General features: G+C 36.0%; 1 protein-coding gene and 1 long non-coding RNA gene across 2 annotated transcripts in view; one reads left to right on the forward strand and one right to left on the reverse strand.

Moving 5' to 3' along the window:
- Positions 1-37,964: 37,964 nt before the first annotated feature.
- LOC121420457 lies at positions 37,965-43,179 on the forward strand. Its single transcript, XR_005970761.1, has 4 exons — positions 37,965-38,101; positions 40,008-40,137; positions 40,766-40,878; positions 42,695-43,179. It is a non-coding gene; the product is annotated as an uncharacterized LOC121420457 (long non-coding RNA).
- Positions 43,180-71,344: 28,165 nt separating this feature from the next.
- LOC121419695 overlaps positions 71,345-72,089 on the reverse strand; it is a 1,107-nt gene continuing 362 nt past the window's right edge. The window contains exon 1 of the mRNA XM_041614155.1: positions 71,345-72,089. This exon is cut by the window's right edge and continues 362 nt beyond it. Coding sequence (XP_041470089.1) covers positions 71,345-72,089 — 745 coding nt within the window.

The following is a 72,089-nucleotide window of genomic DNA, read 5'->3' on the forward strand; positions in this document are numbered from 1 at the left end:
TAAACAAGACAATGGTGGAAATAAGTTGGAGCAAACTACAGAGGAAGAGAAACGATAAGCAAAAGTAGCAGAAAAGGGAGAGGAGGAGGAAAAAGAAGAAGACGATAAAACACGATAGAAGAAAGAGGAGGAGGAAGAAAAAGAATAAGGAGAAGAATAAAGGAAAACAAGAAGAAGACCACGTGTTAAATTTGAGTTGTAATGATAATAATGATAATAATAGGCATTTATATAGCGCCATCTATCTAGAAATATTCTATTCCGAGGTGCGTTGTTATTATCATTATTACCCCGGCTTTAGCTCGAGCTGCCTTTCAGCGCTCATCCATTCATGGAATTACTCTTATCGGGTACCCATTCACCTCACCTGGGTCGAGTGCAGCACAGTGTGGATAAATTTCTTGCTGAAGGAAATTACGCCATGGCTGGGTTCGAACCCACGACTCTCCTATACACGAAATCAACGTTTGCGTCCTTTCCGATGGATGGACGGAGTGTTTTCCAACTGCGTTCACACCTGCACTGAATACAGTGGTGAGGCACGCTTACACACAACGCTATATAGCCTCAGATTTTTTGGTAGACGCGTTTCTGCGTGAGCGGGACTCGCTCGAACCTCTCACGTTGAGATCTACGATCTTATCCGAAACATGCGCTCTAACCGACTGAGCTACATGTAGGCTGCCTCCTCATGGACCTACCATGTCGGGTGCGATCTATTATACTTTTTTGTCCATGACAAATTGCCGAATGTACATGTCAGGTTGATGATCGACTGATAGAACATTTTCAAGATAGTTTTTCGCGCGAAAACATCCTTTGATTCGTTTTCTTTTGAATTGACGGTTCTCTCAAAACCAAGAGAGCTTATCATCAATTTTGGTCAGAATCCGCTAGCTCTGAGGCGTCAAAATAGCCCAGTCTTTTTATGGTTAAAGGTGAATCCAACCTCACTGTAAAAAAAATATAAATCAGTAGTTAATACTTAATGAATATAAGTAGAATTTCTAATTTCTAATTATTTTTCATTTTTTAAAAGTAGTTTTAACTTGTCTTTTAATTTACTTGATTTATTTGGGTTCAATATACATTTAAGAAAATTCACGTATTGCTGGCTTGCTTTGATTGAGTAAATCTAACTCAATTAGGCAAAGATGATTATTACTTATAAATTCTTGTTGAATGTACTTATATTTTTCAATTAACGCCTTATTTAAATAATGCATGAATATTCATTAGACATGTTAGAGCAAGTATTTTTTTTTAATAACTGTCATATCTATTTGTGTTTGAATTTTTTTCGGATAAGGGTGTGCTAACTATTTTATTCTTTTGTTGAATCAAAGAAAGAGCAACATTAAATAGTCATTCAGCAGAAAATTTCAGATGTCTTTTTAGGTTTACGGAAAATGATTATATTGTTCTCACTGTTTTATTTGTAAGAATGAAACGATCGCGTTATAAATATCAATGTAAGTACCTATGATTTTTGATTTGATTTTTTCAAACATTTTAGTGATTGTTTTACTAAATTGAATTAAGTTATTGTAACTTAATTTTCTTGAGTGAAATGGATGCAAATAAAATAAGTCAAGTTTACTTAAAACTGCCAAACTCATAAATACTTCAAAAAATTAAGGCAATCTGTTGAAACAATTTTATTGAGTAATTTCAACAATTTTTTTACAGTGCTGTTGTGTACTATTCAAGAAGCTTTGAGTAGAAATGCTGTAATTTTCAAGTTCAAACTGTGAAAGATGCACCAAGAATGTGCAAGAGCTACGTTCGTACTTGGGCATTACTATATAAGATTCCTGTCAAACATGTCATCAGTAATTCATCCACTCAATGAGTTGTTATCAAGCAAGACACCATTGAATTGGACTCAAGAATGTGAGAAAACATTTGAGGCTTCAATTCCTGCACCTTTATCCAATACCATTTACAAAAACGTAAAATGACCATCTGATTATGACTGTTTGCATGGTCAGCCCCCACTCCTTTAAAAAAAACGTTCTGCGGGCCCTGCAAAAACAAAAGGGGAGGGGGAGGACTAAAGCAAATCCCCCTCACTTCCTTCACCCATTAAAAGAAGAGAGAAAATATCACCACTTAATAACTGCAAACCCAATCTACGGATTCACCAACAATATTTACATGTACACCCATATCCAAAAACAATCTAAAATTTTAAAATTGTCACAAACAGGCATTTCACACTTGCTACAAGACAAAATTCACAATAAATACTGAAGAGCGAGACAAATTTTGTTTACTTTGATTAGTGCATTCTTGTAATTTTGGGGGGTCTAACCTTTCAACATAAAAAGATTTACTTCACGAAAAAAAACCAACAAGCGTAACAACACTATTGTTTCGATTTCATATACATGTAGGTCTAGATCAAAACTTGGAATAAAAAAAAATAAGAGTGTAGATCTCGTTTCTAGTTCTGTGCATGATAAACAAATATATAAGCAAAAATGCATCGAAAAAGAGGTATTTGACATTGTATAATTGTAATACTGAGGTAATACGCATATACATGTTCTCATCTCTTAACAACATTGTTTATACTGTTAGGCTACCCTAGCAAATTTATGATTTTTGAAAAAGAGCATAAAAATAGATTCGTAAATATTGTTCCCTGAGACTAGCATTTTAAAGCTCATAGGAACATCTAAATTATATAACAAAGTCCATATAACAAAGTCCTATCAAATCAGTTAATCTGTAATTCTTGAGTTATGAAAATAGAAACCACCACATTTATAAGGCGTATGAATACAAAATGAAATAAGTCATGAGTCACATTATTCATCGACTCAATTAAAAAATATAGATCTAGACCTATACAAAAATAATCAAAGTTTGCACTGCTTCACTTTTGCGGAGAATGAAATGGACAAATGGACAAAGATCGCTGTCACAAAGATCATCATCTTCCAAATCATCCTCTGCATCTTTTTTCACCTTCGATCGCTTGATTGCAAGTGATAAGAAAGATCAGTAGCGGATCGTGACCCGGAGGAGACAAAGCATTGGGGGGGCACAGCATTGTTCCCAGACAATGCAGTGCCCCCCCCCCCATGCTTTGTCTCCTCCGGGTCGCGGTCCGCTACTGCGAACGATGTTTGACCTGGCTCTTGGCAATATGTAACATTAGTTTGATTCATTCGGATCTTGCTGGTCGGGCTGGGCTCCCAAGGCGCGAAATCATTTTTCCCACCGCAGTTCTGGAACAAAATATGAATATTCATGACTTGCGTCTTCGTAATATGAGTACGCATACGCGTGGACTTCATCATTACAAAATTAATTCACTCATGTGTGGTCGACCGTACGCTAGCGTACTTTGCCACGCATGAATCAGCAGTGCACCCTCAAATTACCGGTACCCTTACATTAGTTACATATACCTTATAGTCTTAGATCTATATATCATTTTAAATTGAGTAATTTCATGTAGAAATTCCAAGGATTTTGACTGACATCACGATAGGAAAATTGTGAAGGTTTTGTGATGGTTTGTGTATAAACAGTGAAAGGCTTCCATGCTTCGAGACCTGCAAGCAAATTAAATAGAAACAAAAATAAATGTTACACTTTCGTTAACGCATGTGACCCCCACGGTTTTAACTTAGTGATCATATAAAATAATTTTTTAACTTTCTATTGTGGCTCAGTCACTGGCGTAAATCCATTTTGACTGAAATATTTTGGCTTTTTTTGCGATCATGTTTTTAGATATGCTAGGAATATGATACGTCACAGTTGCGTGCCGTGGGTGACGGCCTTGGGGAGGGGGGCACCAGCAAAATGTTTGAATCACTGACGGAGCGCGCTCAGTTGCCAGTTATTCTGACCTAATAGAGACATTTTAAGAACTATTCTAATACCCTCGATCCTCTCCTTTCTGACTCATTAATATTCAAATGCCGTCTGCCGTGGACAATAGATAGTAAATAAAGAGGCTTTTATAGGAGGAAATCATAATTTGTTAACAAATTTTCGGCATTGCTCCTATTGTTTTAAGATCAGTATGCTCGATCTGTATTGAAAATCATAAAGTCAGAAAAAATTGGAACTAGTGGGATTTCCGCATTCAGGGAGGCTATAACTGGACTTAATTTCCATTTCAGTAGCCTTACTATTCCGAACGCTGATACTTAATATTTCATTAGTTGGAATATCCATAACAAATGTTATCAAAATTAATTTGAAATTCGGATCGCAACGAATTGCATTGTTGGAGACTGGCTTTAAGCACAAGAAGCTCACCCTTTATGACGGTACCTAACATGACTTCAAGTGAGAAATCAAGGAAACCTTCATTCAAAAGTCGATCACTGAGAAGAATGCGGTTCTGCGACTGTAACGGCTTACGGCTTAGTGTGACAACCCACTCTTCAAATACTTGGTTGAGATATGATGTTCCTTCAGAGAGTTTGACACTAACTTCTAGGATTCCAGATAACTTAGTGGCAACATCTTTCTTTATAGCTATATCCATTTCCTTAGGAATGCCCCTGCTTTTAGAGTATGCATGTTCTGGAGAATGAAAATTAAAGAATTGAGATAATTTACATGAAGGTGATAATCTAGTGAAAGACATCACGTTGTCATTTAGATGAGCAAATGAAGTCTCGCCCGCACTACCTTTCTTTGGGAATGAACATAGTAGAATTTGATGCTAATTCAATATTGAGACATGGAATATTTTACTATGTACTGTTCTAACTCACCGTACGAATAACTTTGTTAAAATATGTGACTATGCTATAATGTATAAAGCGAATTCAATATTGAGTCGTAATGACATCATAAGTCTTACGATTGGCTTCGATTTTTAACTAATTCGGCCTTTACTCCAAAAAAAAAGGCTTGCAATCACCAAAAATTGATATATTAGTATTCTTTCAGCTAATTTGATCCTATAACAAAAAAGACACTTTTCATGAACATTTTCAGAAAATTAGCAAAATGCAATTGTTACAAAGTCGGATCATGGACCAGTCGCAATTAGCTGTTCTGATAAAGCAACAGAGTGCAACACGATAAGCATCAGAGTGCCCTATAGTAAACACAGTGAACTAGCAAGCACAATAGATTCCTAAATAAATACATATTTATCGTGCATAAAATGGTGTCATGAAAATAATGAACACATAATAAATGTCAAAATAAGAAACAAAACCGCAAATCCTACTCCATGTTCTACATGACTCCGAGAGGAAGACCTTCGTGTACTACAGAACATTATTGTCAAATGATCAATAATACATCAATTGCACCCTTACGAATATTCCAATGATGAACCTAAATTAATAACATAATATTGTAATCCCCCATAAAAGTTTTGTAAATTTTAGTAAGATCTACACACTTGAAGACTCCACCCCGAATTTCAACATGTATACGCACAAAACATTGCATGTTATCTGAAATTATATATAAACTTATTTCCTGACTGTCGTGTGTAATATTTATTCTTTTGTGACGTTGAATGCATAATCTGTGTACCATCGAAATGGTTCAGTTCAGCCGAAAAGTTCCGAAATCCTTCATCATGGAGGCGTTTGCGCAAGAGTAGACGCTGTTTCTCATTCGGTGGTTGGCTTTTCAGTGATTCATTTAAGACGTTGAGGACATCCCCGTACGTCAATTTGTCCGAAGAGATGTTCTCAACCCCAAGAATAATGGCAATGTTTAGTGCTTGTAGATGTTTGAAAGTGTCCTGAAGATATTTGTTGACATTTCCACCCTGCTTTCCACTGCGACGAATGTCACCTGAAGATGAAATATAAGACTGGATTTAAAAAAAAAGAAGAAAAATATTTCGAAAAATATTAACGTTTTGCATAGTTCGGGTAGGTCTTTAACTTATCATGATTTTCTAAATGTGGCCAATTCCAAAGATTGATATCAATAATGCAGGTGTGTGTTGGTCAAAGAATAATAATGATAATAGCTAGTTTTTTTTACAGCGCTTTTAATGGCTCAAAGCGTTTTACAGTACATTATGGGATTCATTTCAACCCCGCACGAAAGGGGCACAATATCCACTCCCTGGGGAGCATTCCTTGCATTCATCAGAGCCTCATAATGGCGCTGGCAAACTCAAACCTACAACAACCTTTGCATCCTACTGGGTACCGATTTAGCACCTGGATCGAGAGTGACAAAATGTGGATTAACACCTTGCTAGATGACCGCGGTGGGATTCGAACACACGACCATGACGACCCTCTGTTTATTTATTTATTTTGTTTTGTTTACCCAAGGTAACCTCATCAGTGGACTAAGAACTCGTTTTCTTGGGCGCCCAGCATGCAAGTAACAAATACAATAAATACAAACAATGAGAAGTATTAAACAAGAAATATCATATGTTCAAAGAGACAAGCAACCTGCAGGACATACACGCAGACACTGATTTGTGTATTTAGAACAACAGTCAACATATTGTGCATATGCAAATCCATTACATTCCCTATAATCATACGTTTATTGATTAATATTCTGTTTACTTGATTGCTCGTCCCTGGAACCAGTCAGATAGGGGTAAATATTTTTACTTAAAAGGCGAGAGTCAGAAGAGTCAATAAACCACGGCAAATCCAGAAAGGGAAATATCACCTGTAAGAATGCCAAGCGCTACTTTTTTCTCTAGAACAGGATAAACCGCCTCAGCCAGGGCTTTTCTCCAGTTGTATGTTGGACATTTCACTAAAGACCTCCAATACTTCAACATATCCATGGTGTTTGTTACTTTGCTGATTATTCCCAACTTCTTACGAATTTCGATGCGGTTCGCCTCCTTGTACCCTTCTCCAAAGCTGACGTCATACAAATCAGCCAGAGACAATTCATATCCTATAAAGAATGAACAGAAATTACATAACTTAATACTGCCACACACATTTCATACGGCCAGGTTGTAAGTCACAGAATTTAATCTGATGAACCTTCCCTGGGAACTTGGGCTCCAGAATTACCTACAGCATGTACAGGAAGGGTCCTTATAATCATGACAATCGATCGAAAAATCAAGTTAACTTACGGCAGCTCTATGAAACGGCCCGCGAAATCTACTTTCATAATATTCACGATTCTTAAAAAAATAAACATTAAAAGACGATTGGTGATAAAAAAAAAACTATATTTGTTTTTGGCTTGATAAAAAAGGTGAATAACACAAGTTTCAGAAAAATGGGTGAAAGCCAAAGCAAAACGAGATACCTCCTCCGAAAAAAATCCGATATGAAAAAGTTCAAGGTCATAAATCCAATATGAACAAAGTAAATCATTCACAAAATATAATAACCCATAACATGGTTTGGACCAAAGTGAAGCTAATGCTTGTGAAGATTACCCCTTTACATGAAATTGATAACGCAATGCATATAAAACAATGAAAATAAAGAATTAGAAACATGTATTCAATAAAGGCAAACATAAACAGACATAAAAAAAATTGCACATACGCACACGTAGAAATATCCAAAATATATGTAAAAAAGAAATCACCGATATCTGATCTGCAATGACATTTTTTTATAGTTACCTGCATGATTCATGTTTTGGTCTATATACCATCCTCTTGCATAGACAAATTATGGATTTTCGCTTTCTTTAGGGTGTGTCTTTAAGGTGTGTGTTATGACTTTTTAACTTTTAACCAATTGCAACAGTTCAAATGAGCAAAGGACTCGAAATGAAGAAGAAAAAGGAATTGTTTGCATCTAATTCGGAGGTTGTTAATGTATTTTTTCTCGAGAAGAATATTCAAACTGAAGGAAATAAGTTTTTGAATATGTTCAAAAGCTATGGACAACCTAAAAAATATTGATTTGAATCAATATAGAAAAGTCAAACATATCATATCGAAATCAGAGGTAGAATAAAAAAAGTTATGACTTTTCAATGTTTTGCCTGTTTTCTACAAAACAGTATAATGCACAACTCAGTGACATGCAATTGAGACAGTCGATGGTGTCCCTCACGCATTGTTTCTTACGTTTTTTAATGCTTAAATTATATCTTAATTTCACATTTGACAGATTTATCACTTGGTAATTAGGAAAAATTAAAATATTCAATAAAAAAACAGTGGGTGGATGATGCCATTATCCCCGTCAAGTACTCCCTTTTGTTTGATTGATTAAATCTGCACGGTATATACAAGAAAAAAAAATGGCTAAATTGATTACCGTACTTCAGCAGAAGACTGATTTCTGGAAACCCGTGTTTGAGAATATCACACAATTCACTTCTTATGCTTCTGTGTGTCTTATCGTTTCTACACAAATTTGTCAAGACTCCTGCTGTTCCTCTGGACACGTTAGAAGGAGTCAGATATAGTCTTTTGTATGATCTTAGTTTATCTTCGGATATACCGAGGGCCGTAGCTAGAGGATACACGTCTGTCATCAAGAGACGAAATGCTATATCAGCCAGTTCAACGTGATATAAATCTTCCTTGTTTTCCAATGGGACTAAACCTGCAAGACATAGAAAGATAAAAATAAAACCCAAACAATTCAAAAATTTTAACCTCAATTCCTTTTTTTCATGATGGAACTACGGTGCACTTTTCACACTGTACTTTTTGTCCTAAATTGATGGGGCGGGGGTCTTAGCCCCACCAATTTCCCGGGGTTAAGCTTAGCCCACTTCGTTTTCACACTACGTTTTAGCAAAGTGGGCTAGCACGGTAAATAGTACGGTACTATCTGGCCCTGCAAAAAAACAGGGTTTACCACAATTGCGGTGCTAAGAGATGCAGTGTGAAAACGAAACAGGGCTAAGGAAAGTGGGGCTAAGCATTAGCCAATCACAGAGGTCGAATTGCACATTAATCATGCTCTGTATGGTAAAATCATCAATATTCATGAGCTGAGGGATAGTCCGGGGTTAAGGCATTAACCACGGTTGAGCAGATAGTATGGGGTTAAGAAAGACAGTGTGAATCGAAAAAAAGATAGTATGGGGTTAAGGATAGTCCGGGGTTAAGGATAGTATGGGGTTAAGGAAATGCAATGTGAAAAGAATACGTGTAATGATTTATACAGAATAAAGTGAACCATTCAAATTCATTTGTTTCACATTAATCTAAGTTTGAGACTTTTTGGAAAGGTCTTGATCGTTTTCTCTGTTCCCAGCCAGTATGATGTTATATTTTATCATGTCCTGCCTTACCTTCCTTTCCATATGTTTCAGCTTTGCCAAAAGTTTTTCTCTACAGTTTGCCTTTTGATCTGCCGCTTGTTCCTTCTCCATCCAAATTTTGATTGCAGTGAAGCAGTCTTCTCCTTCAAGATCACCGAATAACGTAGTTCGTTCGTCTGGTTCAAGAAACCTTATGATACTTTGTATTTCGCCATCACTCACATTGCTCGCGGGAACGACATCTGTAACAATTCCAGTAATAGATCACATAAAAAAATAAATAAAGAATGAATTACTTATTCTCGAAATATGTGCTTTGAAGAATATAAACACAGGCAGAATATAAGAACTTGGACAAGCTAATGAATATTGTGAGATGATAGATTGCGCTTTCGATAAAATTATTAACACCCCGGTCACATTAATTTTGCTCTAAGGTGGCCATACAGACATGCAGTCGAAATTTATTAACTTTTATTAAAACTTCCTATAAAACTATTACAACAAAAAAAAATGTTAAAACAGCTGTTTTTGACTCGTCGTACGGCTGCCGTAGAGCAAATGTAACTGAGGCATAATGAATGATTTTGAAATATGTAACATGGATGAAAAGTGTCGAATGCTGATGTAAATTCATCTGAATCTTCTTTTCGACAACTGCAGATAAACAAATGAATTTCGTACAAAATGGTATACATACCTTCAGCACACTCAGTATCACATGCCTGTTTAATTTCTTCCTCCGACATTAAGTAACTGCTATATCCGACCAAATAACCTACAGAATAAAGAAGCACAAAATGAGTACATCATTGTATAAGTAGGGGAAGGCGGGGTAAGTTGAGCATAGGGGCAAGTTGAGCCACCAGCCCAGGCCAATAATGAATGAGTCAGACATTGTGGTGGTGTCATGTATTGATGACCCATAGCATAACCCCTAACCCCACCACATTGTTTTCAACTTTGAAACAAAAAGTAGTTTTTTAGAGGGAAAAATATGAATTTCAGCCAAAAAAGTAAAAAAGAGTGTGAAATAGATAAGTGCTTTATAAACGCACACGTCTTTAAATATAATAAAGACATGATAACAACATTATTAGTCCAGGTATGGATCTTCATTCTTGTCATAGTCTTTTATATGATGGATGCATAATAAATGTGTGGATACAAAATTATCGCACTAAGTTCGGACTGGGGTAGGTTGAGCCAAACAGCATGGGGCAAGTTGAGCCATGGTAATTCCTATGGTAATGTATCTTAAAAAACAAGCAAACCATAAAAATCGATTGAAATGCTGGCTGAAAGGAGCAAATTTACATGACTGCTCTTTTCCTTTTAAAGGATGTTAGTATTTAGCAAGTATTTAGCAAGTGAAAAACTTTAAACAAAAAATTAACATGCTGGTTCTCCCCTCATACATTTTGTACATAGTTTTTGTGGCTCAACTTCCCCAGAAGGTGGCTCAAACTTACCCCATATATTGGGCAAGTTGAGCCATTTGACATCGTTTTTTTCAAAGGTCACGATGACTTTCAGTGTTGGGATAGAAAGTTACATATAGGTGGAAAATATTTCAGAATAATTAAATTTCAAGGCAAGGTACTTATTTCGACAAGATTATTAATCATATCAATTCTAACATGCAAAAAGCAAAAACTGTCACAACTTACCCCGCCTTCCCCTATATTTATTATTTACTGTATTTGATACAATGTAAGTAGTATGAGTGTAGCTGATCAGCTGACGTGTATCAATTATCAAGCCAAGTTCTGAATCTTCAATAATTATAATAATAATAATGGTAATAATAATAATAATAATGAAAATAATAACAATAATAATAGCCAATTTTAATATAGCGCTTTTCCAAGAATGGCCCAAAGCGCTTTACAGCATATTATTACCCGGTCATTGGATTCATTTCAATCCCGCACGTAAAGTGCAAAATCTCCACCCCCTGTGTAGCATTCCTTGCATTCATCACAGCCACATTATGGCGCTGGCAAAATCAAATATACAATATCTTTAGCATCCTTCCGGGTACATATTTAGCACCTGGGTCGAGAGTGGCAAAGTGTGGATCCAACGTCTGGCCAAAGGTTGCTAGACCGTGGTGGGATTCGAACACACGATCCTCTATTTACAAGGCGAGAGTCAAAACCACTACACCACGGTTCTACCACTGTAACCATGTAACATACCTTTTAGATCAGAGCGTCCGATACTTATTGCTGCGTGATCTAGTTCATATCTCCTACTAATGTGATGGCTAGTTTCCAGACTTCCCGTTTCTTCAGTTATATCTTCTCCCTTCCTCTCCTGCTCGGTTTCCTTTTGCCTCAGCCAATCACCGATCATAGACTGAGTATCAAATACGTGTTTATTGTTTTCATCGCTGATGGTGGCGATCTTCTCATTGGTCAGTTCAAGAGCACTTGCCAAAATGTGACAATGCCTGCCAGTTAGTTTCATGATGAACGATTGTAGCTCCTCAGGTGATACTGGTCCATCAGGTACTACAAATTACAAGAAATGTGATTAAACGAAAAAAATGAGTAGCATAAGGTTGATCGATTGAATGAAAACATAATTGTACCAATAGATTTTTTTTAGATAGAAGTGATTTTGTAAGATCTCGAACGGTTAATTTGAATAAATGAATTAAACTGAATCGAAATGAATTACAGAAGGTCATCTTCTGGGGAGAAAAGGTCAAACTCACCACAGAAGAAAGTTTTGTCCACTGGTGTACATTGTGCTTTCTCGAGAGCGAGACTCAGCAAAGTAACCGGGTTTTCATCAAAACTGGTTTTGCTCCACCTCTCCAATTCTTCCAGTGGTTTGAGAATCAGCTCCGATATCTTGTCAGTGGCATTAAGACCCGTTGAATGGCGACCAGTAATAAGTTCGGAGAGAAAGGCATCGATTTTCACTGGTTTTCCTATGTGCCACAAAACATGCTGTAGCATCGTTTCGGCAACCACAACCGTCAAGTTCCTCCTCGTATCTATCACAAAATGACATGACATACTGAGATGGGTATGTAAACGACTAACATAATCTATACTTTTAATTGTCACTTACTCTTCAAGTCCTTCAATATATATATATATATAAAACTCTCTTTAATAATGTGTAGTCGCTATAAGCTATTAATTGATCATATTATTAAGGGAACAGAGCAAAAATATTATAGCGTGAAGCCTGCAGGGGGCATGGGGTGAACGCTAGAGGCATGGGGTAATCAGAATTAATCCCCCATGCCGGATGCAGCCAGCATGAACGGTTGTTACTAATTAATTGCCCCGTTCAGCACGCAGGCAGCATGGGGTCAAAGCCATGCGATATTCAATTTAATCCCCCATGCCGGATGCAGCGAGCATGGGCCTCTCTACAACCCCATTCAGCATGCAGGCGGCATGGGGTCAGATCATGGCGCATTTTCAAGATAATCCCCTATGCCGGACGCAGCCAGCTTGGACGCCCACTAATAGGTAATTACCCCGTTCAGTGCGCAGTCGGCATGGTGTCAAAGTAAAATGCATTCAAAGCTAATCCCGGACGCATTTCTTCCACAAAAAGACGCATGGTATTTTGGGCCTCCTTAAAAGAGAGAGAGAGGGGGGGGGGATGAAGTGACTCAATTTTTCCCCCATTATATTCTCGCATCTGGCAATCATGTGATGTTGTATATAATTGCTCATAAGTGCTAAGGTATTTTCGCTTTATTTTGTTTTGTTATATGTTAATGTTGTGTACAAGTCAGCTCATTGTTCGGGGGGGGGGGGGGGAGTGGGGGACTTTAATTGACGACTGGATACCATGCACAACAGGGATGTTTTTTTTTTCAAGATTGAGAGTGTCAGAAAACACTGAATTAATAAAAAGAGTATATATTTCTCTATTTCTACACTGTATAATAATCAATAAATAATATCATGAACATACTACAGACACGTAATAATATTCTCGTCCACTCCAAGCTCTAATTGGTTCTGGAATAAATTACCACTCAAGCTATACCATTCCCGTATGCTTGGCACCATATGAACTCTTGTGAGCGGCATCTTCATTCGACAAATTAAAATAATAAATAAATCATTAAAACGACAATCAAAATAGTTAGAATGCATTTTGTCTCTATCGTTTTAATCGTTCAATCTAAAAGTACAGAGACGGCGGAGTTGGTAGGAAGTTTCAGTCCTCACCCCCTTCAGCAAACACGTACAAGAAAAAGTCGAAGTCTGTATAAATTTGTGATTTTTGTTGGCCGGTCTACTCCCTCGATCTCACATTTAACCCAACCCCTCTATCATAAAAAAGGCTCAGCGGTCCCTGTTTTTTGTTTATTTAAAAAATCAGATATTTTGGTTTTGATGCTAACCAGGGTAAGCGCCCCAAATGTTTGTTTGCAGTAATGGAAAAAAAAATGCGTGGGTGTTTTTTTTCTATATAACGAGTTTAGTTGCAAAAGGGGTTAGGTCCACTTTTGACCATTCCGAGAAAAAAACATGTTTTTTATTCTCACCTACTGCAATATTCTTATGAGAAACTAAATTGTCATGATGTACTACCCTATCATGCGAACATAAAATTTGGTATAAAAGAAATCTACCAGTCTTCATTTTTTCTATATATTTTTTTCAAATCATTATCGTGGACCTAACCCCATTTGCAACTAAACTGAAATGAATCCAATCGATTTTGGTTTTAAAAAAGTGATTTTTCCTTGCCACTTTTATTCATGTTTGCATGTCAGTTTCAAATTTTCTTTGTTTTCATCAGAGCGACTAAAAATTTAGAGGTTTTGAGACAGAACAATAAAATTTATGAACAATGGACCTAGCTCCTTTTGAAAAAAAGTGATTTTTCTTTGCCATTTTGGATCACTTTTGAATAGGAATTTCAACTTTTCTTTGGTATCATCTTAATATAGAACTACTAAAAATCTATACATTGAGGCCCAAAAATCAAATTTGATGAAAAATGGACCTAACCCCTTTTGCGAGTGAGCTCTTCATATGATTCTTTTCTACCACGCTATTCGTCGGTTAAAAAAGGAAAGAAATTGGCTAAAAGGTAGGAACATCAATAAAATTTAGATCGGTATCAACATATATATTTTTTTTTTTTGGGGGGGGGGTGGTAGGTCACAAATGAGTAAAAGATTGTAGGATTGAGAGGGTTCTGTCGGGACACGCCAGACAAACATGTTTTCTTCAGGGGATGCCTTAACGTAATTTCTCCTATATTATTTTATTTCCTCCATTTCGGGAGAGGAAACGTTTAGTTCATTATTGGTTTTATTTGAAGTGATTATGTTTTTGTCAACTTTTCAATGCACAAGTTTTCATCTGGGAAAGAAAAGGAGAATGAGATGACAAGCTTCTAAAACCTAACATGTTATGAATTTATTCTGTAAAATGACATGAATTAGAAATATTGTGATTTTTTTCGATTCACCCCCGTCCCACAGCTCAACCCCTGCACAAAAAACAAAACATGGCTGTCCCTGTATAACACAATTCTTTTCCAAAATATTTTCGTTTGGACACTAACCATGGTAAGCGCCCAAATGCGATTTTTTTTTGGGGGGGTCGTAACGGGAAAAAAATGGCCAGGATGATTGTTATTCTTATTTTTTCCGCTTTACAAACAGAACATCGGAGAGAGGAGACAAACAAGCAACATTAGAGTGTAGGTCAGAACATTTACCATCGGGGGGGGGGAGTTAAACAAGAGTAATAATAAAAAGTCATCAGTCCGACAAGGGTCTGAGGACAGAGTTGTGACAAACAAAACGTGTTTGTTTTTTTAAAGTGATATAACCAAACAAATAAAGTCATGTTTTTATTCGTTTAAGTAGATATTCATGGAATTTTAGCAAAAGCGCACTGGTCTATTCCCCCTTATATCTCTGTCTCTCATTCTCTCTCGTTCTCCGTGACATCTGAGCATTTTTTTTATTCTAGAATTGCCCTAAATGATTCTTCTTTCATCCTTATACTTGTTATCACCCAGGGGAAGCGCTTTTACGCAATATGACTCACTGTCATAAGCACCTGTGTTGTCGGTAAATGAAACAAGGTTTTTTTTTTGAGATACTGGTTGTTGGTCGAAATAAAAAAGAGTATTCATAAAAGCTTTTTGTATTGCTAAGTTCGAAAAGCATTCAACAGGTCGTCCTGCCGATAAACACTAATCTTCCTTTTGTTCGGGACGTTGACCATCTGTATCCTGCTCTTTTCGGAAGGAATTTGTTTGAGTGGCCGCCCAGACATTCTTTTGTTCGGGTAATGCCGATATATCATGCACTACATGGACGTTTCCCTTTTGAAAAGAGCATATGAATGGTGTGCTAAACTGCTTTCTTTTCTCTCTTTTTTCTTCAAAATAATGAGAAGAGGGATGATGGGGTCAAAAGTGCACCGAGATCAGCTCAAAGTACTAAGACATTACTCTCGTCACTACAAGATTTTTGTTTTCATGAAAATACAATTACAAATAGATATCATTCTAGAGATATATCTCCTTGATGAAACAAATAATAAGACGAAAGTGGTGAATAAACGCATAGCTTATTACGTGACGATCTTGCAGAAAAGATGTTAGCGTATACTCTCAGAACAACGATATGGATCAAATTACGTGATCGGGTGCCTATTGCAGAAAGAGTTGCAATCCATCGCAACTGTAAAAAGCATGCGCAACTCGATTTTCAACCAATCAATAGCACGCATTTGGGACTTGTGATTGATTTTTTGGCTTGCGTTTAAACGTTTCTGAAACGGGCCCCTGGCCTAGTGCGCGCCCGTACGTACTCGTCATAAAACTTATTTTCCCCGTCTGACTCCAACGAAAAAATCGGATAAAGTCGAAATGATTTCCTATTTTCGGGATTTTTGTTATTGAAAAAAGATTATAAAGGAAATAGTACGTGGCACAGCTTTTAGTACATAAAGATTTCAAAAAAGTTAAAAAAAACTCCATCGAATCAAACCAAACAAATCTCGGCTTCTGTAGAAGCCCGTCGTAGCCCGTCGCACCCAAATGAATAACATTTATCACGGCAGCACGCAGGGGGCATGGTGGATTATTTTCAAGAGCAACTGGTGGTAGGCTGCAGGTGGAATGGTGGATTAAATTGGAAAGATTTTGCACGGCAGCACGCAGGGGGCATGGCGGATTATTATTTAGAACATCCGGTGTTAGGTTGCAGGGGGAATGGTGGATTAATTTATAGAGATTAGAAGCGGCAGCACGCAGGGGGCATGGCGGATTATTTTTAAGAGCAAGTGATGACCGCCTGCAGGGGGCATGGGCTTCTTAATTGGAGCGTGCTTTAGGGGAAGCCTGCAGGGGGAATGCTGTGATATTTTTGCTCTCGTCCCTAAATGGATTTGCACTTCATATATTTTCAATTGTATTTTTTTCTCAAAACATCTAGAACAAATAAGGCGGACGGTGAATTGAAAAAAATTAATTCACATGGAGGAATAAAAAATACTAAAGTATGTTCATATTACATGAGGTGATGTACTTTCTCATCAAGTACCGTGTCAATAATAATCTCTTGAAACATAAGTATTGTCGTTTATGTTTGTGTGTAGAGAGATAGACAGAGAGAGAGAGAGAGCGAGATAAAGATAGACAAGGGAGAGAGAAGTGAGGCACAAATATCACACACAAGAAATATTGAAAATCGAATTGTAAAATATATTTGCATATTAACATGTTATGAGATTAATAATTTCTTTAAGCAGTTAATAGTTGAATGCCCCAAATAAGGGACAAATAAGAACACACTTGCTGTGACATATAATGAATGAAATGGGGGTCTTTCACATCAATTGAGAACTGCTATTTTTGTATTTACTAGTGGTTATTAGGACTATTTCATAATGCAGTAATTACCATAAATTTCATTCCATGCATCAGTGTATCTAGCTTTTTCTAAAGCTGTCTTCAGGTTCTGTGCTTGGTCGTATTCACCGTCGTGTGCCTTGTCAGCCTTCCACTGACACAAATGTTTGTAAGCTTCCGGGACTGTGAACCCATCTTTTAATCTCCCGATACCTAGCTGTTCAAAGGTATCATTCAATTTCCCCAAACCAGACATGGTTACCTTAGACACCATCATCCAAAGCTCGTAAAAGGACAGTCTCCCTGAAAGAATGAATGTGGCAATAAATGAAAAAAAAATGTTTGTTGCAAGTCTATAACGTATAATAAAACCATGATCATTCCAACACTGCTGGCGGAGCAGATGATTTTTCTTTGTTCATGGGGGATATCTAAAAAGATTATCCTCTGCTCCGCCGCCCATGCATTCCAATATCCGTAGCATAAATTGGGGGGGACGCGTGGCAGGTCATCCCCACTCGAATAATATGCCTTAATTTATCTAAGCCAAAAGCAATATCTGATGATTTGAAACAGACATCCGGTAATCTTTTGGAAGCTCTAAAGTTTTCATCCAATCAGTGCCCAGACAAATTGTACAAGATTGCGAGTCGACATGATGGCGAGACATGCCGATTTTTGTAAAGTTATATATCGATTTGGCAATATGCATCATTATGAATCAATTATGTCAGCATGCTAACATTATTGGATTATTGAGTTAGTTGCTTTCGCGTGACCAATATCTCCCAAACCCGTTGGGGACATGTTATTTTAAACCTTGCGTTTTAAGTCAAGCAGAGGGAGCATTTCTTAAAAGATTGCTTAAGAAATAAGTTGAAGGTCAAGTTCACCCCATAAAAATGTTGATTTGAATAAATAGAGAAAATATTATTACTATCATTAATTATATTTCATATGTAACCATAGACTATTAAACAACGCTAAATCTACATGTTCAGGGAGGAATTAATCGTTGTTTCACTTGACAACGAAGAGAAATTAGAATATTTCATACAATAAATTTAAAAAAAGTAGTGAGTGGATGACGTCATCAGTCTCCTTATTTGCATACTGACCAGGATGTGCATATAATTGATTTGTGAAATGAAGCAAAACTTTAAAATATCATAACTTTCTTATTTTACATCCAATTTTGATGAAAGTTTTAATGCTATGCTAGTTGGATTTTTCTCGTTTTATTCCAATCAACTTTTTGTTGGGGTGGACTTGTTCTTTTTTGCCAAAGATAATGCGAAACATGCAACCACTAAGAATTATACGGTTGACAAATTTTGTAACAGCAAAGATTATCAAAAGGGTAAGAGGATTGTGTAATCATTTTTATACATACTGAGTCTTGATTGTCATTATATGAAATATTACCTTTAATTTGCATAAGAGGGATACCTTGCTCTCTGTCATCGTTACCTTGGCCTGTATTTGGAAAAAAACTGCAATATTTGAATAAATCACCATAGTAAATCAACAATAACAAATCATCAATGTTTATACCAAATGCAGTTCTGAATTTTACCGCATGTTTTGTTCCCTCTATGCCTTTTTGGACAAATTCCTGAAAGCTTACATTTGCTAAGGCTGTACTTCGCACCTTTAGAATTAGCGATCTTCTAGACGCAAATGCTAAAAATTCCATGCACCTATAAGGGTGATGCAAGAGCCAAGAGGGGTCTTCATGTCAAACAGTGCTCGCGGTCTAATATGCAATGAAAGTAGTTTGTTATAAATTTTGCAGATCATACTTTCCCTTCTTTAATATTTCAATTTTAATTGATTCTGAAAAAAAAATGTAAGCCTGAATAACGTTATGAAATGTAGATCAATGTCCCTATGTACTACAGAGGAAATGAGTGGAATTATATATTGAGCCCATGCGGTTGGAGACATCCAAGGCGATGGATAATCTTCTCTTCCAATAGTTTTCTGTCCTCATCACCTCCTTAGCAAGACAGAATTCCGAAGATCTTCAAATCTTCTATGCTGTGTCGTGGCAAATTAAAGTGACTGGCCTTGAGTGTTGAGCCTAATAGATCTCAGATGCTTGGTAGCTCTGTCACCCATCCTTCGCTTGGTTCCCCCGATGTAGATCAAGTCAAAGTGAGAGCAGACAATGGCATATACCAGGTTGCTGGAGGTACATGCACTAGCGTACCTATGGGGGTGCAGACTGCCCCCTGACGAGTCACAACCCATGCAAGGGACGTATCCCTGCCACCTGACGAGCCAACAGTGCCCCCCTCCATTGAAGTTGAATACCTTTGCGAAATGTCCTTTGTATCCGGTTGAGGACCTTTTTTTGGGCTTGTCACATTTTTTGGCGGACGATTTGCCCCCCTGTGGAAAATCCTAGGTTAGAGGTTTGCTCATGACGTTGGAGACGAGTTTGACTGTCAGGCGTGATAGTCATCACAAGAGGTACCATCTTATTTTTTTATGATTTCTCTCTAGAGGAGCTTGTACAAAGTGTACATCTTCCGGGTAACCCCTTCTGCGGAAGAAAGAACCCCTAGTCCTCATAATCCTCTTCTACGAAAGCCACAAAGAGACACGCATAAGTAGGAACCATTTTCGTGCCTATAGCCACACATTTCTTTTGTACTTAGAAATCATCTTCGAATTGGACGGATGATATTTTTAGTACGAGTTCAGTAAGTCGAAGGATGGTGGAGTCCTGGGAACGATAATCTGATTGAAACTTCCTTAGGAACTGCTATATGGCACGCAGACCCTCTTCAGTGGGGATATTAGCGTATAACGGTTTTCGTCGGCTAGGAGTGTGACAGATTCCAAAATACAAATACAATAGTCCTTGATGTAAGTCTTTAGCATGGATACGATAGGTGTGAATATGACATCCAGGTATTTACTTATTAACTCGGCAGGGCAACCTGTCGTTGGGTAACCCGTGTTGTCTGCCTGGGTTACCCTCTTTATGAATTGTGGGCAGGAGGTAGAATACAGGGTTGCGAGGGATCCTTTGGCAAAGGTTGCTTGCTGTAGGAGGAAGAGCATCGTTCTCAATAAGGTCATCTATAGTGTCTTTTGCTATCTTCTGATGCTCATCTGTGAGATCCTTTTCGACTCTGGTAAAATTCCGTATTGTTGAAATGTCGCTGAGCTTCACTGGTGTATAAGACACGTCGCCAGACAACAACTTCCCCACCCTTGTCCGATGGTTTTATGACGTATGAGCTCTTTTTACGTAGTGATTTAAAAGCATCCCCTACAGACTCGGTCTTGTTGGAACAAGTGTGTAGAGAGTCCATGTTGAGTAGGAGTAGTGACATTACTGCCTGGTAAGAAAATATCTCGTGGTTGTGTAAGAGGCTGCGATGTGCGAATGCGAAAATGCTCTAATGACGTTTTATGACACTACTATCCTCTAACTGGCCAACATATGAGACTGGTCCAGTGTGGGCCGTTATGACACCAGGTAGCCACATCCCGTGGACGACATAGCAGGAATACAGGATTACCAACCACCTCGAACTGAGAATCTTGTGCCCGAGTATCTTGTTGTTCCTTCTGTTTGCATTGTTAAGCCCGGACTTGGGCACCTAGATCAAGTTTCACAACATCGAGATGAAACATCAGCTCTGAAGGCCGTTGGTCTGTAGTAGAATGTGGTGTGTTCTGGTTGTCAAGTCTCCACGTTTCATCTTCTTGAGACCTTCCTTCACAAACTTGTACAGCTCTCTCTGCAAGGCCGTTCGATGCGGAGTGGTAGGGTGCAGTATGAACTCGCCTTACACAGTTCCTCTTGCCGAAATCAGTAAATTCTGCACTTGTGAAGTTGCATCTATTGTTAGTTACCAGTACTTCTGGTAGGCCATGAGTGGTAAAGACAGAACTCAGCTTGGAGAGAGTAGGATCTGAGGTACTTGTTTCCACTGGGAAAACTCTATCCACATAGAGTGTGAGTCCACTACTACAGGAATAATCTTGCCCATAAAGGTCCTACAAATTCCACATGTATTCTTGACCATGGTTTCTCTGGCCAAGGCCACGGGTTCAGTGGGGCTGCTGGTGGACTCTTCCGATGTTCCTGGCACCTGTGACAAGATTTCAGTGTTCTCTAATTCATTGTCCATGCTTGGCTACCATACAAAACTTCTCACAATCTGTTTGGATCGTGAAATACCAGGATGACCCTCATGAATCTGTTTTAGGATGGCTCCTCTCACTGGAGGTGGGACAACTACTTTCCTGATCCCCACATCACAAGACCACTCTGTGAACTGAGTTCTGCCCTTCGTATGTAGTACGGTAGCAAAGTATCATAAGTGCACTCTCCTACCCATCCATCTTGCAGGAACTGGTAAACTTTTGAAGGTACTGGATCCTGTCTTGTCATTTTAACTATCTGTTTAGTTGTTACAGGAGATCCTTCCCCGTACTCTGGCATGGCGATGACCTTTCCCGGTACTTGGGCATCTGTTGGAGCTGCACCAACCGGCAATCGACTTAGTGCATCAGCATTCTGATGAGTCTGTCCTTTCTTGTACTTCAGCTCATAGTTGTAGGTGACAAGTGTCAATGCCCATAGTTGCACCCTAAGAGAACCCATCTGGGGAATCTCCTTGACTCTCCAAAAAGTACCATGAGAGTCTTATGGTCAGTCAGTATGGTGAAAGGGCGGCCAAACACGAATTTGTGGAACTTCCTGACCCCATATACAATGACCAACCCCTCTTAGTCCAGCTGCTCATATCGCTTGGGCTTCACTGGATCGCAATGAGCCAGAACTTGTGAGTTAAGCAAAAGTTGCTTGGATTCCTCGAAGGCCTCCTGCTGCTTGTCTGTCCACTTCCATTTCAAATCTACCCTCATCAGATCATGGAGGGGACTCAGGGCGGTGCTCAGTGAGGGCGTTGCATTCTGATGTCTGACACACCACAAACTATGCGGTCTCTCAACGTTTCCTCTAGCCCGGCATCATAATTACAATGCTCTACAATCCGACTTACATCAGCAACAAAATTCGCAATAGATTCACTACCTTCTTGAACCCTACAATTGAATTTGTAACGCTGTACAATGAGACTAGGCGGCGTAGGACATTCATGTTCCTGGACCAACTTGACTAGCTCCTCGATAGTTTTGTCACTGGGCTCTTGTGTAGATAATAGTGTTTGATTAGTTTGTACGGCTTCGCTCCCACCGCTGATAGTAAGACGGCCTTTTTCTTGTCATCCCGAATATCATTCACGAGGAAAAAATATTCTATCCGCTCAATATGCTCAGTTCATGTTTCAGTAACACTATCAAAAGGCTCTAAATTTCCAAATTGAAGCTGCCATTGTAACCACATGTACCTCCAAAAAGTTAAGAGAAGTCCTAACGTTCCAAATTTCGAACACTTGATTTCAACTCTATCTCTGTAACAGCAAATTTTCAAGGTTAAAGACGGGCGTTTCTAAGGCCAACTATGAGCTGGTCAGCACTTCCCCTGTACAACTCAAAATAATCTACACTTCGACTAAACGAAAATGATAAAAGTTCATCGCTTATATAAACGATGACTATTTCTACTTTTCCTACTCTCTTCTTTCGTATCCATTTCGTCATCATCTTTTGTGCGATTTTGCTTACTCTTTTGGATACGCGCATCTTTATGATGCAATATTTTGATCATAACTTGACAAAGTCCTGTGGGCGAAAATTCGTTAAAATTTTATTGTCCACGGAATTTCGATAATTCTTTATTTGCACCTACAAATAAATACTTAAATACTTACATACTTATGTAATAATAATAATGATACTGATAACATGTATGTAAATATATAGATATCATTACATAACTATTCATATATTATTTCAAAATATTCATCATGAAGTTCCTTACCCCTGTTGTCTCCTCGACGATGCCTTTGTAACCAGATCATGAAAATGGACAGACCAATTACTGCTACGAGAACTAAAGGCATTACTGTTAGAGGAATAAGATGTTTAAAAATTAACATCCGACTTTTTATTCAATTCCAAAATGATAGTTATGTATGTAAAATAAAAAGGTAGTGCAATATCATTTATATTATCATTTATGATAAAAGAATATTGATTGTATTTCCTAAATCTTACGTCCTAGAACCTGAACATCAATGCATCGTAAGCTAAAATTTCAATAGAGAAAAAGAACAATCCACGTAGGCGGATGATAAAAAAAGATCCGGGAAAGGGTACCACATATGACTTGATGCCCAACAAGTTCTAACAAGAAGAAACAATATGATTATGATTAATTTAATGATATATACCTCAACTGAGGATTGTTAAAATGACAGCTTTAAAGAGCGAAGAAGTTTTAACATTCTGCAATCAAGAATCAGTATCTATTGACCAGGGTGGCGACCAGTATTTTGATCGCGGCTTGACCGAGACTTCAGTTACAATTCTTAATACACAATTTTGTCTGAGGTGTTTAAATATGTTTTCTACAAATGAAGTTTTGTATTCCTATTTGATTGTGAAACCGATAATCAGAAAACCAATCCCATATATTTATTTATTTATTGTTTCATGTGTGTTCACATCATCCACAATCTCATATATGTAAATACAGTGATACATGGTTATTACATAAAGACAATATTACGTAAAGAAAATATTACATAATCTCTCATTAACAGAGCACACAAAGGTCTTGCAACATATGCTTGAAGCTTGAGTCATTACAAAACCATTATTTTACACTAACCAGAAAAACAAAAAACTGATGAAAGGGTATATATGTATACAGGTACATGTATATACAATATTTACATAGAAGTATACAGAGAAAATGAAACAAGAATAAAAAGGAGGGTACCCCAATTTAATATAAGAATATATGCATAATTTGCCTATTCGCTGTTATTTTGGATATGAAATTCCGACATTATTATTGTTGGCAAGCAAGATTTAATTTCGTCTATTGTTAAGTGCATAATTGGCTACCCATAATTAAACCACGCTATTAAACCATCGAATTAATCCGGGATTAAGAACAAGGGCCTATGTTTTCTAATTAATGACCAGCATGGCCCACTATGTTTGTTTGTGATATGACCTTACTATTCATACAGGGATACTCCGGGATGATGATATTTATACTTAAATAAAAGCAAAATTCACAAAGCAAAATGCTGTTTTCCGATAAAAATCGGAAAACAAATAACAAAGTTCTTGAATTTAAAAATGTGAATATTTGTGTAAAAAGTTATATGCACGTCATCATGAAAATTCATTAGGTGACCTGCTGATGTCACATCCCCACTTTCCTTTTTCTTATGTTATCACATAAAATCGTCATTTTTTCATACATGTGTAAATGATTGACTCCATTTATGATGAAATTAGTTGCAGCAATAAATAACTAATGCACTTAATCCGTTGTCGAGTTATTTTATTTTTATCATGGAATTCTTAGGGCAGATTCTATGGATTAAACGTGATAGGATTCTAGTCAGGATAGTTCTGTTATGCAGGACTAACAAAGATATTTCTCTTCTGACGACCAAGACAGATGCTCTTCGGTCGGAGGAAGCTCAGTCGGAGGAAAGGTCGGAGTCTCTCCCACCAAGATAGTCCAGGAAACCAGTAGGAGTATCTTGGTCAGAGAAGGGATGTACTCCGTCCAGACGGGTACAACCCCGACCTTTCCTTTCATTGAGCTTTCTCTGACAGGAAAAAAGACTATGTCTTGGTTGTGTGGATAGAAATATCTTTGAAATTTCAATCCACGCGTAAAAAAAGTACACCATGGACGTAGAAAGAAACCTCTATGTTTACACCTACCAAGGGCCCGTTGCAGAAAGAGTTGGAATCAATCGCAACTCTAAAAATCATGCGCAACTTGATTTTCAACCAATCAATAGCGCGCATTTGGGATTTGCGATTGATTTTTTGACTTGCGTTTAAACGCAACTCTTTCTGCAACGGGCCCCAGAACCCACCTCTTTGGAACGATCAAAGCTAATGAAACATTACCAATTATTAGAAGGAGATTAATTGTGCTTCTTTTCTTCATCGGCGAAATAGTACTTGAAGGAAGAACAGTATAGGATCCCACAAAGATTGTTGCAGCTTTCCGTTTTTCTGAATCAGGGATACTTGATGCAACGCAGGAATATGACATTTCGCTTACTGGGGCTTCGATGGAAATTGATTTGTTTTTAGTCGAGTCATCATTAACCCTTTCCACTGAATTTATGGTATTCATTTGCTTGGAACCGTGCAGGAAGAAAAGTTCTATATGAGGGTAGTAATTCGTCACTGAGCAGGTTACGATGATGGCTGTATTGGTCAGTACATGACAAGACTGAGAATTGTTGCTAGAAGCTCCCATATTGAAGCACCGATCGATGACCGGATATGGTTCTTTAGGAGGAGCTAAAAGTTGAAAAGGAAATGCGAAACCTAGATTTAATGTTGATGGACGGAATGGCATTAGGCTAACTGAAGCTAGACCATGTGGTGAGAGGACGAGTTGGCAGTGGACAAATTGGCAATTTTCCGGATGAAATGTTTTAAATATGCATAAAAAATATTGCGTTGGCAATTGGTTTGAGGCTTAGATCTTTTTATTCTGTGACAATGATTCTCTAGTAAAAAAAAATATCAACAGGTTTGTCTTCTACACATTGAGAAATAGGAGAGGGGGGGGTGAACTTAGAATTCAAGGAACTCCGTTACTTCTTTTGAAAAAATACTTACAAAATAACTTGATATCTGTGAAGTTGTGTATTAGAATTCCCTTGTAGTTCGAGACTCTGCAGATATATCGACCTTGTTCTGCAATGCCAACTTCTTTGATGACCAAAGAACGGTTTTCATTCATCTCCATGATCTCACATGGCCTTTGGCCTTCACATTTACCAGTTACGTTATCACTTGGGATCCACGATACAAGGTTTGGTGCCCTTCTTCTTCTTTCTCACCTTCTTCCAGTACACAGCCAATGGTGACCCTCGAAACCGACATGTCAAGACTGCACTATCTCCTATTCTAACATCTTTGTGTAACTCGGTGTAGACAGTATCATCAGGAACATCACCATGTATTCCTAAATGTTACATAAAACGTTATTTGAGAAACCCAAAATTAATTATCGTGTGTTTTATTTGTTACACACTATCAATAAAGGCATGAGTAGCTAAAGCTTAATTACGGGTAAACACGTGTTAGTATATAAAAAAAATGAATTTATAGCCGGTTCTTGAGACGTTACAGATTTTATGGTTAATATTTACATGAACAACTTGATGACACAAAGATAGGGGCTACAAGCATCACCAAAATATGTCAGAATACTACAGTATTCATGACAGGACCGTTTAATCCCAGCCACGGCGTAATTTCCTTCAGCAAGAAATTTATCCACACTGTGCTGCACTCGACCCAGGTGAGGTGAATGGGTACCCGGTAGGATTAACTCCTTGAATGCATGAGCGCTGAGAGGCAGCTCGAGCTAAAGCCGGGGTAATAATAATGATAAAAAAACGCGCCTCGGAATAGAATATTTCTAGATAGATGGCGCTATATAAATGCCTATTATTTTATTATTATTATATTATTATTAACAAAAACAATGACAAAATAACGACGCAAACCGATTGTGCCTCACGATTTCATCAAAATGTTCTACTTTCTGACCTTTCGTGATACTACTTATAGCTGCTTTAGTGTTTACACACCACTATTGGAACTTCAGTAATCAGCAGAACATATTTGAAACGATGGAAACAAGGAATAAAGTGGAAAACAACTCGGCAAAAGCAACTGGGAAGGCTCAAACTCTGACCAACGATACACCGAAAGAAACCAACCGGGACCAGCAAGGGGTAGAATCGTCCCACTCTTTGCCTCATACGTCTCGCTCGTCAGGTGCTCAGCCATGGACAACGGAAAGAAAATACACCACTGAAGACAAAGAAAGACTCTTTGGAGATGATCTTCAACGGAGAATAGAAGATGCCCTTCAATCAAAAGAGGTGATTTCATCTATTGTGAAGGCGGTTTCCGACGCCATTTTGGAGGACGTCAAGAATGAAGTCTACAAAGCAATCGATTTCGATATGCAAGAAAAAACTAATAAAATCGCAGATCTTGATCATCAACTGCATGACGTGAACATGGTGAAGGCACAGATCTCATCTCTCCGTGATGTCCTTGAAGAACAGGAACAATATTCCAGGCGAAGCTGTCTTCGCTTTCACGGGATCAACGAATCAGCGAACGAAGTAACAGATGACATCGTTATCAAAGTTGTCCGGGAGAAACTTCAAATCAACATTCAGCCATCCGATATCGACCGCTCTCATAGGATACCGCTTCGAGCTCGTGAAAGGGCCGGCCAACGTCAACGACCACAAAGACGCAGTCAACAAGGAGCCGACAGCCAGGAAGAAGCGGATGGAACCCCAGTCAACCCCATCATTGTCAAATTTGCACGATACAATGCCCGAAACGCAGTGTACAAAGCGAGATCAAAACTCAAAGGATCGAATGTTTACATCCATGAAGACCTGACCAGAACAAGAAGTGAATTGGTATACGAAGCCCGTAAGCATGAACGAATAAGGAGAGTTTGGACAAACGACGGCCGTGTAACTGCACTTACCAAGGATGACACCAAGGTAAAACTAAGGAAAGTCAGTGACTTAGATAAACTTTGACTCTGATCGACCAATTGTTTACATTAACACGCTTCATTATTAACCCATGGGTCTGAAGTTCCCGTGTTTAAAGTGTGATAAGTCTGTAAAATCAAATCAAAATGCTGTTATGTGTGTAAAATGTACCAATCAGAAACTCGATTAGATGAATCCATACCTGATGATGAAGTAAACATTGAAAATTATACTTCTGTGAGGAAAGATAGGAACAGAAATGGAGGTGGGATAATCACTTTTGTTCACAAATCTTTGAATTATACCTACCCACAAGAATTGTGTGTTGAGGGTCTAGAATCAATCTGTATAGAGGTGCATTTACCTAAACAGAAACCATTTATTGTATTTTCATGGTACAGACCTCCCGACTCAAGTGTAACAGTGTTTAATCTCTTTGAGAAAGTTCTTCAAGATATAGAAGTACGAAGACTTGAATTTGTACTAGTTGGAGACCTAAATTGTGACCTCCTCCCAAAAAAGCTTTCAAACAATGCAAAGCGCCTTTTAGAAATCTCGAATGATTTCGATTTAACACAACTTGTAACTTCTCCAACACGAGTTACCAACTCGTCACAAACACTCATAGATCATATATTTGTTTCAAACTGTGATAATGCAAAAAGATGCACCGTTATACCTGTCAGTCTAAGTGATCATTACATGGTCGCGCTTTCTTGGGGGAAAGGTCAAACCTCAGATATGTTCAGACCATTGTTATGTATACTCTCGTAATATAAAAAATATTGATATTGAAAACTTTGTTAATGAAATTAATGACATGCCAAATAATGATATACTTTGTGAGAATAACACGGAAAAGGCTTACGAAATGTGGATTCAAATGTTTAAATCAATTTTGAATAAACATGCTCCTATTAAGAGAAAAAGAGTAAGACACAAAAAGTCTCCTTGGATGACGAGTGATATCTTAGAGTTAATGCGTAAAAGGGACAAAGCAAAAGAAAGGGCAAAGATATCTAAAAATATAAGTGACTGGAATGAATATAAGAAAATTCGCAATAATGTAACATCTGCCCAAAGATCAGCCAAGCGAAAATACGTAACGGAAAGTATAAAAAGGAATGTAGGCAACTCGGCTATGATGTGGAAGGTTTTACGTGATATATTGCCAGGTAGAAATAAGAATACAGGAAAAAAATTAAAAATATGAAAAATTGTTTATAAAAATGAAGAATACTCAAAGAGCAAAAATATTGCAAATGTACTTAATGCCCATTTTTCTTCTTAAAGCCCCTTTTACACCTTCACGGAAGCAACACGGATCATCCCGGATTGTCAATCCGGGGTCATCCGTGTACAGTCTGGGACTACCGTGTACACTCCGGCTACTCATCCGGCGCCATCCTTGATGTACCGGCATGTCCGGGGAGAAAAATTGAACATGTTCAATTTTTCATCCCGGAGTACACGGACTGATAATCATCCGTGTTCATCCTTGTAGCCTCCTTGTACATCCGTGTAGCTACCGAATGCATCCGGGAGGCTCCTTGTAAGAACCGGGTGATCCTTGTTGATACCGGCTTTATCCGGGGTCAAATGTTTGTATTGTTTGCGTACATGAACAATAGTCCGTATTCATAACTATACAAGACCAATATTGGGAGAATTTGAATTCAAGGAGCATTTTGGGGTAAAAGTTGGAAACCGGTCTATTTCACCTAATTTGAAGGTGCTAAATCTGATAAGACCGGTTCCCAAGCCAATTTTTAATGTCTTGACCACCTAATTTGCATAAACAAAATGGCTGCCAAATTGACCATTTAAAATCTTATTTCTACAATATTCTTTTATAACACTCGCTTTCATCGACATGGTTACTGCAAAATCCTGCATACAGTACCATTCGGGAAAATTTGTTATTTCTGTTTGCGGCTAATTAATTATGCAAATTTATGCATATTTTGCAATATTATGTATAATTTGATAATTACCCCTAAAAAGTTTATCATTTTTGGTACAAATAGCATTTGTATCATTATGATAATTGTTTGGCCCTTAAATATAATATTTAGGTCAATTTTTCTATGTATTTTATCGTCAGAATACTTGTCTAATGCACTTGATAAATCACAGTACAGAATGTGAGCAACCGTGAAGGTCCGTGTAAAGACCCAGTAACATCCGTGATCATCCGGGTATTCCGTGTTGGCTCCGGGAGCATATCAAACAGGATCCCTATTGCTACCTTGCCTATCCTTGTAGACTCCGTACTTTTCCGTACATATCCGTGTTAATAACCAGTTAACTCCGTACTCACTCCGGGAATGCTAGGAAAATACAAATTTGGCACCCCGGATCATCATGGACTGAGATCCGTGATGATCCGTGTTGCATCCGTGAAGGTGTAAAAGGGGCTTAAGCTATGAATAAGAAGCAACCAATTCAGCAATATGGAGCCAGAGGAAATCCGGTTCAGTTTATGACTCACGTAAACTCCTTTTCATTTGCTCAGATTACTGGAGAACAAATTAGAAAATGTCTTTTAGAGATACCACGTAACAAAGCGACCGGTCTCGATACAATTCCTTCGAGTATTCTGAAAGACTCATCTCCCTGTATTGTTAACACACTGGCACATATCATTAATTCATCGCTGAAAGAAGGGTATATTCCACTCGAATGGAAAAGGGCAAGAATTACTCCATTATTTAAGGGTGGTGATGCTTCGAATCCATTTAATTACAGACCAATATCTGTATTACCGGTACTTTCCAAAGTCTTAGAAAAGATAGTCTTTAAACAAATATATAAATATCTAAATGAAAATGACATACTTATTCCAAACCAATTTGGTTTCCGTCCAAACTTTTCAACAAGCCTTGTTCTGTTAAATCTGACTGAAAACATTACTAAATCACTTGATAAAGGTGAGTCAGTTGCCCTTGTTGCATTAGACCTGGAAAGGCATTAGAGATATTGCTTAAAAAGTTAAAATGTTATGGATTTTATGAAAATTGTTTACGATGGATTCAAAATTATTTTCAATTTAGAACCCCAAAAACCATCGTAAATGGAAATGAATCCGCTGAACAAATTGTACAATGTGGAATTGCTCAAGGGAGTATTCTTGGGCCTTTGTTTTTCATACTATACATGAACGATCTCCCCAAAGTAATAAAATATTGTAACATATCACTTTATGCAGACGATACCTGTCTGTATGTATCATCTAGAGATCCTAATCGAATGCAATATATGGTGAACGAAGACCTGGCCTCTATTCAAGATTGGTTAATACACAATGAGCTTTTGTTGAATGTTAAAAAGTGTAAGCTGGTCATTACAGGCTCGAAGCGCAAGACCAATTTATTTGCCAATGTCAATGTATGGATTAATGACCAAGTTCTGGAAAGAGTAGAAAACTGCAATTGTTTGGGCATCGTTATTGATAAGGAATTAACTTGGCGACCATACATTGACGGTGTCCCATCCAAAGTCCTACGAAGTTTCTTTATGTTGAGGAGAATCCGACCATATATAGACATACCCACTGCTACTCTTTTGTATAAGACAATGATTCACCCACATTTCGACTATTGTAATACAGTGTGGATGAAACCTGATTCGACTTCTCTGAAACGGCTTCAAATCCTCCAAAACAGAGCATTGAGGATAATTCTACAGGTGGATTGTCGCTACAGTAGAACACTTCTCTATCAGACTGTTTCTGTTGACTGCTTAAATGTAAAGTTAAAGAAAGACCTCGTCACTTTGCTATTCTAACTGTTAAATAATCTGCTTCCAAATGTGCTAGACTCAAAACTTACAATTAAGGACACGCACCATTCACTTAGAAATATCAAACAGTATATTCATCTTCCAAAACCCCACACCAATTATTTGAAAAATAGCTCTTTATATCTTGCCAGTCATTTATTCAATAACCTCCCCCAATCCGTAAGAACACAAACAAATCTACCGGCTTTTAAAAAATGCATCCAAAATATCTTTCCTATTAGTTTTCCGTAATTGTTGCTGACTGAGATTTCTGACCATTGTATTGTTTTCATTTTTTACCATGTATATTGATTGTACTTTTGTTTATGTTTTAAATGTGTATATATTTTATATATTTTTTGTTGCTTTTTAGTTCTTATTTTCTTATCTCAAATCTTTATTTTTATCATGTACAATGTAACTTATGTCTGTTTAAATGTTTGTATTTTATTATTTTGTTTCATGATTTATAATTTATTGTTATATGTTTTTCAACTTTTTATGTACGGACTTGCTGAAAAACAGCCTTGCGGCTGAAAGCAGGTTTTTTATCCCGTATTTAAATAAATAAAACATACATACATACATACATACAAACCTATCTTGTTCAAAATCTCTCCTACCCACCTGTGAAGAACATAAAGAAACACACATTTAAAATGTAGAATGTCCACAGAGCCAGTTGTCGTTTGGAAACCGCCATCTTCAGCTGCATTAAGTAGTCATCTCTGCCATGTCTGCTGTATTTCACCTTTATCTTACGCATGAAAAGTAATGTTTGCCCAATGATGAATTACACGATTATACTGATACATTGAATATGACTGATTTATACGATCTAAAAAATATGAATCGTACTTTGATAAAGGCAATGAGTGCCTGTGCAAGGGAGCAGGTAAACTGGACCCGATCTTTTGTGAATTTAAGGGGACCTGTATTCTGTTAACTTTTGGACACCTGCCATTTACCATGTTAAAAGAATTTTCTACAGGTGTTCCATTTTCCATTTAGTTTACTATCACTTACAATATTAATCTACTATGCTTCTGTATTTGATCAATTTTTTTATATATACATGTCTATTTCAATTGTACATAATTTGATGCTTATTTAATGAAAAATAAATAAATGAATTGAATGAAATGGTCGATTTACGCGATTGCCAACAGGACGCATGACTGACCAGATGCGATGGAAAGAGAGAAAGAAAATGACACAGGCATAAAAGAAAAAAAAAGATCCACAAAAGAGCAAGTTTGTTGGAAGAGATGACAGGTAAGAGATAGAGCATATGAGAAGAGAAAATGAACGCTTTAAGAATACTTGAACTTCATACCCATGTTGGGGTGGGTACTTAATCAACCACGTCTGCACGTTGTGAACATTAATTACAAGCCTGATAAAATCCACCTTGGAAAGCAAACTTTGTATGTTGTCTACATAAATACCAGGAATAAATAATGTATGCATTATCTCCCTCAACAGGTATTGATGCCAGTAACTCTAAAACAATTAAATTATGATATCGATTAATCAAACAGAGTTTTCATCCTTTTTCCATCGTCTCTATGTTCAGATGTTCATATCTTTGGACCCTATTATCATGATTAAGCTGGTGGGGGGGGGTCATCGCGTTAAATACATATAAAGCGACAGACATGACAGATATAACTAGATATTTATAGGCCCCGAATACTTAAGGGCACAGTAATAATCCCTTGCAATTCTGCTTTTTTATGCTTGTCGTTTAACGTTATTGTATTTGCATGCATTTATACAGATTGATTGTCTATTCAATTCTATCAGACACGACGGGTGGGCAATGTTAAGCTGTGAGTGTGTAATTAAAAGAAAAACCTTTCAATGCAAAAGTTTGGGGTTTTTTTAAGTATCATATTTCACCCTTTCCTTTCCTTTTTTAGTCGTGAAAATCATGAGGTTCCATGGTCCCAAAGCACTCCATCTGTACGCCAAGGACTTTTGTTACGTTTACATGTGATGTGATCAAGACTTAGTATGAGAATGTTGCCACTTTTATATGAATTGGAGGACAGCATACAACCTTAATTACTTCTAGGGGGCTAGGAAAGATTTCTGTTATGCAAGTACCCAAAAAAATTTCAATGAAAGTTATTTTTGTCACAAAAAAATTGCCAAGCAGCAAGACAATGTCTCTTTAAGATGAAGGTGGTTTGGGCCATACTAGATAACCAAATGGATTTCCAGCAGGGGGTGCTGCCGTTTTGTGTAGCATTCGTAGCACCCCCAGAAAAAAAAATCTTGGGGAGCATGATTACTTTCTCGTGCAGTTCTAGTATATTTACCGCATTCACTTTACTATTCAATTTGACAGTAAAGCTCATTGACATATACCGCACCTCCTCAACTCAACAAATCAGACAAAAAAATATACTTTTTGATTTCATTTTGTGCATTCGTAAATGTATTTAATTCAGAATACATATTTGTACCGGATTCTGTAGTTTAACAGCGAGCTCTATCACATTTTAACAAAAATACAGCAATGGCTTTCCAGCAATCTTGCAATGTTAAAGTTTGATTTCAATTTTATTTATTTCACTTCCATCAAACAAAAACAAATTGTATACCATATATAAACATAAGTATTTGAGGGCGCAATTCAACTTCGCTGGATAAGGTCACGACCGTTCTCGGAGAGTGATTAAACCCTATATTTCTAACGTTTTTGGATATATATCTTGAGAAAGGACTAGTGGAATCTAAGGTAAATATAGTGACATTTCATATATATCTATTTGGAAACTGGATGTTGTTGCATGGTCTTGATATTTTGAGATTCCAACTTTGAGGTTAACGCCCAGGCTATTTTTGAAAGATGGCGGCCTACGCAGAAAAAGCCCGGTTTAAACCTCCAATAGACTCAACTGACATTAAACCGGTGTTTGTGAAACACAAGGACATCCCCTCTAGTAATGACAAAGATGTATCAAGTGAAGAACTTTTCAAGTGCATTGCTCGTACAACAAAAACTAGCGGCATTAGAGGGATTCAAAAAATCGGAGGTTTATGGCGTTTATATCTGGCGTCCCAAGACTCCCGTATAGAGCTCATCACCAAAGGCCTGAGCGTTAGGAATGTCAATATCGCAGTATACGATAAAAATCCATTCTTAAATGATGGAATGGATGGATGTATTCGCCTCATAATTAAGGACATACCCCTGTCAGCCCATGACTCCTTGATTTGTGACGAACTAGAGAGGAGGAAATATAAAACTGTTGGGAAACCCACCTACCAACGGCTCCGTGTTGATGGGCAGTTGACAGACTGTCTAACTGGAGATAGGACTGTTTACATCCAGCAACCATCCCAACCCCTCCCTCGTTTCATGACCTTCGGCCTCTTCAAAGGGAGAATCTTCCACCCAGGGCAAATTACAACCAACACAAGCAAGGTGGTAGTATGCTCCAACTGCTCCAAGGGCACCATCGTTCAAGTTGCATTAACCCGTTTGTGTGCCGCAGTTGTAAACAACCCGGACACATCCAGCGTGATTGCAGCTATACGACCACGCCCACCTCGCAGCAACAGGCTGATAACACCCGCACACGTACAGCATATCACCCCGATGCCCAGGCGACAATCGACCAGTTCATCGCGTCCAAGCGAAATGCAGCTACCCCCGTCACCGAACAGACGCCTCACCTTGACGACCCCATACCTATGGAACCAAAGATTACGCGATCTAAAAGCAGCCGCCAATCGCAACAAAAGAAAGCGTCGTCATCCAGGCAACCAGGCATATCTGAATACCTGCGTAGCGAGAAAGCAAGTTCGCGAGAGTCGGCAGTCACAGAGGAAGAAACAAACACAGACGCAACAGCTTCAGGAGATGAAGAAGAAGAAGAATCCGACTCGCATCCATCCCCTGAAACACCTAACCCTAAAAAACAAGGGGAAAAACCCGTCAAGCGTAGGAGAAAACAGAAAAAATGAAGAAAAAAAAACAAGTGAACAGTAATTATTCTTGAAGGTGCAGAGATGGTCCATATCTGTTCTAACTTGAAAACGCAGAATCTACACCTCATTTCTCCTAATGTCAGAGGCACTCGGAATAAAGGAAAACGGGGCGTTATTTTTTCATGGTTATCTTTTCAAAAAGCGAATGTAATTTTATTACAAGAAACCTTAACAACTGAGCTAGAATATGCGTTTAGATCAGAATGTGGTGAACTGTGCTTTTTCAACCATGGAACGAATCATTCTAAAGGTGTTGTGACTATAATAAAGAAACAGGATAACATGGAAATACTCGAAACTTTTGTGAAAATCGACGGAAGGGCAATTGCTGTAAGATTAAGTAATAAGAAAAAAGTATACTTTCTTCTTAATGTTTATGCCCCAACTATTAAATCTGAAAAAGAAATATTTTTCAAGATAATGTATAACTGGATAAGAGATATAAAACAAAAGGGTGATTTACTCGTATTTGGAGGTGATTGGAACTGTGTACAAGATCCCAAGCTTGATACCCAAGGTTGTTCACAGGCTTATAAACAAATTAAAGGGTTACAAAATATCCAGAATAAATTTAGTCTAAGTGACGTATGGCGAAAATGGTATCCACTCGGAAAACAATTTACCTGGCGTCAATTATCGTTAGGGATATCATCTCGACTTGATTACTGGTTGATTTCTTCATCATTGTATTGTAATGTTCAAAGTACTGATATCAGACCTGCAATCAAGTGTGATCACTGTGCCATATCACTAAAATTAAGGATAGAAAGTGTTACGAGAGGAAAGGGGACATGGACCTTTAATAATTCATTATTATATGATTCCGTCTATAAGAAACATATTAAGTGTATTATAAACTCTACATTATTTCAATGCTACATGTATATGAATGCAAGAACCAAATGGGATATGTGTAAAATAAGGATTAGAGAGTTTACCATGCAATTCGCCAAGCAAAAACAAATTGAAAAGATGGAATGGTATAAAAGAACGTACGAAAAGTACATGTTATTGTGCAGGAAAGTTGACAGTGGAAATTATGAAAGAAACGACATAGCAAGAATGAACGATCTGAAAACAGATATTGAAAAATGGTATGCACATAGATGTAGGGGCGCATGTGTAAGATCTCGCGAACGGTGGATGGAATCTTGCGAAAGATCTAACAAGTATTTTCTCAATTTAGAAAAGAAAAATGGAAAACAAAAAGAAATTGACTGTATAAATAAAAATGGAAAAATCATTACTGGTTATGGAAACGTTATTAAAGAAATAGCAAATTATTACAAAGACTTATACTAAAAAAAGTCTTCAAGAGTACATTCCGAAATAAAAAAAGTACCTAAAAATACAAATTTAACTACTCGTTCTGAGGATGATGCACTGGCTTGTGAAGGCTTAATAACAGAAAAGGAATGTTTTGAAGCGTTAAAAACAATGAGAAATAACAAATCCCCTGGCAGCGATGGACTAACTGCAGAATTCTATCGGTGCTTCTGGGATGATTTGAAGTATATGTTGATCGATAGTTTAAACGAAGGCTTTGAAAGTCAAGAGTTGTCTGAAAGCCAGAAACAGGCTGTCATTAAATTGTTGCATAAAAAGGTGACAAGAGAGTAATAGACAACTGGAGACCAATTTAATTGTTGAACATTGACTACAAGATCCTTGCAAAAGCACTTTGTAAAAGATTGTATGCTGTGCTAGAAAACATCAGATCTCTGCAGATCAGACTGGTTATTTAAAACAACGTTCCTCTGTACAAAACATCCGCCTTGTTTTAGATACTATGAATATTGTCACTACAAGAACTCCCCAGGGATTTTAATTTTTCTAGACTTCAAGAAAGCATTCGATAACTTAAGTCACAAATTCCTTTTTTTGTTACTAGATAGACTGAGTTTTAAAGAAACTTTTAAAGTTTGGGTTAAAATTCTTTATAACGATGCGATAGGGAAGGTAATTAATGATGGTTGGGTCTCCAAAGAATTCAAAATAGAGCAAGGTGTGAGGCAGGGTTGCCCTTTATCAGGTCTCCTCTTTATACTGGTCGCCGAAGTCATGGCAGTGAGAATAAACAAAATGCTTACATTCATGGAATTCAAATTCCCTCAGAAAATCCAGTCATGCCGGTTGGTATTGTTCAAGAGAATGTCGTCATGTCACAATTGGCAGATGATGCTGTTATATTTGTAAACTCTGTAGAGTCGAGAAATTTGGCTTTGAAAGAAGTTGAAACGTTTGGTCTTTTAGGCTTATGTCGAAAGGGTGGGTGCTGTCGCGTTAGGGTGCGTCAACGCGAACGCGAAGATTCGTCCAAAGCCCCCCCCCAGTTTGGCCGAAAGGGTGCGTTGGGAGCGTTAGGGCGCGTCAGTGTCGACAACGCCCCCAAATGGCACAACCGGGGGGCTTTTCCCGAACCTTCGCGTTCAGTACATTTTTATTTTACAAATCGTCTTGAACGAGGTTCGCTGACTAATTAGGCCACGCCCACTCCCAAAGTTTTGATAAAAATGTAAAGTTTGTTTGATGTTTTCGCCGCGACGATTCGAAATGAAACGAAGAAATTAGCAGAAGTGAAGGTCACCGGAGAGGTGAATGAGGATTTTACCGTAAGTAAAACCATTCAAAATGTCGTTCATATTATATGTAAGGTGATGAATAATTTGTGGTGCGTAATTATCAATTGAATTACAAGAAAAGATAATCTTCTGGCAGGAACCCTGTCGATACGATCGACAAACTTGACAGTACATAATCCAGTCTAGTCCCATACCCGTGTTTCTGTGTCTGCAGAACTAAGTATCTGACTGAGGTCCACACAACGACCCATCGCGACCCTGTCCATACACGTTTTTATGATCCACACAGGGCTGTAATTTTGCTAAGAGAAATCTTTATATTGTTTTACCTTTATGACATTCGGCATTATCGTGATATAGGGAACCACCGTTCACTTCATACAGCAGCGCTTTATTCAGTCACACGCGCACGCACTACCCTATTTCCACCTCCATTCACTTTGTACACAAGTGCGCGTACACAAATCTACGAGTGGTTCCCAAAACCACGATTTGGCCTGACATTCTATATTAAAAATCATAATTTTTCTTTTCCTTTGGTTTTGTATTGATTTTGTTGCTTGGTGTGGTCGGGGATATCCTCGATTACCAGTGTGTGCAATAGATGTACACAAATCCAATGTGGCCATCCCAATTCTGTGTTACAGTCATTGGAATTGGACAGGAGCTAAATCACATATTGATAGTGTGAGTGATAAATTGGATATTCTCAACTTATTTAGCATATAGGCTTAGCGAACACAAGTCAAACGAAATGGAGGCACTCGACAGCAGGCGAGGATTCAGGGGGGAGTTATGTGGCAGAGGTGCGTTCACACCCAATCAAAATCTAGATATTATAAGTTTTAAATGGTGCACCCGTGGCAGTAGACCAAAAGCTTCGGTCCCTGTTTTGCTGGTTGTTCAGCTGAACTCCGTTGGCTTCACTCACCAAATACAGAGACCGAAGTTCTAGCGCGATCTGTACAGGGGACTCAATGGCCATATGTTTACGTACTTAAGATCGGATAAAAAGGGGAAGTGAATTTGCGCGACAGCCGAGGTAAGTCACTGTTTTGTTCCTTTTAACTTCAATTTTCTCCGTTTTGGGGAATTATTGCCAAGAGGGAATATAAATTTGCATTTTGGTCGCGTTAATTTTCAAAATTGTTATTCATTAAAGACAAAATTGAAGAGCCCCGACGGGGGGATTTTGCATTGTAAGTCCCCTAATGGTGGCTGCACAATAGCAAGCCGTCTGTGTATGAGGAGAAATAAAAAAAAATGTTTAAAAACTCCTCGAAACAGACAGCTGCCAGCTGTCTAGCTATCGTGCAGCCACCATTATGGGACTTACAATGCGAAATCCCCCAGTCGGGGCTCTTCAATTTTTCAATTTTATTTTTCATTTTTATCGTACCACATAAAGTTAGAGTCTAGATCTAGTCAAACCTAACCTTAAATAGCACGTAAAGGTACTTAAAGGTCCATTCATTAAAACAAAAATAAAGGGGAATATGCAATGGATCTCATCAAGCCCAAGTATTTTTTTGCCTTTGAATCTCATAATAAAGTACTATTGAACAAAGTCCAGTAAATTAAACCAGCAAGGTATCCATGTGCTATTGGGTTAGAAAAAACTTTTATTTTAATTCAAAAATATATTAATGACAAAAATGTTTTATTATTTGTATGATTAATATGTTAATGACTGTCTTGCTTATAATCAAGTGGAAATTATATGAATTAACAAGAATTAATTGTTGACCGATTGTTGGTCGATTCTAGAAATTTCAGGATAATACAACAAGAAAGAAAAATGATTGGTATATTTGAATCATTCCCCTTTATAAAATGTCAACAATATTCATAGAAAGTGCAATATTTTTCAATGATCACTGTGTCAATCTACATATTTCTTTGTTATATCAATGTAATATTAATGTTCTAATTTCAGACTGGAACTAGAGAGCTTGGCTCTGACTGGTCTACTACAGCAAGGAATGTGCCAGGGGCCAATCTGATGAACATGTGGCAGAAGATTTGGCAATGGGTGAAGAAACACTGAGATTGAAATGCAACCACAGGTAACATGTAGACTAGTAAAATGCTATAATGATGACAAAAAAATGAAGGATATTGTTTAGGTTGCAGAATGTTAAATCATTAAAACCCACATCAATGATAATGAAATCGCACTGTACCAGATTTTAAAGTCAGTTTGTAATGTAGACATTACATAGACATGAAAGACCATGACCATGCAAAAAATCATCCAGATGGTCATTTTTGTACATGGTTTTGGAAAACAGTGCGGGAGCTGAAAAACATAAAAATTACCATTTGGTCATGATTTTTTGCATGGTCGCTCACTTTAAAAACTCTACAGTTAACATGCGACCCCAGCTTTGCTTTGCGTAGCCCCTACTCACACCCCTCAATCCATTTTTCACTACTTGCTCATGTGTATGTACATACAAGCTACATTACGAGGAATAATTTCTCTAAGTTTCTCAGCCAGAGCATATGTCATTTACTATTTTTATTTTTGATTAACATAATAAAAGCTTGAACCCTTTGTTTACCCCCTTCTATATGAATTCTGGTAATCAAAAGATGTTTTATTTCCTGTTTTTAGACATGTACATATACATGTGAGAAGAAATACAAGATTGTGGCAAATATTTTAATTAGTTCAATACTCTTTTCCTTCAGGTGGAGGCTTCACCCAAACTTTTCAGACGGATGCGAGATACAAAGTTACCCAAGTATAAATGGTTGAAGGTTTTGGAGAGCCAGACAAGAAGGCAGGAAATGTGATGTCACTTGTAAGTTAAAACACTCTTAAGTATGACTGCCTCACTTTGGCGAAGAAAGTAGTCACATTAAAAAAAATTAAATTACCAGTACTGTTCTCTTCTTTATTTGGTCTTCTAGCAGTCAATATTTGAAAACAGTGACATCTATAAGTCTATAAGATAATAAGTGCTTAGATGCTTAAATGATTAATGATGATATTTCTTGGACAGTTGTAAAACATCCAATATCAATCAATGCTAGATGCTGTGACTTGCTTTCTATTGCCAAAGTAGTAAATGAATGTTCCATTGTTCTGCATTCCTATTAGAACCCCCACACACCATCACCCTCTGCTTTGTCAGCTAGGAACACTGCAAAATTACCCAAAAAAGAACACAATTTTTTTTATATCTCTTGTAGGCCTGTATAAATCAGATAAATTTAATGACTACAAAAGCAGTCATTAAACCTCACTTATTCAAATGATCTTGGTAGGGGGGGGTGGCTCAGGATCTTGCCTGTAGATTGTGCACTCACTTCAGAAATCAGCAGGTTGGTTCTGAATCACGAAATAAAAAACAAATGTGATAATTTTGGATTTTGACTCCCTTTATTTTGGTATTAATGAGAAAAACTCAAGTCATTAAAATCAATTGTGTATACATGTACATTTTAATTTTTTTCTTATGCATTTTTTTTTTCGTTGTTTAACGGGGGGCTCGACATTTTTCGCGATAAATCAGCTGCTCAAAGTTTTTTTAATGTGTCGCTCGCTGACTTTTTACTTTCAAGACTCTCGCGCAACTTTTGAGACCAAAATTGTGACCCCCAGGTACGCGTTTCCGAAATTACGCAACATTTCGTAAGTGCATGCAGACCCAAAATTGCTCAAAAACATGAATTTGTGTACAAATCCAATGCAAATAGTGTTTTTAGCCAAAATTCATAAAATGTATCATTATTTTTCCTTTTACTGCTTAAAATCATTTAATTTTATCTTGTCTATGGTAAAAATAAAGTCCCGAAAATTTCCATTGAAAACACAATGAAAAGCAAAAAGTCATAAAACAAAGAAATACATAAGAAATTTAGAAAACAATAGAATACATAAGAAATAAATGTGATGTGTACATTTTTGAAAAATAAATTTGATCAGATGCCTATCTAGAGTATGTGAAACAAAAATGAGCATTTTAGGGGCTTTATTTTACTAATAAGCCAGTTCGTAGTTCCTTTCTGCGCATGATCAAAAGATTCTATGCATGATCAGAAGAAGGTCATTTGTACTAAAGTGACATGGTGCTTTAAAATCTAATGAGATAAGCACCAACTTTGATGTCTTGATTATTCATATATTCTTTTGAATTGTCATTTTCATTTTCATCCACAAAAAACAACAATGCTTCCACGAACGACTGGTATTTCACAGTTTGCAAAGTACATTGTGCAACATGCTAAGATATGCATTCAAAGTAGGAATGCAACAAATGCCTTCATTACGTGTTCATTTGTGTGCTATTCTAGTCACCTGGTCTATTCAATTTCTTCATCCTGCTATGTAAGGCAAGCTTACGTAATATCTTGCTTTGAAATCTGCCTATCATGATGAAAGAAATGAAAGGTCATTTGACCAAAATTGTCCACGAAGTAACTACGAACTGGTCTATTAGAGCAAACTTATGATTTTACGCATAAATTTTCATAATCAATGAGCAGTGAGATTTTTCGCAGAATTTTAACAGCGATAATTAAATGAGGAATAAATGACTTTGGTATCAATAATCATGGAAATTAATATCTTTATTAATAAAATATCACATGCTCTATAAATTAATTCCATTTCAGTTACTTCAATAAACATGAACAGCAGCAGGAGCAACAACAGCATCAGCAGCCGAAACCTCAACTGCAATAAGAGATGCAGCAACCGCACCGACAACATCAAGAGCAACAGCAAAAATACCTACATGTATTACAGCAGAAATGCAACAATCACATTGGCAACATCAACAGCAGCAGGAGCTCCAACAACCATGCAGGGAACATCGCGCGCAACATAAATAACTTCATCAAGAGATGCAACAACCACAGTGGTAAACATCAACAGCAGTAGCGACAACGACAGTAGAAACAAAGCCAATGTCAAGGATTAAGCAATCATACAGGAAACAACACAAGCGGCAACATCAATAAATGCATCAGGGGATGCAACAGCCATACTTGTAAACAGCAGCAGTAGCAGCGATGACAAGAGCAACCACACAGGCAACACCTTGAGCAACATCAGTAGCAATGCACCAGCAATGAAACAATCACACCAACAACACCAAGAGCAGCAGCAAAAAGAAAATAAATTCCAGCAACCATGATGACAACAGCAGCAGCAACACCAACAACACTAATGAATGTTGAAAAACTTGTACAAAAGTCAATGACACCACAGTTTTTTTTTTTGAATTTATTGGACATTATTGATTAAAAAATGCACAATGATTTATTCAGGTTGAAGAAAATTATGTGTGAAAAAATTGTGTACATTTGAAGATGTTTCCTGTGTATTGAATAATATTTATGAAAATATAGTTTTTATAGATGAAAATATGATTCTTGAAATGTCTACTTTTTATTTGTCATTGACTAAAGATAAATACATTTTCTTTGAATTTTCTTAATGAAATGAAAAAAAGGAATTTATTCAAATGTTATCATTATTATCATCGTTCTTATCTTTATTATTATTATTATTATCACTATCATTATTACTATTATTATTATTATTGATATTATTATTATTATCATTATTATTCTTATCATTATTGTTATTATTATTATCGTCATCATTAAGTATTATTTTTCTCATTATTATTATAATTATCATTATCATTATTTTTTTATTATTATTATGATCAATAGCACTAGTAACATGTTAGTATTTGGATTAATTATTATAATTATTGTAATTAAAATCATTCCTTCATTTTTGTCTCACCTGCGAAGCAAAGTGAGACTATAGGCGCCGCTTTTCCGACGGCGACGGCGGCGTCAACATCAAATCTTAACCTGAGGTTAAGTTTTTGAAATGATGTCATAACTTAGAGAAAATATATGGACCTAGTTCATGAAACTTAGACATAAGGTTAATCAAGTATTACTGAACATCCTATTACAGTTTCATGTCACATGACCAAGGTCAAAGGTCATTTAGGGTCAATGAACTTAGACCATGTTGGAGGAATCAACATCGAAATCTTAACCTGAGGTTAAGTTTTTGAAATGTCATCATAACTAAGAAAATATATGGACCTAGTTCATGAATCTTGGACATAAGGTTAATCAAGTATCACTGAACATCCTGCATGAGTTTCACGTCACATGACCAAGGTCAAAGGTCATTTAGGGTCAATGAACTTTGGCCGAATTGGGGATATCTGTTGAATTCCCATCATAACTTTGAAAGTTTATGGATCTGATTCATGAAACTTGGACATAATAGTAATCAAGCATCACTGAAAATTTTGTGCAAGTTTCAGGTCTCTTGATTAAGGTCAAAGGTCATTTAGGGTCAATGAACTTTGGCCGAATCGGGGGTATCTGTTGAATTACCATCATAACTTTGAAAGTTTATTGGTCTAGTTCATTAAACTTGGACATTAGAGTAATCAAGTATCACTGAACATCCTGTGCGCATTTCAGGTCACATGACCAAGGTCAAAGGTCAATAAACTTTGGCCGAATTGGTGTATCTGTTGAATTACCATCATAACTTTGAAAGTTTATGGATCTGATTCATGAAACTTGTACATAAGAGTAATCAAGTATCACTGAACATCCTGTTCGAGTTTCAGGTCACATGATCAAGGTCAAAGGTCATGTAAGGTCTATGAACTTTGGCCATGTTGGTTTTTTTTTGTTGAATAACCATCATATCTCTGTAAGTTTATTGGTCTAGTTCATAAAAAGTGGACATAAGAGTAACCATGTATCACTGAACACCTTGTGCGAGTTAGAGTAGTATTCAAAGTCAGAACTGCTGCTATATTGAACCGCGTGATGCCGGTGAGACTGCCAGAGGCATTCCACTTGTTTTCTTTTATTCTTCTTTTTCTTCTTCCTCTTCTTATTCCTCCTCTTCTTATGATTATTATTATTTTTATTATTATTATTATCATTAAGCATATTTTATCATTATTATAATTATTATAATTATTATTATTTTTATTTTTATGATCCATAGGAGAAGGAGCATGCTATTATTTAGATTATTAATATTGTAATTAAAATAATTCCTTCGTTTTTTATTTTCTTCTTTCTCCTCCTTTTGTTCTTCCTCGAACTTCTTCATCTTTTTCTTCTTCTTCTCTTCTTCTTCCTCTTATTATTATTATTCTTATTCTTCCGCTTCTACTTTTTCCTCTCCTTCTGCTTCTTCTTCTTCCTCTTATTATTATTATTGTAATTAAAATAATTCCTTCGGTTTTTTGTCTCGCCTGCGTAGCGGAGCGAGACATAGGTATCACTATTTCCGGTGTCGGCGGCGTCGTCGTCAACAAATGTGTTGTACACCCAATAACTTTCTACAGCTTCGAGGTGGGATCACCAAATTCATACCAGAGGTCCATCTCGTGAAAGCACAGGTCAAGTTCGAATATGAGTTGAATTTGAATAAGGTCAAAGGTCAATGAACTTTCCATGACTGGCACTGTGCTATGTTGTACACCCAATAACTTTCTACAGCTTCGAGGTGGGATTGCCAAATTCATACAAGAGGTCCATCTTTTGAAGGTGCAGGTCAAGTTCGAATGTGAGTTGAATTTGATTAAGGTCAAAGGTCAATGAACATTTTACTTCAGAACTCAGTACTCTCTATACTTGAACCAGATTTTGTATTTTACTTGTTTATTCTTTAAAAGCTGTTGTTGTTATTATTTAATGAGCTATAGTTCTTGACACCATTTATAATATTCACACAAATTTGCCAAAGGTACAATAGAAAAGCTGTCAAAGTTTTCACTCACATTGTTATGAATTACATTCTTTTTCACTAACATTAATTTCCTTACTTCCATGGAAGTCATTATACATGTAGCTTCATAGTATTAACAGCATTCTTAGTGTTATCTCATTTCCTAGGGATAAAGTAGGCCTATAGCATTATTGCATATGTAAACTGTCAGAACCACAATTCACCCCCTAAACTGCTGACAGCCTCGGAAGTCATACAGCATAGTTTTGACATACATTCTCTTCATGACTGCAATATGCAGGCGAGACAACGCTTGGCGTTTGCCTTGTCTTCTTTTTCTTCTTCCTCTGCATCCCTCTTCCTCTCCTTCATATTATTATAATTACTATCATTATAATTATTACTAAATTTGTATTTTCATAATTGTTGTCTGTGATATTTTTTTTGTTATTGTTGTTCTTCATCATTATCTTATTCTCCTCCTCCTCCTTCCGCTTCTTTTTCTTCTTATTGTTATTGTAATTATTATTATAATTATTATTAATATTACCATTATTATTATCATTATTATTATTGTAATTATTATTATTATTGTTAGTATTATTATTACTATTATTATTATTATTAAAAACAAAATAAAACGCACCCTTTCGGCACTTCCGGGGGGCTTTGGACGAATGGATGCGTTCCAGTGAACGCGACGTGACGTAACGCTCCAAGCGCACCCTTTCGGCCAAGCCGGGGGGGCTTTGGACGAATCTTCGCGTTCGCGTTGACGCACCCTAACGCGACAGCACCCACCCTTTCGAAATAAGCCGGTCTTTTAGCAGGCCCAAAACTAAACTTAATGAAAAAATATACAAATTATATGTATACCTCTTTTCAAGAAAAGGAACTGGACAATTTAGCATGGACAAACCAGCCCATAAAATACCTCGGTATATTCATTTCCGCCAAACAAAAAGAATGTGAAAGTTTAAATTGGGATTTTAAAATTGAGAAGGTGAGATCTCTTTTGAGGTATGGAAAATAAGAAACTTGACATATTATGGAAAGATAACAATTATAAAAAACGCTTATTGTTTCTCAATTTGCATACATTGGGACATGTTTACCAATTCCAAAGAATAATATGACTAAACTTAAAGGAGAATGAAACCTTTCGACCAAGATAGCTTATGTGAAAACAGAAAAATCATAGAAACAGATCAACGAAAGTTTGAGAAAAATCGGACAAGTAATGAGAAAGTTATGAGCTTTTGAATATTGCAATCACTAATGCTATGGAGATCCTCACATTGGCAATGCGACAAAGATGTGTGATGTCACTCTTGAACAACTCTCCCCATTACTTAAGTATATATTTCACTTAAATTGCCTCTTTTATCACATCTATCAGTAGAACATGTATTCTTTCTATAGGAGGGCATGTAATACAGATTTTTAAAGAATACACCATGGATAAAGAGTTTGTATCACCATACAAAAAAGCAAAAAGACACATTATCAGGGTATTTTATAGTCCATCAAAGGGAAAGTTGTTCATCAGTGACATCACACATCCTTTGTGTTGCCAATGGGAGGATCTCCATAGCATCAGAGATTGCAATATTCAAATGCTCATAACTTTCTCATTATTTGTCCGATTTTTCTGAAACTTTCTTTGTTCTTATTCTTTTATTTTTCTGTTTCGACACAAGCCTACTTGTTCCAAAGGTTTCATTCCCCTTTAACAAATTAATTTACAGTTTTCTTTGGGGTTCCAAAAAACAAAAAGTCAAGAGAGCGGTTGTTACTCGCTCTCCAGCAAATTGGGGTTTAGATATGGTGAACTTAAGGACCAAAATTGTATCATTACAATTGTCTTGGTTCACAAAATACTTAAAGGTGACAAGTCACAATGGAGACTATTTTTTAAATTCTGGATAAACTCATCGGAGATGTATCGGAGGTTTTGAGAATGAACTGTTCGAGTAAAGATATGCTTTTTTTATGTATGAAGTTCAAATTACCAGAGTTTTATGTCAACCTACTTATGTACTGGAGTGAACTGAGATATATTCATTTTTATAACGTAAAAGACGTGTTCGATCAAGTCTTATGGTAAAATAGCAATATTAAACACGGAAATGACCTCTTACATTTTAAAGAGTGGAAAGCTAACGGGATTGAAAAAAGTCAGTGACCTCTTTGAAAATGGGCACTGGATATCGTGTGTCTCCTTACAAAGACGATTGGGCACAAATTCATTGTTAATAAATTTCAAATTTTCTAAATTGAAAAAGGCATTTCCAAAAGTATGGGTGAGTGAAATAAGAAATACAGTTTACATCAAAGATGAAACAGAAAATGAACCAGAAATGTTTGAAATATAATCTGGTGATTACATTAAAGTTTGTTGCATGAAAGCAAAACATTTTTATGTATTACTAAATGAATCAGAACAAGGGGACCCCCTGTTTCTGGTTGGTGGGAAGAAATTTGTCAACTACCAATGATTATGAAAGGAAGAACGTATTAGATTTTAAGTTTAAAAATACCAGAGATAATAAAGTGAGACAATTTAATTTCAAATTATTGCACAATATTTTACCTTTTAAAGAAAATCTTTTTAAATGGAAGATCTCGTCAAACATTATTTGCTCATTTTGTAACGAACCTAAATCATCTATTCTCATTTTGTTAAAATGCCACCAAGTAACTGATTTTTGGAAAAAGATTCACTTTTAATATTAGATTGGTTTCAAAAAGACATTTACTTAGAAGAAATGATTATTGTAATTGGTTTTCAAATCAGCGAGTCTAAATTTGATTTGATTAACCTATTATTAATTTATGCACAATATGCTGTGTACAAAGTATATATGTTAAATTACTTTAAGAATAAATTGTTCAATAGTCAATCAATTTGGATGGTATTTAAAAGTGATTTCAGAAATTATGTTCAGTGGAAATACAAAAATAAGAAAGATGTTTTAGAAGAACTTGAAAAGTGTTTGTTTTAGATACTCTTACCATTTCTGCATTTGTATTAACTCTTTCTTTTCTATACCTGTTGATTAATTTTGTATACAAAAAGGCCGACCAGAAGTGAACTGTGTTGTATTCTCAATCAAGGCTTCCCTGAAATTGGTCATCTGCTGAATTACGGTAATCAGATTGTCATCTTATCCCTCAACTGCGCACATATTATTTCATCAAACGATTAAGAAAAAAAAATTGCAGTTACAATTTGAGAGAAATGATTTGCCAACACCCTCCTTGACATATGCCACTGAGCAAAGCGCACTTATCCTGCATCCAGTCTATCATGTCCATTAAACATCATTTAAAAAAAAAGCATGTGTGGTTATTCCCTTTTATTAAAAAAATAGACGCATGGAGAATATCCAATTTCCCCCTCTTTGGCATTTCTGGGGCCCCTAGGTCATGTAGGTTAGATTACATCATTTTGTTTTTAATTCGTAGGTTCATGGCCATGGCGCCGTCCAGGGAGGCGCGGTCATGGAAAATTGCCACTCTGCGAGCAGCTGCGTTGAGTATTATCGGGTACTCGAACGAGAAACCACGAATTGAGGGTATCCGGAACGGGAAAATACTTTAAAAATTGGTGATGCTTTGGGACGGAGATTTAGGCTGAAAATGGAGGGGGTCAACCCGGCACATACGTACAATATTATACATTTATACTAATACCCCCCCCCTCGGATGTCGTCATTTGTGAGTAGTAGTAGTAGTAGTAGTAGTAGTAGTAGTAGTAGTAGTAGTAGTAGTAGTAGTAGTAGTAGTAGTAGTAGTTATTTTTCCGTAAAAAAACGGATGGATTGCCCATTTTCAGTTTAGTCGACATGATATACTGTTCTTCCATCATGTCCATGGGGTGAAATGACGCATACGTACCAATCAATAGCGTCTTTGATTTCCATACGCGGATGGTTGGCCCACCTTATTATTACAAAGCCTGTCTATGTTCCTTGTTTCTCGTTTTAGGATATGAATTGTCACACGCTGATCTGTGTGACGTCAGCTATGGAGGGGGTTCCAAAGAGGCGAACCGCAACAAAATTCGTGAAAATCTGGGAATAAACAGCGAAGTAACAAACACCATGAACATGCTAAAGGATGAAATGCCCAACATACAATTGGAGAACAGCACTAGCTGAAGCCGTCTATCAAGTTCTAGGGAAAGCAAAGGCGATTGGCATTATAACAGGTGATGATATTTCCCCGTATTAAGCCAAAATATTCCAACATTACCATGATTACCATAATTGCCAACTCTACCGCTTTTAAAGACCTTTGAGCATCTCCCGCTTTTTCCCTCTCTTTTCAATAGAATCTACCGGATTTTTTTCTTCAAATATTGATAGCCAAATATTTTTAAATGAAAATATCACATTGAATTCAGATCTAAAAGTGCTTTAGAATGTGCCAAATTTATTTCAAAATTTGAAATGTCTCTATACCACTCCGCTCCCTCGCCGAGTCTTACTGCTTTTGCATTCTTTCGGGTTGGCAAGTATGCATATGCACTTCTGCTCCAGATAGCAATTGAATACTTGTAAAACACCACACAACCCAAAATACTAAACAAAGCTCATATTTCGATATTACAAACAATTCTTTTGACTTCTTAGAAGTGTTATGATAATCATAATCTTTCTTTAATAGAATTTAATTGGGATCCATTTAAGATCCAGAAAAAAAATGATAAAATTAAATTTATGAATATATTTCATTTTCAGGTGACATTCGTCGCAGTGGAAAGCAAACTGAAAATGTCTTAAAATATCTTCAAGACACTATCATACATATACAAGCTCTAAACTTCGCCAACATTGTTGAGGTTGGGAACATCTCTACGGACAAACCGACTTTCGGTCAAGTCCTCAACGTCTTTATGGAATCCCTGAAAAGCAAACCACGTGATGAGCAGCAACGACTACTCTTGCGCAAACGCCTTGTAGATGAAGGATTCAAGATTTTCTCCGCAACACTGACGAAACTAGATGGTATAGAGATAATGTATTCATCATCATGAAACAATTATGTATGATATATACGACAGTCAGGAAATTTGAGAATAATTTCCGATAGAATTATTTTTTACGTATACACGGCATGTTTAAATTTGTGCGTGGGGGTATTCAAGTGTTTAGATCTCTTTTTTTTCTTCTTTTTCAAGATTTTTTTTTTATTTCTCAATTCGTTCCATACACAAGTAGAGGGCCCTTGGAACGATTTTTTTTTTTTGCTGGGGGTGCTGAAAGTAGGCCTGAATTCAGTGGCGGATCCAGCTTTCGCAAATAAGTGGAAGAAGGGGGTTGAAAAAAAATCACGCATATTTCCGCGATCGGCCACTCAAAGATGATTTTTATTTGTTTCTTCGTAACAGTCACTTATCTGCTTTATTCTTATAAAACATGACAATCTCTTAAGCCATATTTTTTTGGAAACTGCATGTATCTTCTCCTGAAAATCGAATATTCTGGGCTATGTTTGTGATCCTAAAAAAAATCGTATATAACTAATTGAAAAGGGACCTGTTGACAACTGTTCGTAGTCAGCCATATAGCAATGAATATTCAATAATCAAATAAAGCGAGCGCGAACTAAACAATGCGAGCGCGAAGCGTGAGCGGAAAAAAATGAGATTTAGACCTTAAAATGGCTTATACTTAGGAGGAGAGAGCAAAAGGGGAAAATCCCGCAAATACAGATGTTTTCAGTTTTCGGATAGGCCTATTGCTTATGCTATGTACATATCAATTATATCCATCAATAATCCATATTAGATGCAATATCGATTCGATGGACGGTAATGATCAATATCTAAGCCTTAATTCAGTAAGTTTTCCTCACTCAATATGTACTCGATTTGTTTGAAAAACCACTTTTTATCCATGTCATAATATACCATGTAGGCCTAGCGTTTCGAAAATCTCCAGCCAGCTGCCAGAGTATAGGCCTACCTCAGGCTCAGGCGGGCATACGCTGAATAACCAGTTGTACATGCATGAAAGCATGGAAAGGCGTGCATGTGTCGCATGAAAGAATTTTGCACACGAAAAGCAGATCTGTATTGAACACAAAGTTTAGCAATGATTGTAGAACAGTTTTATACGTTTGATTATATTGACTATAATGTAGTGACTTGTGGTTATCATCTTAATGTAAATCGTCTAAATGATTTATTTATTATCATCCAGAAACATGTCGACTCTGACAGGAAGGAAAACATCCCTGATGAAATTGAAAATTCAATAATGAAAGATGTTGCCATTAAGTTATCTCGGATCCTAGGAGTACGTATCCTACTCTCCGAAGGAACATCATTTCTCAAGCAAGTTCTTGAAGAGTGGGTTGACACACTGAGGCGTCAACCGTTAAACCCACAGAAACGCATTCTTCTCAGCGATCGACTGCTGAAAGAAGGTTACGTTCATTTCGCACTTGAAGTAATGATAGGTGAGCTAAATTATCTAATTGCACCTCTTGTGGGTTCACAAATCTGGAATAGCCTCCTTGATGAAGTAAAACGGCTTAAATCTGTAAATTCAATTCGGAGAGCACTTGAAATCATTTTCATACAAGAATATCCATGAGTTCCTATATCATTGTAAATATTATTATGTTTTAATTCATTTGTATGCAATTCTTTGTTTTACCCTAGTGTGCTAGACTTTTACATATGCTTTATACACTAGATAATGTATTTGCCGAAGAGCATGATTTGTAAACTTAGTACTTTAACGTCATTTCATTCTATCAATTATGACCATGTATATTGTAGGATAGGGGCTCCATGTCTCACTAGCAGTACTGACTATTTCTGTGGAGTCCTTTTACCATGAAGTATATATGACACTTTACCCTGTATCAATGTATCTTAGCATTATTTGGTAATAAAGACAGGTTCAGTTCAGTATACATTTTCAACTGTTCTCAGAAGATAGAACAATGGTCAAGTTTTGTCATTTATACATTCCTCTGCATTTTTCTCGTGTGCTTCTCCAGACTACATGTGACCTCGTAAAGGAATCAACAATCTTCCAAACGTATATGGAAACCGGAATGATGATCATAAATGATTTATATTCACATGCCTTGACGAATTCATTACTTTTTATTCATATCAACATATCATCATGCAGGTTTTAAGACGATCATGCCCTTCAACGCTACAAAGATCGGCACGAAACCTGCGCAATCACTTGATCCCGCCCAAGATTCTTCAGTGATCTCATTACTAATGCAATCTACGGTTAGGCTTTAATTCATGACTTGGGAAGTCCAACCTCCTGTGAAATTATAATTTTGTCCAGGTGGATAGATGAAGAAATTAGGTTACCAAGATAGCTATCATTGAATATTAATGGGTTCTTAAAGGTGCCCTAACATGCATGTGAACGTCTTTTTGGTACTGTAACTGCGTCTGATTCCGTACTGCAATCACTGACATCTGTTCAGTACCGGACATTACGTCTGGCTCCTGTGGTTAAGATTCGTCGACCAAATGTATGGGTCCTACTGCAGTCAGGCTCTCACCATGCTCACGACCATACCCATTGGTGCTGCTCTACTAGTAGTTTTCACCGTTGTCTGCTCCAGACCTCCGACCGTCTGCTTCAGACCAGCAACCATCGGCATCACCAACCCGTCTGCTCCGGACCACCAGCCGTCTGCTCCAGACTCCGAACCGTTAGCTCCAGATCAACTGATTGCCAAGAGAGCATACCTGGGGGCGTTTCATGAAAAGAATTGTCGGACGTTTTATCCGACAAGTCCCATTTCATCCGACAGTTACCATAGGAACAGGGCCTCTCAGCCAATCAAAATCATGGAAAGATGTCAGATCTGACAACTTGTCGGATGAAAATATTGATGAAACGCTCACCTGGTATAATCTCTTGCTGGCATGCTAAAGACCCAACATACAAGGATATCTCACCACAGTCTTCTCTTAGGAGTAGAATTCCATCCTAGGTTTCCTGATGGAAAGACATGCGACCGATCATATAAATCATTTCGTACTCATCCAGCTTTATAAAATAGGATGGAAATACAAGTCAATCTGCATATTTTACGTGCAAAGCACTCTGTGGGCGCGGCATTTCAACAGACTATTGGCAAAGCCTTATGAGTTAACAAACTTAATGTTACGGTTAACTTCTGGTACAATTAAATGAGCATTAACTTTGCTCTCCGAATCGGAAATGCATTAACGACATATCAAAATAAAGCGTTTATTTTGCTCCAGCTAGTGATAACCAAATTGATCAGCTAAAACTTTTCAGGAAATAGTTATTACACAAAAACAGTACAAAAAATGCTTAACTTTCATGCATTTATATGAGTGTAGAAGGATCTATGGAATATCACCAGCTACGACACAAAAATAATAAATCAACCAAAGATAATTTTCTAAACACGAAATAGAACCCATTTCGTTACAATGCTTTTTAATTCGAATATTAATTCAGCACAAACATTTAAAAGCGGAAAATCACCCATTTAAAGGTCAAGTCCACCAGAAAAAAAAATTTGTATTGAGTAGCTTTTACTGACAACTTCAATTCATATACAAAATAAATAACGAATAGAACTTTGAAACATAATATTTTCATGAATGTTACAATAAAACACAATGTCGGACATCTTCCAATACATAATTATAAATAACATTGATGATAATTATATGCATTAAGAAGAAAATTCTACAGAAATTTCCAACATATTGATTTTTTTTCAGTGTCAAATAAAAAACATAAGAGAAATTTTCCAAATACAAAAATAAATAAATAAATCATTAATAAAACCTAAACGAATTGAAGCCATCAGCATATATATTTTGACCCATCACCTCGGCCTCTTCACCCAAATAAATTCAAACACAACCCATCCCCTATCCGGTGGAGAACTGGCTCTGGGCTCCAATACATGGTATTCTTATTTAAGTTTTCCCATTTATAAAAATACTTATATTATGAATCTTGGCATGAGAAGAATGTTGTTGTAATTTCAGACTTATTGAATCCACCTCATCCTGGACATAAACTGTTTGAAGAACTTATTTTAGATTTTGATATTCCTGTGTCTGATAGGAGAAAATACAATTTTTAATGAAAAATATTCCAATGGAGTGGTTTAATAGAACAGTTTTGACTAATGTACATGTTCATGATATTTTGATTACTAAACTGATTAATGCGAAAAAAGTACCATGTTATGCCTATAAAATTTTGAATGTGCAATATCTTCCAGATAGACGGTACAACTACTGGAATGAATGCCTATCAATCCCTGTACCCACTTTGTGGGAAAAGGTACATAAAGCCAATTTCTTTTGTACTATCGATACTAAACTCCGTTCCTTTTACTTTAAGATTTTTCATAATACTATAGCTCTAAATGCATTTCTGTATAAAATCAAAAAGAAAGATTTACCAAACTGTACATTTTGTGATAATGAAGAGGAATCAATAATTCATCTGTTCTGTGACTGTGATAAGGTTACCCCAATTTGGAATCTTCTATTGACTACGATAAAAAAACATATTTCAGATTTCAATCTCACTAATTTTCAAAAATTGTTTGGTGTATCAACGGATAGATTTGTTACTTACCTTTTACTATTGGCCAAATATTATATTTATATTTGTAAATTCAAGAACACCTTACCAATGTGGATTTATTTAAAAGTTTTGTGAAGAAACAAAGGAAATTGAGCATCACCTAGCCAAGAAAAGAATCAAACTCACTGTACACTTTAAGAAGTGGCGATTTGATATATGATTTTTTTATTTTGGATACAGGTAGTTCCCCCTTTTCCATTCTATTTGTTTTTGTATCTTAAATTGAGACTTGTACAATGCACAGAGTAATATGCTACAAATGATTATACATGTAAATTCATCTCGATGTGTATTCCCTTTAGAGTAACCTGTATCGTCCAATGTTTTATTTTGATTTATGTCACCCTTTTTATTTTTTTCCATTTATTTTTATTTATTTCATCTTTGTTTTGTGATTTTACTGCTTTTGAACTGTTTTAAATCATTCAATTACCTGTAAATATTGTGATAATATGTGATTTTGAATACCAATAAAACACATAATAATAAAAAAAAAAAAGTTTTCCCATTTACAGAAATGGATTGTAAGAGTCCCCCTCTTTGTTGCTAATTCTTTTCTTCTCTTTGATCCCCCCTAATACTATTTTTTATTTCAATCAATGAAGGTTTTTTTAATTCTCGGTTTTTGTAAATAAGATATTTAACTAAAATCAAGACATGATTAATTAATTGATATTTACCTTTACTTTTCTCCTGCTTCCCGAAAAGAATTTCCTGCCAACTAAATTTATTATTTCAAATTTTAAACTTCTTGCACATAAATCCCAAAGTGATTTTGAAAATTCACAAGTATAAAATAGATGTTCATACGTTTCTTCTTCCTTTTCACATAATGAGCATAAATTGGTCGAAATAAGACCAAAACGGAAAAGGTGGTGGTTAGTGTATAAAATATTATGCAAGAGTTTATACTGGAACTCCCTTAATCGACTATTCAGTGTGCAATATCTTAGTCTTAAAAATATACTTTCTATTTCCTTATTGGTAAGATCATAATTCGTTCTAATTCTGTCAAAAATAGAAGGTTTAATTTCATTTTTATATAACAGCTGTTCGTATATTTCTTTTGATTTTAAAAACATCAAATTAGTCGTTTTCTTACCCAAATTGAAATCGATTCCAGAGTTATGCTTTGCATTTATTTCAATATTGTTCTTCCAACTAACAGGTAAACAGGCATAAATATGCTTAATCTTTTCAACATCATTTGCATCTAAATTCAAATTAAGAAAATGTGTATCACATTTTAGTTTACCGTTATTATCCAAAATATGATGCAGTCTATAAACCCCTTATCGTATAGAATCTTATCAAATATACAACTCCCTTTATATCGAATAAGCTTATTATTAAAAATCACCACTTTCCCAAACTCTGTACTTCTAATATGTCTTATATTTACCCACTCTTCTAATAAGTCCATGTAAAATTTGGAAGCTGTTACTTTCAATAAACCTGGTATATAGTCACATGAAAATAACAAATCTCCACCCAAATGTTTAGTGGCAAAATTAAAGTACCGTTTCCATTTCATATCTTCATCTTTATTTAAAAGTCTTTTAATCCACATTATTCGCTGTGCCTTTACCTGTACAGGGAAGTTTAACATCTTTAATCCTCCTTGCTTATTATGTTTATTTGAATCGATAGAGAAAAATCAAACAAACATAACGCTGCAAATTTCATCGAAATTGGATGTAAAATAAGACAGTTATGACATTTTCAAGTTTCGCTTATTTTTCACAAAACAGTTAAATGCACAACTCAGCGATATGCAAATGAGAGAGTCGATGATGTCCATCACTCACTATTTCTTTGGTTTTTTATTGTTTGAATAATACAATATTTCAATTTTTACAGATTTGACAATAAGGACCAACTTAATTTAACCATAAACTATTAAAATAATGGTAATTCCACATGTTCAGGGAGAAATAAAACTTTGTTTCACTTGACAAGGAGGAAACAATTAGAATATTTCATATAATAAAATACAAAAGAAATAGTGAGTGGGTGACTTCATCAGTCTGCCAATTTGCAAACCGACCAGGATGTGCATATAACTTTTTTTGTGAAATTAAGCGAAAATTTAAAATGTCATAACTTTCTTATTTTACATCCGATTTTGATGAAATTTTCATTGTTTTACTTGTTGGATTTTTATCCTTTTTTCAAATCAACTTTTTGTTGGGGTGGACTTGTCCTTTAAGCGCATTATTTTAATCATGTATTAAAGCTTTTGTTATCGATCCAGAGACAACACAACACTTTGCTATATTCTCATATTACATGACGCAGATTCTTTGGTATTTTTGTAATGTAAAATTAGCAGACAATAGACACTGGTGGCAGGGAATGAGGTCATTCTTTAGCCTTCTTTCCGCCCTTTTACATTGTAAAAAAATCGTAATTTGAATGATGATTCCAGTGAAAAATAAGTCATCAAGTACACATACCGCCTTCGCTCGGGAATTCGAATTCAAATTACAGTTTTCAAGTGAGCGTGTGAAATGTCCAACGATTCTAAAGATGAATTGCAATCATCATTACAATGATGATTCATGACTTACGTGTGAAAAAGCCCTAAATATATATCAAATTTCACAATGGTATCATTATAAACAAGAAGAATCATTCTTTTAAGTCATGTGTTTGAATGTATGAAAAAATGTGATGTAGGTGGAACTTTTGATACAAAATGTGCTACAAAATAATTATTTTCACCTGACAAAAGATACTTTGTTCACACTTTAAAAATTTACGTGTGAAAAAGGCCCTAAAACATGTAAAATTGGACTATTCCAGAAAGAAGCAGAATGTTCTTATCAAAGACAATACTAGAAGCTTCCAGTATACATGGTATAGTACAAATATATCCATAAAAGCTGGTAGTTTCTCGCATCAGATCAGAACTCATGTGGAATTATTTGCACACTATCAATGAAATGTTTGCAATTATTTGAGAAAGGAATTTTCATTTCTCATCAAGATCACCAACCTGTTAAAAGGAACATTCTTCGACACATGGATTGCTGAAATCAACTGTTTATCATCATCAACTTCGTCTTTGCGGACATTTCAACTCACTACAATAACTGTATAATTATCCATCGCCTTTCAACTTTCGTCATCACCAGCATTGGGGACTTTAATCTAAAGGCCTGTACCGGATTGTGAAGTCAAAACATTGATTTCAGTGTGTCTGTAATGCATTGTTGTAATATTTGGCATCCCTGCCACATTACCAGTTGTAACAGGGCCTGTTAGCGAATTTTTAACGCTAACAACGTTTCTGTGCGGTCAGTACTGGTGGGTGTTTCAAAAGAACTGTCCATAAGTTAAGAGCGACTTTAAGAACGACTGGTGATCCTTTCTTGTGGTAAATTATATATTGAATTGGTGATAGTTTAGCGCGTAAGAAAGCTTCACCAGTCGTTTTTTAAAGTAGCTCTTAACTTACGAACAGTTTTATGAAACGGCGCCCTCACTGGTCCCACTGCCCGACGGATACAAAATACATTCATAAGGGACACGGCGAACGAGCAAAATTTCTCGGGTGGCTCCATCCGTTTATCCTCTCCAGAAATGGACAAAAATGACGAAAACATGACGGAAAGGAACGAATATGGTAGAATGTAGCGCAGATGTTAAAGTTTTGTTCATCGGAAACCTTGCAGATGAAAACGGAAGGAGGTGTATGACGGTTCCGACTGGGTTAATTCGGGTTTAAGGCTTTATTTACTGTACGAGCTTCATACGCTTACATCCTTTCTAGACGTTCCATGTACAATCTTTCCTCCCTCTTTCCGTAGTTCAGCTTCAGTGGATCTGAGTTGCGAGGATGCAGAGCAGCGGCGTACCCATGATTTTTCAAAAGGGGGCAAAAATTTTTTGAGGATATTTCGTCCGCGAAAAAAATTGTCAAGCAAAAAAAAGGTCTTCAAGTAAAAATGAGGGGGCACGTCTGTTTTCATTGCATTTTTACATTACAAATTATTAATTTTGCTTCTCAAAGCTCGTCAGGGGGCAGGGGTACGTCCCCTGCATCAGTTGTGACTCGTCAGGGGGGCAGTCGCCCCCCCCCCCTTAGGTACGCTAGTTATGCAGACAGGATAAAGATCAAATTTGACGGATGAAAACGGACATGGAACGTTTGTCGCTCGTATGTTGCGGATTCACATCGTTTATCTGTTCTATATGTTTCGTTCATCTCAAAACTGTTTTCCAGGATGAAATCACAGTGGGCGGATGATCGATGGATAGAGCGTATGTAACACGTATGCAATTAGCAAAAGATTGTTGTGCGTTTTACATCCGCTTAGCATCCGTAAATGCAGAGGGACTACACTGTTAGAAAATTCATCTTTAAAATAAAAGAGGTTTTTGTAGCAGAGTCTCGAGAACACCTGTAATCTTACATTATACCATGTAAAATTACAGGGTATTTGTATTTGGCGTATGGAACCTTACAAATTTCCTTAAATAAAACACAATTTCCCCCTTTTTAAACAGACCTATTCTGTTAAATTGTAGAAAAATTCCTGTTTAATGAATTTACAGAATGATTCTGTTATTGCTTTCTGCAAAATTTTTTTTTTATGTCAAATCAGGGTTTTTTAACAGTTAAGACCTTATTAAGGCCCGGTCCCACTGCACTTGCGGATGCAAAGCAGATGTAAGACGTAAAAAATCAAATCTGGAGGCAAGATGAAATGAATTGTTATGCAGGGTATTTACTTTCAGGAAAATATGTTACTAAAGGAAATATGTGGCAGCATGATTAAATGCATTGTTTCATAATATCGTTAATTACTTTCGGTAATTCTGCCACGATTTCAAAGCTGAAGGCACGATGAAATGAATTGTTACAAGATATTTACTTTTTTCTGGAAATTATGTGACTCGTGGAAACGATTTGATAGTGTGATTGAAAACAACTTTATTTTTGTACTATGTAGCTTATTTCCCTTTCGCCAATTTCACGTTTAACTCGGTCTAGGTCTAAGTCATGCTTATTAGTTACCAAAGGCAGAATGTTGAATATCTAAGTTGCCGGTATGCAATCGCCAGGTATTAGTTTGTTGTATTGCGTAATTGCAAAATAAATAATTGTTTTATATAATTAATCAAAACTAACTGGTTAGTGTATAAACGAATATCATTTCAAAGTATAAGACCCTTGATAATCAGGTATTTTTTATAACTCAACAATAAATTGAACCAATTTTTTAGGCTTGTTCATACGGATGCAGAGAGGATGTAAAATGAAAAGGAATCTTGCTATCCGTTGGAAAACGTGGGGTGCCCTTTGCATTCGTGTTTCATACGCTCGGTGTCCATCGAGCATCCGTCCACTGTGATTTCATTGTTTGCCCTTTTTGTCCAGTGTCTGGAACCACCCCGAAATGTTGGTTGTCCGCTGTACATGTTGTGAATACGTCTTTTGGCCGTCGGCCAGTGGGACCACATGTATTATAATTTGTTTGGTACAGATATAACAGATTAAAATTCCTAAGTTTATGTCACTTTTGCTTATTGATGAATAAACTGTCATTTCTGTGATGTATTCCTTTTTCGCACCTCCTTCTCATCCCCTCTCTCCCTTTCTATTTTCCAGTCTCTCTCTCTTTTCCTATTGATGCTTCCGCTTTGCAATTTTACCTGAAAATGACGTGTGTAAAAATATTCTGTTTATACGCTAAAACCCTCTATGTATCTATTTTACTAGGCAAGTTTGTTTTTTAGAAATATTACAACATTTTGATTTCTTGAGTTTTGTTTGATTGTGCAATTTATTGTTATATATTCTTGTATTTAATTGTTTTGTAAAAGGGGGCTATAATCATTATAGGCTGCGAGTGAATTTTCAATAGACTTTCCATTACCACGCTTTTGAAGACTTTTTGGTATAAGTTTTGTTTCACAGGTTTTATCTGCATCAAGATATTTTGGTTGTAATAAGTCATTTATGACACCAAAAACGACTTTGACAAGTTTCACGTTTGATTTATTTCATTTATTAACTCAATTAGATAGCATAGATATAAAATGCCAACCATACAAATCAGTGGAAATGAATATGCATTGTAAGCAGCATTAATGAACAATGTGATCATCAATAATCACCCCCCCCCCCGCTCATCACTTTTTAGAGACTGGGCGGGAGATTTAAAAAAAAACAATCAGCTCGAAACCCCTGTTACACCCACAAATGTAATAATCGCCCACAAATGTAATAACGCCCACAAATGTAATAACACTTTACCCACAAATGTAATAACGCCCACAAATGTAATAACACTTTACCCACAAATGTAATAATTTCATCCACAAATGTAATAATGCACTTTACCCACAAATGTAATAATTTTTGATCGCCCACAAATGTAATAATGACTTTACCCACAAATGTAATAAATTTGAAGGGATTTTTGGCAAATCCGTTCTAAACTAAAATCGTATAGTAATGCGTTCATTTAGCACAAAAGTGCAAAGTCTCTTTTCCTGACCCGGTCAATCAACAAATTATAATATAAATCCAAAGTCTTTATTCCAGACCCGGTTGTTTCAAAAATAAGAATATGAGCCCAAAGTCTTTATTCCAGACCCGGTTGTTTAAAAAATTATAATATAAGTACAAAGTCTTTATTCCAGACCCGGTTGTTTCGAAAATAATAATATGAGCCCAAAGTCTTTATTCCAGACCCGGTTGTTTCAAAAATAATAACATGAGCCCAAAGTCTTTATTCCAGACCCGGTTGTTTAAAAAATTATGATATAAATCCAAAGTCTTTTTCCAGACCCTGTTGTTTCAAAAATTATAATAAATCAAAAGTCCTTTTCCAGACCCGGTTGTTTAGAAAATAATAATATAAGTCCAAAGTCTTTATTCCAGACCCGGTTGTTTAAAAAATAATCTTATGATCCAAAAGTCTTTATTCCAGACCCGATTGTTTCAAAAAAGATAATATAAGTCCAAAGTCTTTTCTCCAGACCCTGTTGTTTCAAAAATTATAATATAAATCCAAAGTCTTTTTCCAGACCATGTTGTTTCAAAAATTATAATATAAATCAAAAGTCTTCATTCCAGACCCAGTTGTTAAAAAATAATAATATAAGTCCAAAGTCTTTATTCCAGACCCTGTTGTTTCAAAAATTATAATATAAATCCAAAGTCTTTTTCCAGACCCTATTGTTTCAAAAATTATAATATAAATCAAAAGTCTTCATTCCAGACCCGGTTGTTAAAAAAATAATAATATAAGTCCAAAGTCTTTATTCCAGACCCGGTTTAAAAAATAATCATATGAGCCAAAAGTCTTTATTCCAGACCCGATTGTTAAAAAAATAATAATATAAGTCCAAAGTCTTTATTCCAGACCCGGTTTAAAAAATAATCATATGAGCCAAAAGTCTTTATTCCAGACCCGATTGTTTCAAAAATGATATTAGTCCAAAGTCTTTATTCCAGACCCGGTTGTTTAAACAATAATAATGCAAGTCCAAAGTCTTTTTCCAGACCCTGTTGTTTCAAAAATCATGATATGAATCCAAAATATTTTTCCAGACCCGGGTGTTTAAAAAATTATAATTTTAGTCCCAAATGAGATACATTAATGATATTCCAGTGGAATAAAAATGAGAATCGAGCTTAGTCTTTTCTCCAGACGCTAATGGTAAATTGAAAATCATGCATAGTCTTTGCTCCAGACCCGGTAACTAAAAGCTGAAACTTTATAGTAATGTGTTTATATAGCACAAAAATGCGAAATCTTTTTTTCCAGACCCGATTAATTAAAAAATTATAATATAAGTCCAAAGTCTTTTTTCCAGACCCATTTATTTCAAAAATTATAATAATTATAAAAAAACAAAGACCCACGATCCTATTTATGTTGAATAACATGGAAATGTAGCGTAGTCTTTCTGTCAGACCCAGTTATAAAAGTCATTAAAAACACAACAACAACAACAAAACAAAGACCCTGCAACCATTAAAGGTCAAGTCTTCTTCAGAAAAATGTTGATTTGAATCAATAGAGAAAAATCAGACAAGCACAATGCTGAAAATTTCATCAAAATGGATGTAGAATAAGAAAGTTATGACATTTCAAAGTTTTGTTTATTTTTAACAAAATAGTTATATGAACGAGCCAGCTACATCCAAATGAGAGAGTCGATGATGTCACTCACTCACTATTTCTTTTGGTTTTCATTGTTTGAATTATACATTATTTCAATTTTTACGAATTTGACGATTAGGACCTCCTTGCCTAAAGCACAAAATGTTAAAATAATAAATTTCCACGTGTTGCAGGGAGGAATGAAACCTCATTTCACATGACAATGACGAGAAAATAAAAATATTTCATATTTCATTTAACAAAATACAAAAGAAATAGTGAGTGAGTGATGTCATCAGTTCCTCATTTGCATACCGACCGAGATGTGCATATAACTGTTTTGTGAAATGAAGCGAAACATTAAAATGCCATAACTTTCTTATTCGATTTTGATGAAATTTTCAGTGTTATGCTTGTTGAATTTTTCTCTTTTTATTCAAATCAAAGTTTTTGTTGGGGTGGACTTGTCCTTTAAAAAAAAATATTTTCTTGTATATTCTTTCCTTTTTTCTATGAAAAAACCTAAATAACAAAACATTAAAATACATATGAAAAAAAACTGAGAAATAAGATATCAGTAAGCAATAGGGGGATTACTTCCTGAAAACGATAAAGTTGTTGATTGACGATCTATGATATATTATATAAAAGAAAAACATTATAACAAGAGGGGATAACCATTCCATTCCATGTTTTTATTTGGCAATAAGTCATGATTGACTATTTTATGCCACCCACTGTATGAGAAGTAGGGTAACAATTTTATTTAGTATTATTTTTATTACTTCTTTTTGTCTCACCTGCATAGCAGAGTGAGACTATAGGCGCTGCTTTTCCGACGGCGGCGGCGGCGTCAACATCAAATCTTAACCTAAGGTTAAGTTTTTGAAAAGACATCATAACTTAGAAAGTGTAAGAACCTAGTTCATGAAACTTGGCCATAAGATTAATCAAGTATTACCTAACATCCTATCAGAGTTTCATGTCACATGACCAAAGTCAAAGGTCATTTAGGGTCAATGAACTTAGACCATGTTGGGGGAATCATCATCAAAATCTTAACCTGAGGTTAAGATTTTGAAATATCATCATAACTTAGAAAATATATAGACCTAGTTCATTAAACTTGGACATAAGATTAATCAAGTATCATCAAACATCCTGCATGAGTTTTACATCACATGACCAAGGTCAAAGGTCATTTAGGGTCAATGAACTTTGGCCGATTTGGGGGTATCTGATGAATTACAATCAAAACTTAAAAAGGTTTCGGATCTGATTCATGAAACTTGGACATAATAGTAATCAAGTATCACTGAACATCCTGGGCAAGTTTCAGGTCACATGGTCGAGGTCAAAGGTCATTTAGGGTCAATGAACTTTGGCCGAATCGTTTTTTTTTTGTTGTTGGTGAATTACCATCATAACTTTGAAAGTATGTTGGTCTAGTTCATTAAACTTAGACATAAGAGTAATCAAGTATCACTGAACATCCTGTGTGCATTTTAGGTCACATGAAAAAGGTCAAAGGTCAATGAACTTTGGCCATAATGGGGTATCTGTTGAATTACCATCATAACTTTGCAATTTTATTGATCTGACTTTTGAAACTTGGACATAAGAGTAATAAAGTATCACTGAATATCCTGTGTGAGTTTCAGGTCACATGATCAAGGTCAAAAGTCATGTGAGGTCAATGAATTTTGGCCACATTGGGGGTATTTGTTGAATTACCATCCTATTTCTGTAAGTGTATTGGTCTAGTTCATAAAACGTGGAAATAAGAGTAACCAAGTATCACTTAACATCTTGTGCGAGTTATAGTAGTTTTCAAAGTCAGCACTGCTGCTATTTTGAATCGCGTGATGCAGGTGAGACGGTCAGAGGCATTCCACTTGTTTATTATTATTATTTTTTGTATATTCATTCCTTTTTTTTATGAAAAAAAACACAAAACCTTTAAATACATATAAAACAAAAAACTGATGAATAAGATATCAGCACACAATATGGGGATTACTTCCCGTAAACGATAAGGTTGTTGACCGACGATCGATGAGATGTTATATAAAAGAAAATCATTCTAACAAGAAACGTTTGAACGTTTCAACAAGTTCTTCGGTACTTTAAATTTTCAGTGTACCAAGCACCATTTGTAATATATTCAGCATTTTTTTTTATTAGTTACAATTCCAATAATCTCAGTGGCCTAAGATATATTCTCTGGGGTTATAGTGACCCGTTAAGTAAAGAGAGAGAGAGAGAGGATTTATGTGATCAAGAAGTGATAAGATAGGAAAAACTGATTTGAAATGACTGAAAGAGAGACAGGCAAAGAAAGAAGAGCCCCCTCCCACACCCGTACCAGAGTTACGGAGTTAGGCTGTCCCGTCGGTAGATTCAGGTCCATCAACATCTTGAGGTTTAATCTTTCCAGGGGGCAAACGTGTGTGTGTGTTTGAGTTTTGTCAGACGTGTCTCAATCAGATATGATTATTTACGTCTGGGACCGACCTTTAACGTCACCATCCGAAAGACGTGACCAGGGCTCGAACCTCGACCCTCTGCATCAATTTGTAACTTCCCCACAGCTTGGATTACAGGCGCACGCCACAACGCCCAGTCTTTAAATATGGTGTAGTCTTTGCTCTAGACCCATGCAGTTATTTCAAAATAGGAAATTATTAGAAACGATAAAAACAGACAAACAATATTAACCAAGACGCCACAATATCATTGATGTAGAATAACGTTGTTGTTGTTGTTATTTTGGGTATTTAAAGCGCGTACCATTCAGATCTAAATATTTACGCCTTTTCTTAATTTGACGTTTTGTGGTATTCAATTCAATTCAATTTTATTACTTCACTTCCATCAAACAAAAACAAGTTGTATACCAACTTACGGTATGCCTTATCACAGGGTTTTATAGTTTGGGAGATGCTGGTGTCTAAGTTTTTAGATTAATCTTTTGCTTAATTTGTATTTTAAGAGAACTGGATGTGGGGTAAAGACAACTCTCTAAACCCAAGCATTTAACTGGGTTTGATTTTAAAGATTGGTCTTAGCTTTGATTTTTTTTCAATATTTATTTATCTTATAAATATCTGGGTCTAGACGAAGGTCTAAGCATAATAATAATGCTATTCAACAGGAATAAGAATATGACAAAGTCTTATGTTTTTAAGATTGTTTGAATTAATTTCTAAATGACTGGGTCTGGAATAGAGACAACGCTCTAACATGTGCTTTTGTACTTGGTCTTAATTTGGAGGATTGTTGGTTCTTAGATTCGTTGTTGGGGGTTGGGCTTTATTGTTTTTCATTCTTGAAATAATTGTGTCTGGAGAAAGTCTACAATCGATCTCCATGTTATTCCACTGTAGTTAGATTATTGGGTATTTGTTTTAGACAATTTTATTTTTAAATAATAACCAAGTCTGGAAAATGGACGTTTTCTTTGCAAATGCATAATTACAATGTTTGGTAGGGGTCTTAGTATTATTATACAAAAGAATCTGGGTGTGGGGTACAGACATATTTTTTACTGGGTGTAACTTTTGAAAACTGGTTTTAGATTTAATTTTCTTTTTTTAATTCATTTCTTAGATAACCTGGTCTGGAGGAAAGAGTACGTTTTACAACTCATGTTATTCCAAGAGAATATGATAGGGTCTTATGTTAGATTTTTTTCGTAATTTTTGTAATAATTAGGTCTGGAATATAGACAACATTCTAAACCTCTTTTTAAAAACATGTTCTTAGGTTCAAGGATTGCTTGGTATTAGATTTGGAGTTATTTATATTTTTACTCTTAGCCTTATTTTGAAAAACAAATGACTGGGTCTGGCTGAAAGACTACGCTATATGTCCATGTTATCCAGCATTAATAAGATTATGGGGTTCTTTATACGGTTTTTTTGTTGTTGTATTGTTATTTAAAATTTTTGAATAACAGGGTTTGGAGAAAAGGCTAAGCTCGATTTTCTTTTTTTCCACTGGAATATCATTATGGTATCTTAGTTTGGACTTATATTATAATTTTTGAAATAACTGGGTCTGGAAAAAAGACTTTGGACTTACATTATAATTTTTGAAACTACTGCGTCTGGAAAAAGACTTTGGGCTCATATTGTGCTTTATGAAGGCATTACTATAGGGTTCTAGTTTTTAGTTTTAAATAACCGGGTCTGGAGAAAAGACTATGCTTGATTCTCAATTTACTCATAGCGTGTGTATTCACAATACGTTCAGTACAATTTAAAACAACAACAAAGACTTTGATTCCACCAGTTTTAATTAACTGGGTCTGGAGAGAAGACTAGGCTCGATTCTCATTTTTATTCCACCGGAACATCATTATCGTATCTTAGTTTGGACTTATATCATAATATTTGAAACAATCGGGTCTTTGGAATATATTATTATCTTTTGAACAACCGGGTCTGGAATAAAGGCTTTGGATTTATATTATGATTTTTGAAACAACAGGGTCTGGAAAAATACTTTGGATTTATATTATAATTTTTGAAACAACGGGTCTGGAGAAAAGACTTTGGACTTTATTATCTTTTTTTATACAATCGGGTCTGGAATTAAGATTTGGATTATTTTTATTTAATTTTTTGAAAAACAACACAGGGTCTGGGTGAAAAAAAGACTTTGGATTTATATATTATTTTTTTTAAACAACCGGGTCTGAAGAAACGACTTTCGGACTTATATTATATTATTATTACATTTTAATTTCTGGTAACAACGGATAAATGATTTTGGCTTACGGCATCTTTGATTTTTCTTAAACAAACGGTCTGGAATAAAGATGGTCTTTTGATTAATCATATTAATTTGAAGGGTCAATACGGGGTGGGTCTTAATAAAGATTTTGGAATTATAGGGTCTTATTAATATATGTCTGAAAACAAGGGTCTGAAATAAAGAAAAAAACTTTGGATTTATATTATATTTTTTTTAAACAACCGGGTCTTGAAAGGGTTTGGAACTTACATTTATTTTATCTTTTTTGAAACAATCGGGTCTGGAATAAAGACTTTAGGCTCATATGATTATTTCTTAAACAACCGGGTCTGGAATAAAGACTTTGTACTTATAATTATCATTTCTGAAACAATCGGGTCTGGAATAAAGACTTTGGACTTATATTATAATTTTTGAAACAACAGGGTCTGGAAAAAGACTTTGGATTTATATTATAATTTTTTTAAACAACCGGGTCTGGAGAAACGACTTTGGACTTATATTATCTTTTTTGAAACAATCGGGTCTGGAATAAAGACTTTACGCTCATATGATTATTTCTTAAACAACCGGGTCTGGAATAAAGACTTTGGACTTATATTATCATTTTTGAAACAATCGGGTCTGGAATAAAGTCTTTGGACTTATTTTATTATTTTCGAAACAACCGGGTCTGGAATAAAGACTTTGGATTTATATCATAATTTTTGAAACAACAGGGTCTGGAAAAAGACTTTGGATTTATATTATATGTTTTTAAACAACCAGGTCTGGAGAAACGACTTTGGACTTCTATTATCATTTTTTAAGCAATCGGGTCTGGAATAAAGACTTTAGGCTCATATGATTATTTCTTAAACAACCGTGTCTGGAATAAAGACTTTGTACTTATATTATAATTTTTTAAACAACCGGGTCTGGAATAAAGACTTTGGGCTCATATTATTATTTTTGAAACAACCGGGTCTGGAATAAAGACTTTAGATTTATAGTATAATTTGTTAATTAACCGGGTCAGGAAAAGAGACTTTGCACTTTTGTGCTATATGAACGCATTACTATACGATTTTAGTTCAGAACGGATTTGCCAAAAATCCCTTCAAATTTATTACATTTGTGGGTAAAGTCATTATTACATTTGTGGGCGATCAAAAATTATTACATTTGTGGGTAAAGTGCATTATTACATTTGTGGGTGAAATTATTACATTTGTGGGTAAAGTGTTATTACATTTGTGGGCGTTATTACATTTGTGGGTAAAGTGTTATTACATTTGTGGGCGTTATTACATTTGTGGGCGTTATTACATTTGTGGGTGCAACAACCCCCCCCCCCCCCCCCTTTCAAAAATCCTGCGTACGCGCCTGGTTACAGACATACAGTATTATGATAATTTAAGCAGATGCTTGAGCTGTTGTCACACCTTTGGATATATGATATACCATTGAACTATGAAGAGATGGACGATTAAAACAAGCATCTATTTGATCCAGTGATAGTCACCGTCATCTGGTAAAAACGGTTAAACTAACTCTTACTTAAAGAAAAAATAATGTGCCTCAACTATTTACAGAAGTGTGTGAGGCGTAGTAATAATCATGATAATTGAAATACATGTAATATCAATCTTTAAGTTTGAAATATACAATACAACCAAAAAAAAAATTGTTAGAGAATCACATTGCCGTATCTCTACTGGTACAGCTTTCATTTCTGTTTATATCAAACTTGCCAGATATCTCTGCAGATTGTGGGATGGGCTGTATTCGGTTTCTCCATTACACATCTTTCAGTTTTGTCACTATGCAAGTTTTTCGATGTAGATGGAATTTTAGACGCAACATTACCTTGACTTAGTTTAATGAAGACAAAGAAGATGTTCATGAGAAATGATAAAATGGCTACAGGTATTATCAAAGAATATACGATAGCTGCTTTTGATTCATTTCTGATTTTTTCGTTGCATTAGTAGTGGATGTCAACAAGACAAAAGCAGTAGACATCATAAGTATCATCATAAATTGTAAGAAAGTACAAGACACAAAAGGAAATCATTCTGATATTCCCAACATAGGAACAATAAAACATTTAATATCTAGAAATAACATAAATTGTAAAAGGTAAATTGACGAAAGAACAAGATACACGAGGAAATCATTCTGATATTCCCAATATATGTATATATATATTTCCTTGTCTTAATCTCTATCAGTTTGTCTCATATTTTGAGCTCTTTATAATGATGAAAATTATGATATTGCACTCAGATACAAAGAAGAAAAAAATGTGACGCAACGATATGACAAAGAACTTATTTACATTTTTACATTTTTTGTTTATTGACTCTTTACTTTTCGTACTCTCACTGTTAATCTATTGATGAAGGAACATTTATCTACATTTAAGTTTACTGCATCTGATGCATCCGACTTGTAATTAAGAGATATCGAAAAAAGCATGTCTTCAAATTATAATATAGTCCATGTCCTTCGATATACATGTGCTGTATTGCACTGTTCAATATACATGATATAGTGAGGTTGCTCTGCTAGAACACAGTCAGAACAATAGAAACAAAGGATTGAATCAACAATTTCAATCCATTTGATTATCAAACATATGTTTTTCTTCATCATAATCTTGGCGCTTCTTGAAAATCAAAGATAACTCTGCGGTGAAGTTGGAAATTCTTAATTCATTGTATTTTCATCTAACATTTAGTAATTGAATGCATACAAGTACGTGCAAATCTGTCATTGGCATGCATTTATTTAGATAAGGGTCCCGTTTCATAAAGGACTTGCAACTGTTGTAACTTTGTCATTATATGGCAACTACCATGGTAACAATTGTCAGCAGCCAATCATAATCAAGGTTACCATGGTAGTTGCCATAATGGCAACGTTACAGCAGTTGCAAGTCCTCTATGAAACGGGCCCCACATATCTAAAGGAATGGATAAGTAATTTCATTTTGTATAAATTTACCAGGTGAGGAGATGAAGCTCACGTTTTCTCACATCGTCATGGCTCGACTTTCATTTCTGTTTATACCAAATTCATCAGATATCTCAGCAGACCGTTTAACATGTTTAAGGGGCTGATAACAATGATTTGTAATCTGTTTCTCCGTTACACCTTTGGCACGTTTTTCAGTATAGGCCCGTTTATAGGTTTTTCGATGGAGGTTGGTCTTCTGACCAACATTGGCTCGACTAGCTTTATTCCAGACATAGTACATGATTAAAATAAATGAAACCATGGCGACAGGTATTGTCAAAGAATATATAACTGCTTTTGGTTCTTTTCCTGTGTTTTTCATTTCATTAGTAGATGTTGACAAGACGAAAACAGTAGACATCATAATTGCTGCCACGTCTGTAGGCTTGTACTTATTTTTTGTGCTCATTATTGTACTTATTGTTGGTATTTTTGTCACGATTGGTTCGGTAGGGCATGGGTCTGTGCTATGGATATTCTGTAGAAACAATGCACAATCATCACATGCACATCTTGATTTATCTTCCTGCCGATCAGAAGAGCAACAAAATACTGGCTGTGATTTTCTAATGAGAAGAGTCTGTTTCAGAAGAGAGCCAGTTTCAATAGGTTTTGTCAACGGAGGCATCCATAGACCATCTTGATAGCATTCAATATTTCCTGGTAGACTACCAGCTTTAGCTGTACAGTCTACTGCCACCCAATCTCCGCCTCTATCATTACCTACAACACATGAGGCATTACCAGGAGGATAGTCTACC

Source organism: Lytechinus variegatus, chromosome 8, assembly GCF_018143015.1.
Source record: "Lytechinus variegatus isolate NC3 chromosome 8, Lvar_3.0, whole genome shotgun sequence".
Taxonomy (NCBI): Eukaryota; Metazoa; Echinodermata; class Echinoidea; order Temnopleuroida; family Toxopneustidae; genus Lytechinus; species Lytechinus variegatus.